This window comes from Labrus bergylta, chromosome 14 (genome assembly GCF_963930695.1).
Source record: "Labrus bergylta chromosome 14, fLabBer1.1, whole genome shotgun sequence".
NCBI classification, from domain to species: Eukaryota; Metazoa; Chordata; class Actinopteri; order Labriformes; family Labridae; genus Labrus; species Labrus bergylta.
The window spans coordinates 24,982,129-25,052,704 of NC_089208.1; the positions used below are offsets into that span (position 1 = coordinate 24,982,129).

General features: G+C 40.2%; 6 protein-coding genes across 6 annotated transcripts; 1 reads left to right on the forward strand and 5 right to left on the reverse strand.

Moving 5' to 3' along the window:
- Window positions 1–14,024: 14,024 nt before the first annotated feature.
- On the reverse strand, window positions 14,025–22,844 carry tmprss2 (transmembrane serine protease 2). The gene is made up of 14 exons (XM_020631167.2): window positions 22,687–22,844; window positions 21,611–21,667; window positions 21,269–21,461; window positions 20,386–20,478; window positions 20,179–20,295; window positions 19,966–20,095; window positions 18,932–19,048; window positions 17,817–17,857; window positions 17,474–17,642; window positions 17,156–17,331; window positions 16,911–17,006; window positions 15,042–15,184; window positions 14,797–14,949; window positions 14,025–14,314 (listed from the first exon to the last, which is right to left on the reverse strand). The coding sequence occupies exons 2-14, from the start codon at window positions 21,623–21,625 to the stop codon at window positions 14,306–14,308; spliced, it is 1,452 nt and encodes a 483-aa protein (XP_020486823.2). The 5' UTR covers window positions 21,626–21,667; window positions 22,687–22,844; the 3' UTR covers window positions 14,025–14,305.
- Window positions 22,845–26,290: 3,446 nt separating this feature from the next.
- On the reverse strand, window positions 26,291–35,112 carry acat1 (acetyl-CoA acetyltransferase 1). The gene is made up of 12 exons (XM_020631205.3): window positions 34,973–35,112; window positions 34,060–34,107; window positions 33,850–33,967; window positions 33,559–33,654; window positions 32,492–32,592; window positions 31,106–31,249; window positions 30,660–30,810; window positions 30,487–30,582; window positions 30,135–30,248; window positions 29,395–29,459; window positions 28,199–28,356; window positions 26,291–26,695 (listed from the first exon to the last, which is right to left on the reverse strand). Exons 1-12 carry the CDS (start codon window positions 35,018–35,020, stop codon window positions 26,575–26,577), a joined length of 1,260 nt encoding a protein of 419 aa, XP_020486861.1. The 5' UTR covers window positions 35,021–35,112; the 3' UTR covers window positions 26,291–26,574.
- A 764-nt stretch (window positions 35,113–35,876) lies between these two features.
- On the reverse strand, window positions 35,877–41,758 carry mmp30 (matrix metallopeptidase 30). Its single transcript, XM_020631202.2, has 10 exons — window positions 41,441–41,758; window positions 39,931–40,178; window positions 39,669–39,817; window positions 39,464–39,589; window positions 38,950–39,111; window positions 38,665–38,866; window positions 38,154–38,284; window positions 36,685–36,844; window positions 36,492–36,595; window positions 35,877–36,405 (listed from the first exon to the last, which is right to left on the reverse strand). Exons 1-10 carry the CDS (start codon window positions 41,537–41,539, stop codon window positions 36,302–36,304), a joined length of 1,485 nt encoding a protein of 494 aa, XP_020486858.2. The 5' UTR covers window positions 41,540–41,758; the 3' UTR covers window positions 35,877–36,301.
- Window positions 41,759–42,928: 1,170 nt separating this feature from the next.
- LOC136176962 (collagenase 3-like) lies at window positions 42,929–46,767 on the reverse strand. The gene is made up of 10 exons (XM_020631204.3): window positions 46,611–46,767; window positions 46,239–46,486; window positions 46,000–46,148; window positions 44,906–45,034; window positions 44,326–44,487; window positions 44,072–44,201; window positions 43,844–43,977; window positions 43,579–43,738; window positions 43,370–43,473; window positions 42,929–43,231 (listed from the first exon to the last, which is right to left on the reverse strand). Exons 1-10 carry the CDS (start codon window positions 46,707–46,709, stop codon window positions 43,122–43,124), a joined length of 1,425 nt encoding a protein of 474 aa, XP_020486860.2. The 5' UTR covers window positions 46,710–46,767; the 3' UTR covers window positions 42,929–43,121.
- Window positions 46,768–52,709: 5,942 nt separating this feature from the next.
- Window positions 52,710–56,201, reverse strand: LOC109982123 (matrix metalloproteinase-18). The gene is made up of 10 exons (XM_029276878.2): window positions 56,055–56,201; window positions 55,585–55,826; window positions 55,336–55,484; window positions 54,616–54,744; window positions 54,365–54,526; window positions 54,101–54,230; window positions 53,875–54,008; window positions 53,600–53,759; window positions 53,407–53,510; window positions 52,710–53,307 (listed from the first exon to the last, which is right to left on the reverse strand). Exons 1-10 carry the CDS (start codon window positions 56,190–56,192, stop codon window positions 53,198–53,200), a joined length of 1,458 nt encoding a protein of 485 aa, XP_029132711.2. The 5' UTR covers window positions 56,193–56,201; the 3' UTR covers window positions 52,710–53,197.
- A 2,894-nt stretch (window positions 56,202–59,095) lies between these two features.
- LOC109976780 (matrix metalloproteinase-18-like) lies at window positions 59,096–62,587 on the forward strand. The gene is made up of 10 exons (XM_020626760.3): window positions 59,096–59,242; window positions 59,471–59,712; window positions 59,813–59,961; window positions 60,553–60,681; window positions 60,771–60,932; window positions 61,067–61,196; window positions 61,289–61,422; window positions 61,538–61,697; window positions 61,787–61,890; window positions 61,990–62,587. Exons 1-10 carry the CDS (start codon window positions 59,105–59,107, stop codon window positions 62,097–62,099), a joined length of 1,458 nt encoding a protein of 485 aa, XP_020482416.2. The 5' UTR covers window positions 59,096–59,104; the 3' UTR covers window positions 62,100–62,587.
- The last annotated feature ends 7,989 nt before the right edge of the window (window positions 62,588–70,576 follow it).

The following is a 70,576-nucleotide window of genomic DNA, read 5'->3' on the forward strand; positions in this document are numbered from 1 at the left end:
ATTGATGTTTTTCATTTCGTGCACTGGGTTCCTTGGGATACAGAGAAATACATTTCCATGTCCCATGTTCAACAAACAGAAAGAAAACAAACAGTTTTGTAAGAGAGTTATTACATCTTATTTGGGATTTGCTGAAAAAGCAAAGGTTATTGACTGACAAAGAAATGTAAGGCATGATAACAATGGATGTACAGTAACACCACCAATCTATGGGAATTTAGAAAATATCTGCAGATATCCCAGGCTGATACGTTTTTGTTTTTTTCCTTGTTTTAAAGACACAGAACCCCTAATTGCTCCCGCTCCAGAGACAGCTGGGTTTGAGGGAGTGTGAGTGGAACAGTACTGATGGGCAGTTGTTCACTTTACGTACAAGCCTTTGCTATCAGTAGGCGTTTTCTGACCAAACAGTTCTGGGGACTTTTGGAAGAGAAACTCTCCACGAGGGAGTTTACTGAGAACTACACACCATGGGAACTTTTTTTCTGTTTGCATTCACACTACCATGGTACCTACTCTGAAGCAGGAGCTAAAAAGGTTCCTCTCAACGGGGTTCTAGAAACTAAAATAGTTCATAGTTCCTGTGGTGCTGAATATATAAAAAAAGGAGAGTTTCAACGATTGCTAGAAATGAGGAAGTACCTGTGGTCTGAAAATGACTATGATGTCAGAAATGTAAAAGGCAAACATAAACTTTGTGTATCAAAAAGATTTCTAAAATCAATATCTATTACATTAAAAAGTATTGTGGTGGGTGCAGTCCCATTAAAACGGGCTTCTTCTAAGCCAGCCTATCAAACATAGTGAACAGTCGGCTCGTGGAGGTAGTAACAGTAGTATTGAGTAGTATGTAATTAAGTCGTTTATTTTGACTCTGGGTTAATCTTCTGCCCTCATGTTTTCCAATTTAAGACAATGTTTAAGTGCTGAGAAAAGAACTAAGCTGCAGACCTCCCAGCCCATCCCCAAACTGCATCACAAGACTGAAGCGACTGTCTGCACGTCACAATGGCTTCTCGCCGGAGCGCATGACATCGCCCAGTGGGGGGGTCTGGGTTTGACCTGGACTGGCTGTCCAGGGCGCAGGGCCAGCACAGAAGAAAAGCTCTTTACGGATGGAGCATGTGGTCAGGTCATCTTTCCTCCTTCTCTTTACCCCCTCCATAGCTCACCCCCCCTCTTAATCCCTGCCCGAAGCTGCCGCCTTCACCTCACCCCCCCTCCCCATGTATCCGTGAGGAAATGCCAACAGATGCCCAGTGTCTAAGACGGGCATTATGTTCTTAGAGGATGTCCTGGTAATTCTGGTTTTTGCCAGGCTGCTGATTATAACCACACTGTCTAGAAATGTTGCAGATGAGAGGCAGCACAGAAGACAACAGGTAGCCATCTCTGTTGGCCGGGTCACGTGGTGCAGCAGAGCAAAAACAACATCTCCAGGACCCAGAGGGGACATATGTCTGTTTGTAGTAAATGATGGAGTGATGGGATTAACATTCAGGGAATAAACAGAATACACAGATAGACAGATAGCAGGATACTTCTTATACTGGGGCCATTGTAGGTTATAATATCAAGGGGATAACTAAATGGTATTCAGGGATACTAAATGAGAATGTACCAACAGCAGCGTTTAGTGTTGTATTTTATAACATGTTACTCATCAAGAATTTAAAACCGGAGGAGCAGGACTTCATTTGCGATAAGAAAATGTGTCAGTCATGGGGACTCGGGGAGAAAGTGGTTTGTCAGACCCTGAGGGGGCCACACTGACCTAAATACAAAATTGTCAACAACAATCCTACAATGACCGTCCAAAAGAGAGCACTGGGGACACAAACATTTAACTCCACAAAAGACAGTTAAAATATCTACTGGGAATCCGAATCTCCAAAGGCTATTTTAATGTTGCATAGGTCAAATTCATCTCCATGGCAGCGGGGCAAAACAGCACACAACATATGGCTTGTGTCAACAAAATACATGTTTTCATGCTCAGTCAATAAGATGGCTGTGTTAAAATCAGATTATGAGTAACTGGGAGTCTTATGTGTAAAGCCCTTTGTTGTTCCTCTTATTTACATCAGGACAGATGTTTTTGTCTTATTGTTCCTGACGTATGTTTTCAAACGAAGGGGGGAAAAGAGATTGTTAAGATTAAAGTTGAAGCCTTCCAGTAAAGAGGATTTCTCATCAGCTCATCAGTGGTGCAGAATTCATGGCCTTGACTGAGTCAGGGAGGACTGATGCCCCCTTGTGGTCAGGGGTGGTAATGCTGGTGGAACACAATATGAATCCTGCTGTATCAGGCCTGTGGTGATCAAACTGTTTATCTGTTGTTGGTTCCTTATCATGTAGTTATTCCTTAAGTTTCCTTCATTCCTTTTTAGGAATAAATAAAACTGAGAATGTCTTCTTGAAAATATGAGACATATTTTTCCTCTAAAAGCTACGATATATTTTGTATATGTACAGTATTCAAAAAGGTTGCTACCAACATTAGTGCTGCACCTCAGTGCATTTATAAAATAAACTGTAGTACTGTAGTGTCTGAAGCCTTTTATTAACTTTAGGATAAAATTGTTAAACATCTTTTCTATTGCCAATGTAGCTGATTTGACAGATGTAGCTGCACAATTAAAAGAAAACACCTTCTGATTATTTTAACAGCTAAAGTTATTATATTTTTCTCCTTAAGAATATTTAAAATCATGATGATTTGACATTTGTGAGTGCATTAAATAAACATGTGTTACATCTGGAGATCAAGTTTTCTTTTCACAGGAGTCTGCGGCACTTCTCACATTTTACAATTACCCGAAAAATGCAGCTTCTACAATTTGGATAAATACAAAGTTTGATCCAAAGTCGACTGGAGTGGATGAAGATCTTGAACACTTTTCACCTCTCCTCTAAAAGGCTTCTTCAGTTCTATACTTAAGTGGACAGAGCTAGAAATTTCAGCCTCTAGCTGTGCCACCAGAAAGTTCCCAGTTGACTTTGAATCAAGCTTCAAATTTACCATTACCTGGATGACTGAGAACATACACAGACATCATACAATTTAGATATTTCATGTTACCATCTGTGAAATATTCAAGCTGTAAGCAAAAAAATGTCTCTCTGGGTCACACTATGACTCAGAGGTTTTGTCCTCAGTGATATTTCCTGAGGTGTACGTGTTTCATAGTGACATGAAGAGGTTAAATCCTACAATAACAGATGACATCTTAATAAAAGGATACATCCCTTTATTTTAAACTAAGACTTTTCCGCTGCTTATGTCTATCATATAGGAAAAAGTTTTAGTAATTTTATATTTTATACTACTGTAAAAGACGTATATGTCATTAATCTTGTAAACTGTATTGGACAGTATCAGTTTTTCTAATTAAATATTAGGAAAAATATCAATTCATCAATGCATCGCAATTATTGTTTTTAAATCAATGTTGAATCGAATCAAATTGAATTGTGAGGCTGTGGACAATACCCAGCTCTATTAAATATATACAGCTCCAAACTAAAATAAAGAAGATAGTTTTACAATGAGGTGCCGTCTGATAGTAAAGTTTAACTTTGTCGCCTGAGGTGAAATATCTAATTGGATTTTAAATGGTGAAACAACATTTCTATTTTAGTAGACATTCAGATTGTATCGGACCGTTTAACTTTTCATACCATTACCTTTACAAACATATCATAACATTGAATCATGCAAAGGTAAAGAAACTGTACTAAAGAAAGAAAAGTTGCAGATGTTAGTTGCTTTGGAGAAATTGCAGATTACTGTTAAAAAAAAAAAATTAAAAAAAAAAGCAGATTTCCCTTCACTGACCCCGGCCAATCTCCTGGACTTTAACGATAGAGTTTCCTTTCTGACCTTTGCTCTGTGTTTAAAAGCTGTGCACACACGTACATGTGTTTGGAGCAGGGCTGCACCCGTAGCTCAATACTGGTTGACCTACAAAACCAGTGAGAGTGCTGATGTTCATCACAACCGCAGGACCCTGGTGTGTCGTAAAGACTCACGCTGATCTGAGAGTCTATGAGGCTTGACGCGTGACATCGACCTCACGGAAGAACAGGGGTGGGGGGGAATAAACACATAACTGCCCAGTAACAAGAGCTCTCTCCTCATTGGCTGCTCAAGAATGTTGCATTGATCATACTCTTTGTGCAAAAAATGACACATGTGGTTTGATCCACGCACACACAAGCAGGATTACAGTATGATGCTCGACACACACAGCAGCGTGTTAGTGCACATGCATGGTCTGAGGCTTAGGCATTCACTGACACACACTCAAATACACACACACGCACACACACCATTATACACACACACACACACACACACACACACACACACACACACACACACACACACACACACAGAACTGGTGAGAACTAGGGCAGAACCACACCAGTAAGCCTCTTTTTTACTTAAACATCCTCTGAGAATTCAGTTTTCTTCCCCACTCCAGATTAGCACTTAGCCCCTAGTAACAGTGCTGTCATTGTGTTGTTCCACGTCACCGTCCACGCTTCATACTTTATATAAACACGGCTTCCTCCAAATTTAGCGGCTGATTTTTGCAGAAGCTTTAGTTTGTGCTTTTAGAGTTCTCTGACAACATGGACATTTGCTGTGTAATCTCAGCTTTTCAGTTTATATCAGTGAAGATATTTTTAGTGATATGGATGTAGGTCTTCAGCTCACCTGGCTTTGAGCGGTAGGATAGTTTGGGATAAAAATGTACCAGGTGACGGAGCCTTTCCAATGGCTGCTCCTGTAAGCGTCAGAACCGCCACATCTATTGAAACTTTGAAATCGCTGCTTAAAACATACCTCTTTGCGTTGGCCTGTAACACAAGTTGAGCCTGACATTTTGATATTTTATTGTCTCTTTTATTATCTTCCTATCTATTGTGGGGGGCGGGGATTACATGGTGTTATTTGTGGGAATGTAAAGATTAATCGTGAGGCATTTAAAAATTGATTCAAATGGGTCAAGATTCACATCGATATTCTGAAAAAAGAATCTCTATAATATGGTGAGCGTCGGCAGCTGCAGAGCAAGATTTAGAAATTGTGGAAGCATTTTGCCTTCCCCAGGACAGAACATGAAAGAGGTGAGACAATAACAGACGAGACAAAACTGTGTGCAAATAATGAAAGAAGACAGAGAACGACACAAATAGCACGACCAACATGATGCAGCATTTAATACACACCATACAAACCACACTGACAAGCAGGTTTGCAGCACGAGTGCAAGAGCCAAAGAGTTCACGAGGTGCATTGTGTCTTCATGAAAAAATCTAATTTTGTAAAATAAATCGTATTGTGAATCGTATTGTTAGTAGAGTGAATCGTTATATCCGTAGTTATTTGTTATGCTTTTATTTCTTCATTTTTGTCTGTTTATATTGTTTGTCTGTTTTGAAGCTGTACACCACTTTGGTGAACTGAGGTTTTTTTTTAATGTGCTATATAAATAAACTTTGACTTGACCAGTTCAACGTAAAAACATTTTGGCTTTTTATTTTATTTTAGCAAAGATTTCTTTAAAAAATAATTTAAGAATAACGTCCAGACTCTAATCAGAAGATGAATGATTTTCAGATTGTAAGTAGCATTTTTTTTGTCCACATCGTCTTCAACCAAAGAATAAAAGGTTGAACCTAAAGTAATATTTTCATTGTTGTTTGGTCTACTTTATTTTACAGACCATAACATTTAAATAAGTGAATAAATACATATTAAACCATATTAAAAAAAACAAAGATACTTGGTGTCCAAAGATGTATGACAATAAAAGGCAGGAAACCGTCTCATCTGTGAGGCCAGAAGTTAAATGTTTGTATTTTTTATTAAACAGGGACACATGCAATGCCCATTGCGTCGTATTTAAAATATAAAGTTGATGCCATACAAAGAGGTTTCTAACCGGCTAATTTGCAATATTATTTTTGTATTAATATTTTTCTGAAACTGTTGATTGTTCATCAAAGGACTGGATTATTTTTCTGTCATTCGTCATATCTATTCTTCTACTCACTTAATAGTTTCTCTACTGATTGTATTTCTTTCAGGGCTGTAACATCCAATAATCCGCTCTGCTGCTTTCATAATACTGTGTAGGATACTGCAGATATAGACTCAGACACTCAGTGATGATTGGCTGCATGGACAGACGGACACAAGCTGGATTTTTGAGGTTTAAAATAAACACAAGTAAAATACATTATTTTGTAAATTATTTCTATATTTTTAACTGTTTAAACATCTGGAGAATGCCACAACATCAGCAAAAAGCAGAGCTTTTTTCAGCATGTTTTTAATACTGATAGGTCAAAACTTACATTTCCTCATTTACATTTACAGAACTAGAAAGAGGTCAGAATGAAATATTTTAACTGACCACAGCACAGGACTGTAAGAACAATGACACAGCTAAAAAATGAAAGGGCAGAAATTTGACTTACGGGGAAAAAAGAGCCAACCAGGGGTCTCCTCAAGTGATGATGACGTTAACTTTGATGCTGATCTACATGTTACAGAAGAAAACAGAAACATGTCATAATTCAGATAAAGAGACTCCTGTGGCACAGCAAAGACAACATCAGTAAACAGTCCTTTAGTACAGTGGTTCTCAAGTGGTGGGTCAGGACTCAAAAGTGGGTCGTGGAGCCGTTTTCAGTGGGTCGCAAATGTGTTCCTGTGGAAAAAAAATGCTGTCAAAAAGAATATGAAGCGCTTTTTAACAAGTCGGTTTCATTCAGTTTCTTTGTTCTATCATGCTTTGTATCGTCTGAGGTCCAAACTGCACTATTTTTCTTCAGATAAATTTGATTGATTTAAAAATATAAGAAATTTGAGTCTGGATTTTTTCATGGAGTAGTTGGTGGGTCCTGAGATTAGACCAGTTGAGAACCTCCTAGACCAAACACATGCATACAACGAGACTAAGCAGGCACTGTCACACGCTTAACAGCTGTGAGTTAGCCCCTAGAACCCAGATGTAGCATCACCCTCTCAGCTGAACTGAAACAGGGTACTAAAAGAACTAGATTAGAGACTAGATCATTTAGGCACAGCAGGACAGAAATGGGAAAAACATTATCACATGCAAAAGCACTAAGCACCTCCACGTTCATGTGCGGTGCATTTTGCTCTGTGACTCTATAGCTCCTCCTCAGCTGAAACATTGAGTCTAGAGAGCTCATTTAGGGATCTGCTGAAAAGACTGTTTGCTCAACACACCGGGGTTCCCGCGCCTGCCCACGCCTCATTTGAGAGGCTACAAGAAAAAAGGCAAATAGATGAAAGGCGGTCCCTCACAGTTGGAGATGATGCACCGAGGGCCCTCTCGCTAAGCAGGCAGCTATTCAAATGAATGGCTAATTGTGGCATCTGTTAACCCACTGAAGAGGTGTCAGAGCGGTATCACGGGCCTGTTAATTGGTACAAACAGGTAGCAGATGTAGACTCTGCGATTGAGCAGCTGCCATTTAGTGAGCCAACCTCCATGAACAGTGATTAGACAGCCAAGCTGATGGAGAGAGATCAAGGAGGAGGAGGAGGAGGAGGAGGAGGAGGAGACATTCACAAACCATTATATCATCAGTATTTGCTACATTTTGCTTGATTTACAGGTTTTGTCTCTTTCTTTGTGACTTTTTGTAAAAGTCATGTATACTATTTTAAACAGATTTTGAGTTCTAATTTTACGTCCCTTATAAGTTTGTTAAGCCGTTTGTCATCATTTTTTAAATTATGAATAGACTGAGTATGTTTTATTATTTGACGAAACAGTTCTTGATTCAGTTTAATTTTGTGGACATAATATGCAGTTAAAAAAGTTACATTTTATCGTATCGCAGTGATATCGTGTCATGACTCAGGTATCGTCATAATATCGTATCGTGGGGCCTCTGGTGATTCCCACCTCTACTATGTTTACATTTCACCTTGCACATCGATGGCTGCGTTAGCTGATAAACAAAAACGTAAAATGAAAAATAAAAACTTTACTCTAATGTGTCTGTTTGATTTATGAAACACGTAATGACACTTTTCTGAGAACAGTCCATGGAGGTCACAGTGGACAACACTGTGAAACAACAACATGAGCTAAAGACGTCAAATCCATGCGAGTGATTCAAGGCTCCGTCTCTTTCTGTACACATGTTGCTTGAAGGTTATGAAGACAAAACTTCAAGGGGTAATGTTGATAACTTTTACTTTATCAGCGACTTGATGCTCCAAGACAACTGAACTTGTGTGATGTACAAGCTAAACTAAAATACAGTTTCAAAAGTATTTCTCTGTTACTACAATTACTGCTGCTTACCGGACCACTAGATACATTACTTCATCACATGCATCATGCAAACAGAAGTGTTTCAAAAGCAACTTAGTATTAACTCACTCCTTACACAGGAGCAATACAATGCTCTCAGGACTCAATAATTTGACTGACATTAAATTGAAAAGTTAACAAAATTCTAATCCACAGTGGTAAGCTTATATTTTTGTCTTACTGACTGAATGAATGATGTGGTAAAGAGTCAGCCTGAGGGCCTCACTATTATAGCCTAATAAAGTTTGAGTCATGCTTACTTCCTGCCAGCAGATTGTAATAAAAGCTTGTGACGACCCTCCACATCTGTAAGTGTTCTCGAGCTGCGTGTTCTTCTTTTTGTTGTAGGTTCCTGTCAAGGCGGGGGATGAGCTACACCTGAGGGCTACAGTCCTCATCCATATAATCCTCCTTTCCAGGCAGACTGTGTGAACATCAGGGCGTGGATGTTTCTGTTTTTTTGTTTAACAATGATTTTATTATTTTGTAAATAAGTGTTGGTGTTATTTTGTCATACAACTCGTCTTCAAGTCCTATTTTTGTGGCAGCCTAAAAGCCGGGTTGTATCTCCTGTATTAAAACGAAATGTTTTCATAAATACAACATCTGTCATATTTCTTCTCAAATGATGCCCTGTGCAGGATGTCACATAGTTAACCTTTTTTTCCATATTGTTGTGATTGATAATCACAGCAGCACATTCTTTGATATCTTAACATTTACCTAGTCCAGTACATGTTATCATATATACAAAGCCGGTGTCTGGACTGGTCCTTACCTTATTTGGTACCTGTTCCTAGACTCCTCTCCTACTCTCTCTCTTAGTGATTCTGAGCTGGGTTGGCCTCTTCTTGCTGGAGAAGCTGTTGGGATCTCCCTCTCTGCTGCCACTTCAGAATGTGCAGAATGTACAGAATAAAGTCAGACAGGATTGATTGTGTTGCCATGTTTTTTTGGTGCAAAATTTTAAAATTAGGCTGGAGGTTGTTATTGTGAGTTTAACTGTTACAAATGTTCCCATGTAATGATTTTAAAAGTCACACACACACACACACACACACACACACACACACACACACACACACACACACACACATTTCCTTAAAATAAAAATAATAATTTCTGTACATGCACAATATGTTCCTGACTGACATCTCCCTCACCCTAGTCAATACTAAGGTGGGATAATTTAACACATGTATGTTTTCTTTAGACCATAAATGACAGAAAGCTGCATAACATTTGTCTTGTCTTATCAATGAAAGCATGTGTAGTAACAAAAATAACATAAACTATGGTTGTGACCCATCTTGAGGCCTGTACAGTCAATCTCGCAGCAGCAGAGAGCATCAGATAATGCTCTCAATGACTTAATATTATACAACAATGAACTCATTCACTCAATGTAACACCACTATAGTTGAATTGTACTCACTCCATTTGCAGTGTAAGAATTTTAAGGAAACAGTCTTTTTTGATGCTCTATTTCAAAACCTTAAAACAGGATTTTAAGCATTGCATTGTTAATCTATGGGCGTTTAATAATTCAATTGGCGTGTAACAAGCACCCAGCTTTGTGGCTCTGCGCATGCTCAGTAGCTCATTCGCGACATAACACTTGACTGAATCTATCAAGGTTTTAGACAAAACAAAAATTATGTAAAACAGGCACAAGGCTCAGAAAATTCTGGCATTTTCTCTGCAAGTGACCTAGTAAACAAAGCAAGCAGCCAATACTAGCAACACAAGATCCTTAGTCTTCAATAAATACACAATAAAACTGCTGCTTGAATTAACGTTACCATAGCAACACTGTAGGAAATGTTTTGCTAGCTTACCAGATATGTTTGCCAACACGCACACACACAGTAACAACAAAAGTAAAGCTACATGTTTATGTGTCACAGCTGATGCATATGGCAGACTTTATATCACCAGCTTACCTGTGAGATGTCACGTTTTTATTTGGAAGTTAGTTTTTTGGGGGTGCTCATACGAACGTCCATTATGTTTCCCGCGCAACTAACCTGCTTCAATTCATGAGATCAAACAGCGACAGCGACACCTGCAGGTGAATGATGAGTACTACAGAGACTCAAAAGAAGAACACCAGTCACACACAAATGGTGACATATTTGTAGAAAACAAACTGAGCAATCATTCATTCATTCATTCATTCGACCTTTGTTTATCGAAGGGTAATGGCAGTGTCAATGATGTCTAGAGTGAAATTCAAACTAATATGATTAAAAAGAAAGAAAAAAATAATAAATTATTAGCAATGGGAAATTATGACATTCATGTGACACATTTCATGTTCTCCGGGAGTTGTTTGCTTTCTTTTGCAAATTGAAAATGTGCATATAAACATGCCTTCAAAGTCAACACATGAAACATATAATACACCCCCTCCCGTTTGCCACCAAGAACTCTGGACAAATAACTCTGAAGCTATCTATTCAAAAGTACACTCAGTTCACATTGCACATATTGCACATTTCAAGTTTACGTTTTCTTTTAATTTAATTTTATTTACCACTTTGTTTTGTACCTTTTGCACTATTTAGAATTTATTACTGTAAATAATATTTAGCTTATTTTACCATATTTTATTTTATCTATTTTACGTTATTTGATTTTATCTTATTTTACCTTATTTTGGTTATATTGCACCGTGGGACGGACACAAACGCAATTTCGATTCCACTGTATGTCTGGCATATTTTAAAATTGACAATAAAGTTGACTTTGACTTTGACTTTGACTACACTTTGCTAAACAAATTCACAGTGCAGTAACAACATAGACATGAACACAAATCAAAAGGGCTCACGTACATTATTTCCACTCATAGGACTTTCAAATCTATTTCCTCAACATTAAAACATATTTAGTTGTGCAACATGTTGTGCTGCAACTTCTGTGAGAGATGCTCTTTCCCCCTGATGTGCTCCAAACACAACGGTCTACTAGTACTTTCATATTTCTAAAGTCAAACAATGGAAACTGTTCCAACATGTTTTACTCCTTGTTTATGGTCCAGTCAGTCAGGTGAGATCAAAAATGTGTAAGAATTCAGAGACATGACCAAACAGCCAAGTTAGGCGAGGACAACATCATAACATGATCAAAAATATGTTTAATGTTGATTATATCACATCATTTAAAATAACACAAATACACTACAGGACATAAACACATCTAAAAGTAAAACTATCCCAGTTTAAACTAACCTGGATAATCTCAGACACAGCAAGAAACACATTTTATTTTGCATTCATTTACATGAGGTTTGTCTCTCAGACAACTTTGTAAAATGCGTCACAAGACTTAATATAACCCACTATCCTTGTTCAAACACAACTTTTAGGTACATCAATAAGAGGTGAAGAAGCCTTTTCTTCTGAGTCTGTGGTTACAAGTCATGTGTTGTTCTTTCTCTGTCTTTATCACTTCCTTTTCACATCCACATCATCTTTAATTGTATGCTTTAAAACCCGCATTCCCAGATCTGATCAGATATCAGATGACATCCCATGAGTCATTTTAGTTGTTAAAGTCTAACCAGACTCTTGTGGCACTTCTTTGGAGCCCACCTGACACAGGGGGCGGCGGTAGCTGGGAGATGTGCCAGTCCACTTCCTGAACACTGCCAAGGTGCCCTTGAGCAAGGCACCTAACCCCCCCACCAGCTCAGGAGCTCCCTCACTCTGAAACCTCTCCATTAGTGCATGTCCATAGGATCCTGTTTGTGCATGTGTGTGTATTTCAGCCTATGTTTGTGTAGCATGTTAACTAGACAGAGTGTAAAAACAAATTTCCCCTCACGGGATCAATAAAGTATACATTATTATAAAAGGGGTTTCATGATAATAAGGAAATAAAGCGCGGTGTGTGGAGGCTTTAGTCCTCCGGGCGGGCCCGGGTTTGAATCTGGCCTGTGGCTGCATGCCATTCCCCACTCTCTCTCTCCCTGATTTCTGACTTCATCCACTGTCCTATCTCTACAATAAAGACACAAAAAGCCTCAGAATACATCTTTTAAAAAAAGTTTTGTTCTCATCACATATCCAAAGTTTTATGGAGACACACAAAGAGGCTGAGCTCTAGCTCTGGACATCACTAAAAACAAGTGCTGAGACTTCTGAAGTGACTTCATAAAGGGTTACTCTGGGTTAGATCTTGACCACAGGAGCTCTGTAAGTAAACACAAGGTGTTTGAATTCAGATATCAAATATTACCACCTATTCAAATGTACTCAATTTAACCTTGTAAAGTAGGCTACACATTTCCAAGTAAGACAGAAGAAAATATATAGTTTACTATACTAAGTCAATAACAAGAGGAAAAAAATATAATTGACAGGAATTGTCATTTGAAAACAGATTAAGGAAAGAGTTCAAACACTGACCTTTCTCAGAAGTGAACTGCTTCCTGCTTGAGTCACACATCACGTGCAGACGTACAGTAGATAGTGCAGACACGTGCACGCTTTACTGTTTATTATCAGACACACAGTGACCTACAAACCAACATTGTGGCAGTAAACGTCAAGTGAGGCACGTCAGCGTCATTAAGCTGTAAATATGACACACACAGGAGAGGTCATAAATGTTTAAAGACTAAGCATCGAAGTTTATTCTTCAGCTCGGAGGCAAATAATCTCACTAATCATCTTCTGCCCTTTTAATCACATCTCTCAGTCTTCCTCAGCAGATGGAGTTTTGCAGCCAGACAACCCAGCCGAACATAGTTTGTGTTTGACGTCTATATGGCTCCGACCTAATCACTTCTCACAGTTTCAATTTACCTGCAGACATTTAAGGAGTGATGGGATGATATTTAAACCCCTCAGTCGGAGCCTACAGGTGGATGCTGGGGTGGAGGAGGTGGGGCGGAGCACGAGTGCTGTACTGCTGCAGGTCAGAGCAATGAAAGAGCAAACAGGGAGGGACGGGAAATCTTGCATCTTAAATAGACTAATTAGAAAGAGGTGTTGTCAGGTGATTGTTAAGAATGAAGCATGTCAAGTCTGAAATCAGTGCAGCTCGAGCTGACAGCCTGAACTAGCTCGCAGGCGTCGCCTCGTTTATTGTAAAGAGGTTGAAGCAGGAAGTAATGTGGGTTGAACCTTCTGGCAAAAAAAGAGTTCAGTCAGTATCACTTTTTCAAGTAAATTACTTTTTCACAATTATTTGTATTTGGCGGTATGGCTCTGTCTGGGAGATAAGCAGGCACACCCAAACAGAGCAGGCATCAATGACAAGCATGTCATTGATTAAGTCAGAACAGCAGAAAAGGAGGAGCTGGGGTGGAGGAGAGTTGCAAATGTGGCTTGCAAAGGGAGCAGCAGTTTAAATAAGGCGGCATATGTACTATTTGGCCAATAGGACGCTTTGACGCAAATCAGCTGGCCATCAGCTGATGCAGCTTGCGTGAGATCAGCTGTTACCAAAACTCAGGCCTGATAGTAGAGCGTGATGCCGTGACCTGCCTAAACTAACGCTACGCTCCATATTTAGATACATGTTTTGCAGGTGCATTGTAGAGTGTGCATTATGTTCTGCAGTAGGAGTCAAACTTGGCTTGAAATGTTTGCTTCATCAGTCGGGATCAAAGCAGATAAGTGAAGAAAAATAACTCAGAAACGAAACCTCTTTGAGCAAATGTTGTTTTATTACTGCAAATAAATAGTTTGATTCTGTTCAAGACAAACATTTAAGCTGAGCTAGACTATAAAAAACAATTAAAGATCGCATCCATTTCATTTATACATTCCTTCGGCTTTGTGTTTTTATTTTATTAAAAAAAATGTTTCTTGATCAGTAAGTTTCCTCAGAGCCTTAGATTTAAAGTGCATAGTCTGTTCGAAGGTAAGAACGGCCGATTCATACAAAATGTGGGTTTATCTTCATGTTGACCAGGAACTCATCAGTCACTCATTCTGTGGAGATAAAAAACAAACATATTTAATAAAAATTAATTAAACCTGTAGACAATAAGAGTCCACGTCTTATGCAAAGTTTAATAATAATAATAATTTTATACTTTATTGATCCTGTGAGGGGAAATTCGCTTTTACACTCTGTCTAGTTAACATGTTACACAAACATAGGCCGAAAGGTACACACATGCACAAACAGGATCCTATGGACATGCACTAATGGAGAGGTTTCAGAGTGAGGGGGCTGCCCACAGTGGGTGCTCCTGGGTTGGTGGGGGGGGGTTAGGTGCCTTGCTCAAGGGCACCTCGGCAATGCTCAGGAAGTGGACTGGCACCTCTCCAGCTACCAGACCAATTTCCGGAAGTCCCTACAGACTGAGCTACTGCCGCCCCAGAAAGTTTGTACAGATTACCGGGCACAGATGTAGAGTCTATATCGATGCCACAGAGTCTTCCATCTATATAGCATTGTCATACTTTACCTGCATTTGTGTATACACCCAGTCGATAAAATAGGTAACGTTGCCGTAGACACCTGGCTTGTTCCTCCAAGCACATCCAATCCCCCAGCTGGTGTCCCCTGCCAGCCACCATACATTCCCCTCCTTGACCACCAGGGGTCCTCCACTGTCACCCTGCAGCCCACAGGACATAATAACATCCTTTAGTGTGAATGTGTGGGTGTATGTGTGTGCGTGAGGGCCAGAAAGATTCATCTCAGACTAACCTGACACGAATCGACTCCTCCCTCCAGTTTACCGGCACAGATCATCGTCTCGCTGACTTGTCCGTCCAACACCCGAGGTATGTTACAGGTCTCTCTTTTGTAAATGGTCACCTGAGCCTGATTCATTTTGTCCGGGGATGGTCCTGTGATAAAAAAACAATATACCCTCAGTTAGCTCAGTGATGTATTAAAAAAAGCTCATTTCTTTTTTGTCCTTTAAGCTTTAAAGACAGGTGAACCTTGACACGTTAACAAATAATCTACAGGAAGGAATAGCAGGAAGTACTCAGAAATGATTGTGTTCAGTATGCTCTCAATTTCACTAGCCATAGAAAGTTGGATATCCTGTTGTAGCCTTCAACTGATAAGGGGTACGGCTGGCAAACCATTAAAGACGTGTACCAAATATAAAGAGAGAGAAAAGCAATGATGAATAAACTACAGGTGTTCTTTACAGTTAATGCTAACGAAGCACAATGTTCATTTCCAAGGCTTCAAGGCCAGTGTCCACAGTGCTCGCGTCCTCCGTTTCCGAGTGCTTCTCACCAGCGTTCATTGTTGCTGGGTTATGACAGTAAACTTCTGGCTGCTTCTCTCAGTAATGTCCGTAAGGTGTTTTTTTTTTTTTTTAGTTTAAATACATTTTAAATATCTCTGTGTCAATAATATTTGCTTTAACTTCAGGAAATATCACAAAGAAAACTTGAAGGAGTCGTGTCCTGGCATCAGCAGATCTACACCTGGAAATGATACCCTCAAAAGGACGAGTCAGACTAGCATCTCCTTCGACATTGTTGTTGACAAAGCTGATGTTGGAAGTCCGGCCCCGCCTTGATTCTGATTGGTCAGTAAGGGAGAAGTGACATTGACGAGCACGGCTGCTCCGGGCGCTGAGCGCTGAACTACATTGGTTTTGTTTTGAAACTGAGCGCTGCCAGTGCAGACAGCTTTGTCTGTGTGTACACAGACCGTAAATCAAATAATTATGTAGTCATGTTATTTTCCATTCTTTCATTATATGTAAACAAACTGTATTTTGTAGTAACATGTAAAGGCCAAAGTATTCTTTTGCGTTCTCAGGACCTCTTTATGCTCTTTGTCCCAAACGCTCGGACAGAAATTGGGAAAAGGGCTTTTGGGTATTCTGAACCCTCAGCCTGGAATCTGTTGCAGAATGACTTAAAGCTCAAGGAGCTGGTGTCCTTAAATGTTTTTTAAATCTAAAATGAAAAACATGCAAGCAGATTCTACAGGATGTCGATGTTTTAGCTCGGCTGTTTGAACAACTGATTCCCAGATATGACTCATAGATGGTTCTATTTTAATCCAAAATTTAATGTTTTGTAAATTGTACTGTGTCTCTCTTTGTATTTCCGTCTGTAACTTTGTGTTTTTGATGCTGCCTGTCTTGGCCAGGTCTCCCTTGAAAAAGAGGTTTTTAATCTCAATGGGACCAACCTGGTTAAATAAAGGTTAAATATATATATATTTTTTTAATTTTCTCTAAAACATGTGACTGCAAATGTTTCAAAATTGTCTTGTTAAGAAAAACAGGAATTCTGTCGAGGGTTTTTCATTTGAAACAAGCACATGTAATAAAACCATCTTAAGGCAGGAACTTCAATAGGTCAAAGAAGAGTGGATCAGGAAGCAGCCATGTTGTTAAACACTGCAGCTTCATAAGTCGCCCAATTCATAAGATGATGAGAATGTAAGAGGCTCCCCTTATGTGCTTATTGTCTTCACGCTGTCCTGACATATTATAAAGAGTGTGACAGTCGGTTTCAAGTGGAGGTTTAATGTGATGGATCACTAAAACTAATACAGGACCAACACATTCAAAACTACACCATCAATCATCCGGCTCACCAGATGAGCGTAAAGCTCCCCATCCTGTAATCCAGGCCTGACGTTCAGCAGAGAGGACAACGTTGATGTTGGGCAGACACACAGGCCTCACCATGTCTAAAACACACACACACACACACGCACGCACGCACGCACGCACGCACGCACACACACACAGGTAGTTTATAGTCTCGCTGCAGTAATGAACTCACAGCTCGTACCATTATTTACTACATGAATTGAGAGTTTTATGAGGTGGAACTTACTTGAAAAAGTCAGAGGTGAACTGAGCTTTAAGAGAGCAATGTCATTGTCATTCGTTAGCGTGTCAAACTTTTCATGAGTGATGATTTTGCGGACAGTTTTGCTGTCACCAAGGCTCATTCTGATCAAGCTCACGTCACCAGAGTATACTCGCCACCTTCCAGTATAGGAGAAAGCACTGAGTGGGAAAATAACAAACAGGGAGAACACAAATATCAGATTCCTTACTGAATGACCGTCAAAATGAAATAATAATTAATAATAATAACGAGAACAAATGAACTAATGGTATGAAGCTGTGCTCAGGTGTAGAGACTCACTCTTGGAAGCAGTGTGCAGCAGAGAGGATCCATTCAGGGCTGATAATGGAGCCCCCACAAGCGTGTTGACCATCAATTTGGAGACTGACCTGCCACGGCCAGGCCCCGTTCACTGCCTCCGTACCACCGACGATACGAGAGCTGGGTGCTGCTGAACTCTCACCACATTCTGGGGACGAGGGGTGAACAAAATGAAAAAAAATAAAAAATGATGTTAGGTTAACGATCGCATGTATTTGGCCCCCTTACAGAGAAAGGGTACAACTAATAAAAACATAACAAATTACAAAAATGAATGAGGATGTCAGTTGTGTAATAGTGTCCCGGTGTAGAAGTAACTTACCAATACATTTAAGGCTGACAGCTCTGACTGAGCAACCCTTGCTGCAACGGAAAAGAGGACAATAGGTTAAAAAAAAAAGCAAAAAAAAGAGAGCAGTAAATCCAACGTTAGGGAATATTATTGTATAATTCACACTATGTAGATAGTTGGACTGCTACGAAGCCCCTGAAGTCCCAAAAGGTAAAAAAATATATATATCTTAAACACATAAAATATGTTTTTGTACTTTTTGGGAATTTAGGGGCTCCGTAGATTGCAACTAGTGCCGATACTTTGCATTTGAATCATCATAGCAAGAGGATCATGCAGAACATACAAACTGTAAAGAAAGACTCCCTCTAACACAAAGAAACATTTCATTTAAACATGTCATGAAACTATTCTGATACACACCTAAGAACATTTATATATCGAGCATATCAGATGGAGTCTTGCGAACTGAAACATGATTCACAGTATTTGTCCAAACAGATGAAGCACAAGCAGTCTGTGTGTGGATATTATCAAGAATGTTAGGACTTTTTTTTTAACACATTTGCAGATTCATGCACGCATTTTTGGATCCATTAACACATTTACTTGTTTTGCTTTTTTTGCAGTAATGTCTCCACAGCTGTCAGCTGCCCTGAGGTTTGTTAGTTTGCACCTAATCCTGCCCTTCTGCGTTGTGATTGGCTGGCACTCATTGACGTGAAAAGATCATCATTTGAGTTCAAATATGAAGTGTATGTTGACATTTGGTTTCACAGAGAACACAAACTGTGCTGTCCTGTGTGAAAGTTTTCTACCCAGTCACAGCGCAGTGTAATTAGGCTGAGCTCTGAAGACGCTATGTTTCCGAGCATGATGGTTTCAAAACGACAAAAAAGTGAGGAGAGTGTGGTTGTGCAGAAGACCATGTGGTAAAAAAGAACAACTCTTCTGCTATTGTGATATAGACTGACAGACGATATGTGCAAACACAGGTGTGAAACATGCCGCACAGTCGACAGAATAAGGAACCATCGTGCATCAATATGCAAACTTAAATATTTATTTATTTATTGCACATCACATCTTCAGGGAAATATAGAACAATGTAATCACACATCACCCTGCAGTCACGGTGGTGTTACCTGTGCATGAGCTGTGACTGTATGCGTGAGCCGTGGTTACTTTCAGACTTCAGCTTCATGTACCCGTCAGAGGCCACAGATCCTGCGTTGGTTTGTGTGGAGGACACATAATCAGTCCTGTGAGATGGAAAACATGAAAAGAAAATCAGCCAACTGTGATAGACATCTAATAGATCTATTGATATTCAGCCTTAAAGGTCATATATTCTCCTCCTTTTCATCCAGTTTAAATAAGTCTCAGAGCTCCTTAAAACATGTCTGTGAAGTTTCTTGTAGTAAATCCACTCTGATCCTGTATTTGATCATGTCTATAAACCCCTCTATTTCAGCCCTGCTAAGAACAGGCTGTTTCTGTGTCTGTACCTTTAAATGTAAATGAGCTGTGTTTGACCACGCCCCCTCTCTGGAAGAGGATCTGACTCGGGCTTTCCATGATCTATTGTTTACGGTGAGAAGGCAGACTCAGAAGGCAAAAACTCAGTGGGGGGCAACCAGTGTTGATTATTATTTCCTTTTTTTTCCCACCCCAAGCGGATCTCCTTTTAATTTTCCTTCATTGAGAAATTTTGGTTTTCACAGGAATAATGCTGCAACGCTTAGCAGGACATTGAGAGTGAGTGCTGTCAGATGGGGCCCAATTAGGCAGGTTTCCTACTGTCGTTGCAAAATTTGTACATTATGAGGCAATGCTTTGGTTTAAAGTTTGTCAGCCTGGGGCCCCAAGCAGTTGCCTGCCTTGCCTGTTGACAAGCAGCGCCTGAGCTGTGGGAGTGTTAACCAACTGCGAGATAGGTTACCGCCCTTTGTGATGTCATGAAGGGAAAATCTCCAAACAGCCTGTTTGAGCACAAAGACGGAGAGGATGGACTTTTCTCATAATTGGGGGGTTTGTAGACAGACTAGGGGAACATATTAGTTTTGGAAAACCATGGTGAAGTGTATTGTGCATAATATGTGACCTTTAACCTTTTCAGTCACTGTGGTACTTCTACAGAGGGGGTAGCAAAAACATCCATCCAGAAGACTAGCTTCACCTCTTGTATCCGATGTGTTCACACACAGCTCGCCCATAGTTGTTGTCCCAGTTTTCAGCGCACACCGGCATCCACTTCTGGTTGTCAGAGGAGAAACTTTCCAGCAGGAAGTTTGTCCCACGAAGCCGAACTGTGACGCAGACAGAACGGTGCTTTAGTAACTCGGCTTTATAACTATGTGTAATGTTTAGGGTTTTTGATTGAATGTCTTACAGCACCGAGCTTCATCTTCTCCATGAGTACAGTCCTTCACTCCGTCACACCACTGAGACATACTCAGACACTTCCCTCCAGTCTGACACGACCTCCCCAGTAAACACTGGTAATATACTGAACAAACACATGTACACATAAATACAGGAACACACAGGTTTCTGATGATCTTTCACGCGATGACTAAAAATATTTTCATAAACTTACAGAAGTACCAGAGCAGGAGTGCGATAACTGCCAGGACAAGGAGCACACACAGGGATGCACACAGAATGATTTTCCCGTGGCATTTCTTTCTACCTGTAAGGCAAGATACAAAAAGATTCACTGACAGAACTGATACGAGTTATTTTAAGTGTTACATAATAGAATGCAAATTACAGGCCTTATAGGATTTACATCTACTTCAACATGCAAATATCCGGCTTAGAAGACACTGAACTACAGACATGACATGCCAGAAATTCACTGAGGTTCAAAAGTCGGACACAGTCTTAAATTCTTTCAGCATTTTATGTTTTTTATTGCACCAATGTCTGTCCATGTTTTGAAATGAACACTAGGGTCACCTGTGCAATTGTGGAAAAATAGAACAGGAAATGATGTGCAATAAAAGATAAAACAATAGCATCACAACAGAGTCATAAAGCAAGATCACTTCTGTATAATAGCGCTATATATGACTTGGCACTATACAAATAAAGATTGCTCGGCCGATTGATTGATCAAATTGTTTCTAGTATAAAAGGTTTTTATTTGGAAAGGAATAAGATGTACTTTCTGCCTATGTCACTCACAATCAACAGTCTGAGTCATGTTCAGTGTTTAAATCATAAATATGGGGCAGAGGTAGCCTAGTTGTTAGTGCGTGCGCCCTCTGTACAGAGCGGAGCAGGTTTGAATCCGAGCTGAAGCTCCCTTCCTGCATGTCGTTCCCCCCTCTATCTCTCTCTCTCTCTCTCTCTCTCTCTCTCTCTCTCTCTCTCTCTCTCTCTCCCTCCCTGGTTTCTGACTATAGCCAAGGATTAAGAGAAGGTCAATATTTACCCATGGTTCACAAAGGATACAGGTGGATCAAACATTACTGTACCTTTCGTTTGTCCTGTGTTCTGAGGTATTCCAGGTGTTACAGTCTGGTGTGTGTTGATGGGACTCGGAGCGGTGGCGACATAGCTGGGGGTCTGATGAGGGACGGTGGGGTATATACTCTGTTGTGGGTTGTATGGTGGGTGTCTGACTTCATCGTGCTGATACGCGATGTTGTCATAGGTGGGAACATGAGCCTGCAGGTAGAGCGAAGACATTAAAGCAACACAACTTTCAAAAGAATTAGGGATGCGACACAAATACCTTCACACTAAGAAATCATACATGAGAAGTAATTTATATCAATATATCAATTCAAAAAGAGACGATATGATACTGAACTTACCTGATTATCATTCATGATGAAACTGGTGTCAGTGCGCAGTGAGGTAGAACGTCAAACCTGAACAAGGTTAAAATGTTACTAAACAACAAACTATTAATAAAGAACCGGCCCTGTTATGATGCACACACTTTGGACTAAGTGTATGATTAATTAAAGCAATATTAATTTACCAAAATACATTTTTCTGACAGCTTTTATGAGCATGACGAGGTCAAAAAGCTCCAGCAACACTTGCAGTATGACGATCAACTTTTTTCACTTCCTCAGCTTTTATTAGCATGTAAGATCACAAGAACACACTGCAAAGAGTCAAATCAAAACAAATGTATTTGTTCATTTCTGGTGACAAATATCTCATTACAGGGGCACCAGTTGCCAAGTGGTTAGTGCGTGTTAAGTGTGTGGCCGGGGTTCAAATCCAGCCCGTGGCTCCTTCCCTGCATGTCTTTCTCCACTTTCTCTCTGCTCCTGATTTCTGACTGTATCCACTGTCCTATCTCTCAGTCAAAGGCACAAAAACTAAGTCCTTATAAACATCTTATACAAGATATCACAAGCAAAAAATAAGGTTTGGATTGCTTGTAATGAGTAAAAAATATCTCTGGAAGCAGCAAGCAAAGTGTCCTTACTGGACCTGTCTTGAAATAAGGTGTACTCCCTTATTTGGAGAGCAGGTGTTTGCTTGTTACATCTTAAAGTAAGATTTGTATCTTGACCTGTCAGGTGAGTGTGTATTATTATAAGTGTAGTGAGATATTTTTGATTAGAAACTAGAAATATTCTCTAGTTGAGATTTGGGTGTTTGCAGCACATAAAAACCCTAACTTTGTGTTTTTGCTGCTGACTGTCTCGGCCAGGTCTCCCTTGGAAAAGAGGTTCTTAATCTCAATAGAACAACCTGATTAAATAAAGGTAAATATAAAGAATTAAAATATAAAAACAACCTAAATATATCAATACTGATCTGCCCCGCCGAACAAACACTGAGTAACTTTTAACAAACAAGCAATAAGTGTATTGAAGAGCTGTTCCACATTTCTTCAGTTAATCAGAAATAGAACAAGTAAAATGCTCACCTCAGCAGGTAGACTCACACAAACTGTTTGAGTGTTGAGGTAACACAAACTTGTGTGCACACTTTGACGAGAAAATATTGATCAAATTCTTTGAAATTCCTCCAGCGCTCAGTTATCCTGTCTGTCCCTGCACCCTCTCTCTCTCTCTCTCTCTGTTTCTAGCTCTCTCCATTCCTCCATGTAATCATCAGCCATAACCACACCTTCCCTCCCGTGTGCACAGGCCAGCCTGTTGTGAGCCTCTCCGTTTACACAACACTTGACATGAGCAAACAGCCGGTATCGACTAACTACAAAACTGATTCTCGTTATTTCTGTTCAGGACTTCAGGCGAGGTTAATCAAGTGAATTTTGATATTGAATTATATAACAAGTTACCCAACGTGCTGTACAAAAACTGTGAATGTGATTCTCATGAATCATTATCCCATTTTCAAATGAGAGGTTAATGGTCACTTTGCACATCACTTCAAACATTGGTCCTGATACCTGCAGATTAAATTTGAGTGTGATGCAAACTCTGACTGTGCTGCATAAGAGCAAACAGAACTCCTTTTCAAATAGTCGACTCTCTCAATAAATCTAGTGTCAAATATGCTTCTCTTTATTAAATCTGCATGTCCTTCAAATACAGCATATAAATATTGCATAACATCGAGGAAATTAAAACTTTCCATGAGTCATTAGGCAGTTTCTTTAAAGTGATTAACGTGAGTCAAAGCTGTCCCTCCTGTTAGAAGAAGGGATGGGGAAAAGGTGACGCATGTCCCTGCTTGTTTGACATAGCAGAATCTATCATACAGCTCAAGAATCGTTCAAGGTAGAAGTCAAGTGAAAAGCATATTTAGACTTGGTTCTTACTCTGTGCATGTTATTGTTGTCTCTCCTAAAGAGCAGCGTCCCCTGTGTTTAATCAGTAACGTCCATTCAAACTATTCAAAAATGCTGATGACCAAAGGACTGCGTTAATCTTTAACTCTGTGTTTGAGTTCACTTAAAGGAGAATAATGGAAGAAAAAAGACTTCCAGTTAGACGTTGTGGAACATAATGTACCAAAAAAAGTGTTAGAAAACTGTCCTTTGGATTCTTTTTTATAAATTATATAAATATGTACAGCTGAAAAAATATATATGTACAGCTATTTATATATACAAAGCTATATCTAAACAGACAGACAGACAGACAGACAGACACACAGACAGACAGACAGACACACAGACAGACACACAGACAGACAGACAGACAGACAGACAGACAGACAGACAGACACACAGACAGACAGACACACAGACAGACAGACACACAGACACACAGACAGACAGACACACAGACACACAGACAGACAGACACACAGACAGACACACAGACAGACAGACAGACAGACAGACAGACACACAGACAGACAGATTACTTCCTGACTCAACCATCTCTTCGTGCTCATGACCTGCAGGTGTAGAACAGGTCACAGGTGACAGTTTAGGTCCAGCTTGAACCGTCCAGGAAATACTGACCAAGAGAGCAATAAAAACTGATTCTCATGAAGGGCTGCTACTTGTTTCCTACATTCTGAATACGTCTGTAATCACCAGCCACAATAAATCTGTTTTAATCCTTCATCCAAACTTTAAACTGTCAAATATCTCTGCCAGGAGGAAGAAAACTAACTGGTGATTTTTCAACATGTATGACTTCCTCTTAACAAAATATTAAGATGATATTAATATTTTTTAAATATATTTAAGCCTCCTTGATTAATTAGAAAAAAATTATTTGACAAAAGCTAAATAACGAGTCATGATGACATTGCAGCCATGTTTTTTTTTACCGTCGCAATGGAAACAGGGATAACACAGCCATTAGACATAAATGTCTTATGTTTGCTTCTCTGACACATAAATCACTGGAGGACTCTCAAATGCTCAGACAACTCTCAGGTTAGCTCCTTCGTGACGCTCTGCAAGTACAGTATGTAATTAGAGATGAACAGAACAGGGGGCTCAACTTTTTCCAAACTTTACTTTTTAATAAAACTAAATTAATAACTACATACCTGTTACTTTTTCATGCTTTCTCACAATATGTTATAACCTTGGAATAAGCACCTCAACATTCAGCTTTGATAGGTCAGGTAGAATAATTATATTTTTCCATATTTACAACCGTACATATACATACACCTTAAACATGTTAATTAAAAGCTCAGGCTTTTATTCCCTTCAGTCTAATAAATCACGCTGCCTTCATGTGTGTCAGGCATCAATACCAGATAACCTTTTTAATTTAAGACTATAAAACTGTCATTTACACCAGAAAGCATTTTTACTGTGTATGAGATTAGGATATGGTGAACAAACAACCTGCTTCAATGTGGGCAAGAGAGAGAGAGAGTTAATATAATCACTAATGAGTGCTGTGCTGTCATATGGCGCTGGAGCAACATATTCTAATATCTTTAGTTGTTTAGATAGATAAAGGTTATTGTGTCCCAACAGTGACATAACTTCTCCTTTGACAATAAGGCTCAAACAATAAACACAACTTACATTAAAAACATAAAGTGCAGTACAGACATTAGAAGAGGACTGTTAAAAACAACAGCTGCTTAAAAAGGGGTATATATGATTTTATTCAGGGTGGTTATTGCAGAGAGAATTAAAGATTTTTTTTTGTAGAGGTTTTTTCTGGGCCAGAGGGACTTTGAGCTCCTGATGGCAGAAAGTGGAAGGGGTGGTGGAGGGGGTGAGAGGGGTCCTCAGGGTGGCTCTCCTGATCACAGAGCAGTCATACAGTTCAGAGAGGGTAGTTTGTTGATTATTTTTGCCAGCCTGATTAACTACATGGGAGAGTTTGGTTTTGTGTTTGGTGGTGAGGGAGTTGTACCAGGATGCGATATTAAAAGTGAGTGAATAAGTGAGTTAAAATATGTTTGGTGACATGAGAAGTCCTAATTTTCCTCATCATAAAGCATTTGTTAAAGCGTTAAAATTGTGCATGAGATAGAAAAAAATCAATTTTCCATAATTTATTAGTATCTATTCAAAAAGCCAGCACAAGCAGCAGAGTTGTCCCCGTCCCTCCTGTCACTCACTGAAGTTTAAAATGTATTTAGTCTTTATTCATATCATCGAGCAGGAAACTCGTGTGCACACAGACGAGAATCTCGAGCTGATCTTTAACCTTCTTTCTCACACAGGTACTGTATGCATACATTATTCTGTCTTGGATAGATGTTGATGTCCATCTTTATTTTTTGGTTTCTTGCTGCCTTTTCTTCTGGTATTTAAAATGCAAACAATTTCAAACACCAAATGTTTAGAGCTGTCTGATGAAAACCTGCCTTTTATTAAAATTTAAACCTGCAGCTACACCAGGCGTGTAAAAGGGACTGGGCCTTAAACTGGGATAGGCTTTACAGTAGTTTTACATTGTTGGATGTTCATACTGAATCAGGTTTCTAATAACTAAGTAGACAAATGCAGAATCACTGCTAGTTTAACGTCAGGTTTTTTTTTTTTTCGAAGATGTACCAAAGTCACAGATTTTTTCTTTACAGAAAGTAGATATTTCCGGTCAAACCTTTAGAAAACATCAACAACAATACAGTGCTTTCATAAAAACTATTTATTTAACCACTTCAACTTAGAGTTAAATATTCATCTTTTTTTCTTTTTTTTTGCACAACGTTTCAAACAGAGGAGTGTTTTCAAGACAGGTGTGATGACGTCAGGTGAGTCGAGTCTTACTTTTTTCTGTTTGACGAAGGCCACTGGCTTTAAAGGTGTAACAGATTCTTCACAGTAAAAAGAGAGAGAGTAGCCCACAGCTAGTCGACACACACAGACTACCAAAGAGTGTTTCAGGAGGAGTAAAGTTTACAATCAGTTTTTCTACAGTTTCTGGATGAGAATAGAAGAAGCTCCGCCCCCTCCGTTACAGATGCCCGCCAGTCCGTACTGTCCCGACTTCAGGTTGTGCACCATGTGACCCACGATCCTCGCACCGGACATCCTGAAAGAAGAGAAAGAGATTCAACATTATTTGTGATTTGACATCCGTTAAAGGAGCAATCTGTAAGATATCTACTGAATGAAATGATAAAGTGACCTTACTATATGATCAGACATTAAGGAAACATGCTATGTTGAAGTGCTGGCTTCTCTGCTTCTCTCCCAGATATGAGAGCAGTTATCAGGTCAACAGGTGTTGCAGTGATGGAAGTGGGCAAGTGGTTCAGATAGAAGTGATTGTACCCGACCTAAAAAGCCTCTGCATGTTTCTAATAAGCTCCACGAGCAGAAACGTGCTCAAACTAGGATCAATATTGGAGATGCTTTTGAAAAATGGAGAGAGGTTAGAACACAGAAAGGTTTACAGACTGATGCAGAGCTGGATAAACACTGAAGCTTCAGTGTCCACCACTGTGTAAGCATCGACTCTAGAGAGGAGTGGGCGGGGGGGGAAACAGCTCTCTACAATGTTTAGAATTGTGACAGCAGTACCCATTTTAAACACTAGGTGTCAAGAGATACATATCGCTCCTTTAAAATGATAAGCTTATATGAGTTTATATAAACTTTGTTTAAATTCTACAATCAATGCTCGGCATCTTTTGCTGCAATTTATGGTCTTGAGTGTTTTCAAACGCTTCATACCATGATAAAAGGTTGTGAGAAGAAGTTAGTAAAATGTGACTTCCAGGTAGATTAAAAAACTGAAACACATGAAATGAATTAATCCAAATTCCACACACACACACGCACACGCACACGCAATAGTGGCAGCATGACAGGTGTCAGGCCACTTCAACGAAATTCAACGTCCCATAATGTGAATATTGTGCATTTGCACATCGCAATTGCAACGGTCGAACCATTTATCATTCAGCCCTATTCTGCAGGTTATTAAGAAAGGTTTTAGCTAACAACTTTTTTTTTTAAACTTTGGGTCAACCTTTAACAGGATTTTCTGAACAACAACCTATAACGACAAGATCAAAGCTGCCCTCTGACACTTGAATTAACACCACACTACACGTAACATAATGAGGTCACCTAAGAACAAACAACCTGATGACAAGAAATGTGAAAAAGTTTTTTGTATCTTTATCAATAAAATATTTGATTTAAGAAACATGGATCTTCCACAACTTTTTAGGCTTCTGGCCTTTATTTGATAGGACAGTGGATGGATTAGGAAACCAGGAAGAGAGAAAGGAGTCACAGGCCGGACTTGAACCAGGGCCGCCCACATGTCGGACCACAGTCTGCGTACATAGGATGTGACCTAACCACTAGGCCATCTTTAACCCCAAAATATAAATGTTTTATTGTTTGTCTGTGAACTTTGTCAGTGTCAACCATTTATTTTTCTTCTAATCTGGATCTAAGACGCAGCACACAGGAAAGGAAGGTGTTGGAGATACTGTTCTTTTCCCGATATTTGAAGTCACAACCCAGACCTCTTCTAAAACTAAGACCAGGGGGTCTGTACGAGTCCCTCTCATCTGCTTACCCGATGGGGTGTCCCAGAGACACAGCTCCTCCGTTGACGTTGACCTTTGCGGGGTCAATGTCCAACATCTTGATGTTGGCAAGGACGACCACGCTGAAGGCCTCGTTGATCTCCCACATGTCGATATCTTCCTTCTTCAGCCCTGCTGCATCCAGGACCTGACACACACACAAGGTGGAGGGGTTACTAACTAGCAGAACTGCATTCACAAACAATCTGAGTATGGTTCAGGAAAGAACTCACCTCTTTGAGTTTTGTTTTTCACATATTTGGACTCTAACATTAAAATGTATTACTGCAGATACAGTAATATTTTCCCTGGGTTATGATTCAATGTCATGAAACACTCTGGTAGGTTCACTGTCCTTACAAATATGATTTATTTAATGGGTTATTTAAATAAATGAACAATAGCACAGATGCCTTAAAGTCAAAGAAAGTTCCAGAGTACTCAGAAAACAGCTAAATGATCTATTCCAAGGATCATTTCAGTGAAAATTCAAGGAATAATTTATTGGACAGAAACAGTGAAAAAGCCTAATAAATACCTGATGCCTCTTTGAATGATTTTATCCAGCTCAGCATGCTCATGTTGAAACCAATGATGACAAAATACACGACTTATTGACAGACATGATTCGTCTGAGTGACAGGTAGGCTTACAGTTTGTCAGGTGGTTTAAGGCCCGCCTCAGCTCCAGCTCTTTACTAAGTTAACTGAAAGCTAGTTTGAGACAAGTACATCATGGCGCCCACCATCGACGAGCTTTAAATTACCTCTTCAGAAACCAAAGGGTGACGTTACTCAGACTACCACCATGTTTATATACTGTCGATGGTTTTTAGACTTTTATGTGACTTGAAAAAAATACCTGAAGTAAAATGAGTCTACTGGCTATAAAGTGCATTTCATTTGGAAAAGCTTGCATGTACTGTAACAGGAAGGCAGGATTTTTAAATGCTGTAGGTACAGACTTCAAAGGCTGCTATATGTTGAGTGAGCCACCAGATGTCGCTGTGTTTGCAGAGTTTGAAGACACCAGTCTGAAATCTTTACGAAGAGAAAGCCTAACATTTTCACAAGTTATTATAGTTTTGGCGTTTGATAATATAAATATGGAATATGACTCTGTTAACAATAAGTTAAAGGACTTTGATTAAGAAGAAGACCATGACTGACTGATTCCAGAGACTCACCTTAGGTACAGCAAATGCAGGAGCGATGGGGAAGTCAATAGGTGCAACTGCAGCATCAGCAAAAGCTAAAAAAGATGATAAGATGATAAATGAATAAAACAGCTTGCAGTTTATAAAAACAACAATGAAGATCTTGTTTTCCAAAAAGTGTCTAATGCCATGGTAACAGGAAGGGAAAAAGTCACATTAAATTAGCCAGACAAACAGATCTTTGAACTTTTGGAGTTTATTCTAAAAAAATGAAGTCACCTGAGATCTTACAGCAAGTTGAGAAATTAGTATCCCATTAACCTGTTTCATAAATTACATTCATGCTGTCTTTTTTCTGAAAACACGTTTGATTTTCCTCATTTTCAGCATTCATCTGTGTGTGTGTTTGTCTGCTGTTGTGTCACTACCTCAAATATATACCATCAGCCGCTGTAAGGATCAATAGCTTGGCGGACATTGGTGGTCTTCTTTTTAATATGAGGTCCCAGTGTAGCTAGCAATGAATCAAACTGGTCCACTAACATCCTGAAATAATCGTGGAAGTGATCGGGATCATTCTGCAGCGTCTTATCAACAGGTAAAACTCTCCTCACTCTCGTCTTGTTTAAAGGAGAAAACAGACCGAGTGTTTACGAGACATTTAGTCTCATATTGCCAATTTGAGCAATCAATAGAAAAACAGCCGCATTGCACTCAGTGTGCAAGGTTTCTGTGTGTGTGTGTGTGTGTGTGTGTGTGTGAGAACGTACACACAATCCTGGCCAGTGGAGTGACGTTGAGTCTCTTTGCAGCGTCTGCCGTCATTAAAACGAGAGCTGCTGCTCCGTCATTCAGGGTGCTGGCGTTTGCTGCCGTCACCGTTCCTGAAAAACAAAAAACAAGAGACCAATCAAAAAAAACGTTCAGGGTTGAAAAGTGTGATTATAAATTTAGTTAATCAGAAGCAGAAGAGAAAAGTAAAATAACAAAGATCATGAGTAATTACAGGACAGAAGGGAAGGAGAGAGCAGAAATGTGTACTAAAGTCCTCACATGTATTCAAAGGAGGGAAGAATGAAAAAGTAAATAAATGAATGACAGTAACGTGTCCTCTTTGTTTACCGTTCTCTTTCTGGAACACCGCCCTCAGTTTGGGAACTTTGCTGAAATCGACTCTCCTCCACTCCTCATCCTCAGACACCACCACGTCAGGTTTGCCTTGAAAAAAAAACAACAAGCAAACGTTAAATACGCTGTGTTGATTATAAACCAAAGGACAGAACGCCGCTCTGTACCTCTCTGAGGAATGCTCACAGGTACGATCTCCTTGGCGAGCACGCCGGCCTCGTACGCTGCTTTGCTGCGGCTGTATGAGCTGATGGCGTACGCGTCCTGCTCCTCTCTGGTGATGCTGCAGTTCTTCGCTGTGTTCTCTGCACAGTTTCCCTTTTAGAGACAGAAGGACACAAGCAGCAGAGATGAAGTTACACTTTTATCACAAGTGTTACAAACTGACACGAGGAGGTTTGATGAGTCCTCTTAGAAATGATTTCTAGTCCACAAAACTTTTTCAAATATGAAAAAAAAAAAAAGATCCCCTTGGATATTTATACTACTTTGTATTTTATTTCTCCAGAATCAAGCCCTGCACCAAGTCTTAACACAACCCCTTATTGTCAACACATATACAGAGAGAATTTGACATATTGGTGGTGAAAAGAGAGAGGAGGTCCATGGTTACCATGTGGAATTTGTTGTAGACATCAGTGAGCCCGTCTTTGACGATGAGGTCCTCCATCCTCACTCCTCCGTAGGCTGGAGTTTCTCTGGGCATCACATAAGGTACGTTTGACATGCTCTCCATGCCTCCTGCCACCATGACATCCTGAAAACACACAAATCCTTTTCACACAAGCACCCCTGAAAAATCATTAAGATTCATGACGGGCTGCCGTGAAATCTTCTCTGGAAGTCTGTAATAACATAAGAAGGACGCAGTGGAAGACAAGGTGTGATATTTACAACATACCAAGGTGGTAAATGAAGCAACAGAGTCCAACACTAAAGTGACAGTATTTGCATTTTTATTAAATCTACTTTAAATTTAGCATAGAATATGAGCATAGAGCAGCATTCACAACATGCAAAAAGAGAACATTGATCCAAGGATATAAACAACATCACCATCTCCTGTATGCTCACTATGGATTTGACTGAATATTACCAGCTGTGTCAGCATATCTATCTCATTACTTACCTCACCCTGACTTCATATAGACATGTTATTAGGGTGCTGGCAGGAAAGATTTGGGGTAAAGTCATATGTAAAAAAATTGTCATTTGTTTAAACCTGCAGCTCAACCTGAATATTTTGGGACATTTTCTGGAGTTTAGTGCGTATTAATAGACAGACATACTACTTATCTACCTACAGCAAAAACTTTGTTTTTCAAAGTTTGTCTGGAAATAAACCCACATCCCTGCAATTGTGTGTGATGGTAATATATTTCATTTTCTTCCATAAAATAAATATTCCATTTGTCAAAGAACTTGTAGATGTCTGGTTTTAGTCTTAAAGATACAATATGTAACTCTGACACCTAGTGTTTGAAATGGGTACTGCAGTCTAAATTCAAAACGGAGAGAGCTGTCTGCCCTCCCTGCTACCTAGAGTTGATGAGCACGTAGGTTGCCATGTCACGGACACTAAACCTTTCCGTGTTCTAACCTCTCTCCATTTTTCAAAAGCATCTTCAATATTGATCCTAGTTTGAGCAAGAGCCTAAAAACTGCCTACAAAAAACAAAACATTCAGGACCAGAATCTAAAGTTAGAAGGAGGACATACTGGCTGCTGCATTGTGTCAGCACTTCAACATACCATGTGTCCTTAATGTCTGATCAGATAGTAAGGTCATTTTTTATAATTTCATTCACTACATATCTTACAGATTGCTCCTTTAAAGTGAAGTCTTTAGTGACTATAATCTCTTAACAGTGTCATAAATCTAAATGTAAACAAAGCTTGTTTTGGGTCATAACAAAGTTGTGTGTGTGTGTGTGTGTGTGTGTGTGTGTGTGTGTGTGTGTGTGTGTGTGTGTGTGTGTGTGAGTAACACTTAATCTACCTGGTGTCCACACATCAGACTCTGAGCTGCCAACATGATGGACTTCATGCCAGAGGCACAGACTTTGTTGATGGTTGTTGCTGGAGTGCCGAGGGTCAAGCCTGAAGATAGAATCACAGACATGAGAGAATTTAAGAACAAAATCATGAATAAAATGTTCTGCCTGCCTCTCTGTCACACTTTCAAAAGTCAGCAGTATGCTCAACAATGTCAAAAATTCATTCAAATAATAAATACAAGGACTCGTCACTGGGAAGCTGCTAGCTCCTGTTTTGCTTATTTCATAGCCTTTGACCTGCATGTACTGTAGGATGTGTGGATCCCCCCCTCACACCTCCAGCAATCTGTAATATTGACCCCCTCCATTCTTCATTTTAAAGTCTCATCTCAAAACTCAAACTGGCATATTCTGTATTATCATTATCCATCCTGTCTGATATTCATTTTATCAATGTATTGTTACTCTGTTGCTCATTTTTATCTCTGCTTTGTAAAGCGAACTTGAGTGTTTTGAAAGGCACCTTTAATTAAAATATATTATTATTATTATTATTATTATTATCCAGATTACAGATGTAAACATTGAAGCTGTCTGCTGTAGAAGGGGAAAGAAATGATAATCCATCTCTCTGTGTCAAAAGTATTAATACTTCAATAATTACTTGTTATCACAGATTCAAAACATTACAATCTCTTTCTTAACACTCACAGATGCCAAAGTACCAAAGCTTCTAAGCAGGTTGGTTAGAACATTTTTACTAGCTCTGTGCAGAAATTTCTGATCTTATGGATTTGAACCATTTTTGCTTATAATATTTTAATTGCAAGTACTTCCTGTTTTATTCTTGCTGTGCTCTTGTTTTATTTGTTTCTTGCCTCTTTTCTATGTACCTCGGTACCATTACAAATGAGGGTTCTCAATGTGTTTTCTGAGGATTAAAACAAAATAAATGATGATGATAAGAAGTTCAAAAGTCTGATTGAGTGATAACTTTGCAGCTATTTTTCTGCACATCAATATTTGTCATTATTAAGGATGAGAATAAAAAAAAAAGGTTGTGTCTTACCTGCTGCCAGCAAGGCTTGTCTGGTGGGGGCTTGTCCTTCTCCTGCCTGAAGAACATTTCCCATGTAGACTTCCTTCACCTCTTCAGGAGCAATTCCTGCACACAGGGAACATTAAATCCAGTCACTTAATATTCGTAGCCTTTTTCTTCTCTTAGCAGCATACTCGGAAAATGAGAAAACTGAGGTCATTTGTTTAATTTCTTATATAAGCTGAGCCATGCTTCACCAGGTGATGATAATGAACAGGTAAAGATACTTCTACCTGAACAAAATGAACCATCTGAACTGACCTGCTTTCTGTATGGCTCCCTTGATGGCAATGGAGCCCAGTGTGGTGGCTGGAACTGCTGCCAGGCTGCCTCTGAAGGAGCCCATTGGAGTGCGGACTGCGCTGACAATGACCACTTCCTGAAACCAAAGCAATTCAAAACGTGCATCGAAGTGTGCTGCTCCAACATTTAACTGTGGTCAGAATTTAAAATATGTGCTGCTGTACTTACATTGAGTGAAGGGCGAGATGAGTACGTTCTTGAGACATACTTGTGAGCCTAAAGAAGCAGAAGAATCAAAATTAGAAACACTGTATGGTCACTGGTAGACTTTCCCCCCCAACATGATACTGTATGAAATGCCTCAAATATACAGAGCACACCTGAAGAGACTGCCAGCTGAGACGGAAATGATATACTGATTTATCCCCCCTGTATCGTGGTGCATAATGTGTGTGCTAATACACACAGACCATACATGTATTAGAAAAACAAGGATAAATGTTGAGAGATTTGTGCATATGAATTATGCAGATTTAGGATTCCCTTTTTATAAATTGATCATTCCAGTATTTTCTGCTCTTCAACTAAAACTTAAAACAATTCTGATTAAAGTTATTCAAGGTTTGCATCAGAAATGTATGAGCTAACTTTATGCAAACAATAACAGCAGGCTTGGCAGCTAACATTAGCAACATTACGACGAAAACGGAGCTAATATAGATCCATAACTTTGGTGTTGTGTCAGTGAAGCTGACATGTACCTGTCACAGGTTAACATCATGACCTCTTGTAGGCTTTTTACAAGTTCAGTTAAGCTAGCTGCTGCTGCTGCTGCTGCTGCTGCTGCTGCTGTTGTTGTTGTTGTTGTTGTCTTGACTTTCTTTATTGAGAAGCAGACATTGAGTCATGTGTGATATTCAAGCGTCTAATAAACACCTGCAGCGGTTCTCAGGTGTTCTCATGTTGTAACATTAGTTCATTCAAGGACGCTCGACAGACACATAACACAGTTAGCTCAGCTGCTTTAATATGAGGGCCTTGTGTTTAAAGCTAGCAGAAATGTTGCTGAATTTCGCTTTCGTGTGCAAAATAACAAAAAAGCAGAGAATAAAAGCCAGATATGTTGAAGTCCCTCACTTACCAGACGTTTACAGACACCGTGCATGTTTAAAAGTCCACTGGATGACATTTTGGGCAGCAGAGAGGACTCACACACTTTCAGACCGCTTCACCTTCAGCCATGCAGCGGAGGGATAAATACATCAGCCAATCACAGTGAGAGGTGTGCTCCGTGATGTCATCGCTCGCTGGGCATTGTGGATATTGAAGTTTAACCAATGAAACGACTGGAAATTAAAAGTTTAGTCAAAATGAGTTTAAAGCCTTTCAGATATGTTTTTTTTTTTTTTTACAATAACAACGTGAATTAAATTATTGACTTTGATATACCTAACCATATTCTTACCATAACCTCTGCTTTTTCAAATGCACATTATTAAAAGTTGAATAACATGTCAAATATATATATATATATATATATACACATATATATCATGTCCCTTCTTTTTAGTTTGTTGTTGTTGTTGTTGTTGTTGTTGTTGTTGTTGTTGTTGTTAGTCCTACTTTATAGCTTTTTGCACTTTCAAGTGACTTGCAGTTGGATTAGACTTTTGATACCATGCAGTGTTATTGATTTGAATGTGTAATCTCTTGGGATGAATCACACAGTTTTTGTGTGTTTTGATGATTTACTTATTAATTTATGTGCAACACCCACTACTTGTGTTCGTCACATGGATGAACATGCATTACAGTAGCTCCAATTCCAACATTTAAAAACAATGTGCTGATGCATCAGTGTTTTTAATCTTATGACCTAATCATTTATATTGATACTTAAAAACATGGAGCTGATAATACCTCTGTACATGAGGATTTTTAATCAATTATCTTCACTTCAGAGAATTTAGTCAAACTTAAAATGATCAGAAAAATCCACATCAGCATAAATCTGCATGATAAGAAATGACTGGACAGAAACCATGTTTGACAAAACATATTTAATGTGTTTCTTACATTTTGTAGTCACTTTAAACTTGAGGCTAGAGTGATACTACGATGACCACGTCCACCTTTTATTTACTGTCTATCACCTCACATAAAAAACTAACACAACATTCAGGCATTATAAAGAAGCAGTTCATCTACTCTTGATGTTTTGCACTTTAAAATCTGGTTCATTGATGCATAAAAAGAGATAGCAAGTAGATGTCTTATTACAGAATGCTTTTATTTATTATGTACTAAACTCTACAGGGAAAAAAGCATGAAAAGCTACTCAGGAGTAATTGAAGAAGACATGAACTGTCATCTGTTATTGTGTGGTAACATGTTTTTGCGAGTGTGTGCATGTGTCTGTATGTGTGTGTATGCGTGTGTGTCTTTTTCTGTGTCTCTGGTCTTTGTTTCTTTAATTGCAATCCATCCACCCATTGTTTAACATAGTGCGAATCACTCGTCTGCGCTCGTAGTGGTACTCGGTCTGTCTGAATCCAGATGAAAAGTACAGGTAACCTGAAATGACAGATTCATCATCGGTATCTGCCAAAAAGGAACTTAATATCCTCCTTTTCAGGGATCGATGAATGACTTTTACTCACCTCTGTTCTGAAAAGCAGCATCCACATTGTAGCCGATTCCACTCAGCTCAATGCTGATGGTTTTTGGATAACCGCTGTCCATTCTGCCTAGCATTTCATTGTAGCTAAAAGGGAAATACATGGAAGTGTTTCTCAATATGCATTATCTTTCTATACCATATGTTCAGATTCATGGGTCCTCGAGACGACTCACCTCCAGTATTTTCCCCTCACAAAGATCAGGGTTCTACTTGTGAACGGCACATAGACAGCAGCATCCACCTTGGTGACGGATGAGGGGAGGTCAAAGTCGCTGATAGGTTTGGGATAACCAGGAAGGACAGTGTTCCCATTGATCCCCCAGTAGTGATCCCCTGTGAAGAGAAAAGGTCAAATTTGTTCTTAAAAAATAACCTGAGCATAACTTGTATATTAAGATGGATGGAGCTACAGCTGCATGCGAGTGAAGCCAAAAGATTAGAGCTCCCCCTGCTGACTGGCTGCGGCCTCCTCCATGTTAACAGATGGGACATGGGTCAAACTATAAAACTAAAATACATGTCAAACAGATTTTTGTTAGAGAGAGAGATCAGAACATGTCATAATAGTTTTTATAATGCTGATTTATGTCCAGGTGTTCATTCTTCTATTGTAGTTTAGCTTCAATTAGTTATTTAATGCAAAAAGAAATGTGGGTGTAACGTCATGATTGACAGCTCTGTTGACAAACAGGACTTTTAAAATAGATTAGCAGAGTAGAGAAGGAAACATAACTAACAATACAGTCATTAAACTTTCCATCGCCATAGAGTGTCTGCTCCCAACTGACCTGGATCTTTTTTAAGTTATTTTTTGGGACTTTATTGGATAGGACAGCTGAAGAGAGACAGGAAATGTTGAGACGAGAGAGTGGGGGGTGACATGCAGCAGAGGGCCGAGGTCGGACTCAAACCCACAGCCAGAGGGACAAGGACCGCTAGGCTAGGCACTCCCGACCTGAGGGATCTTTTACCTTTTCATAGTAAGTGTAACTTTGGTCACCAGAAGGAGAGGGATGTGCATTTTGCAGAACGAGCCAGAATCCAGTCTGTGCATGTCTAAGCTTCAAATTACATTACAACACAATCGGTCAGTGTCTGTCACAGGCGTATTTGATTCTAAAAATGTACTTAAAAGGGCTGCTTTCTTAAACACGTCTTTAATAAAATGTATTGTATAGAAATCAAACTAAACCTTGTCTCAGGTTTTTTCTAAATGGCCGACAGGGAAACCCCGTGCACAGCCTAAATCAAAAGTCTGTGGCACACAAAATAACTTTACTTTTTTGTGAGCGAACAAGTGCTGGGCGAACCTGAGGAAGCTGCAGGCGACACGTGCCACAGACTTTTGATTTACTTGTCACAGGTCTGTTTAGGTATCATGCTCAGAATCATTACTGTAAACTCATGATGAAACCATTTCTTCCCCTCCTCGAGCAGTCCTGTCTGGACAATATGTTATGTAAAAATAACTTCTTATGAGAAAACATAAATGCAGATTCAGATGTATCAGTCGCGGGTCCATACAACTAGGTGTTATCAGGTGACTCATTCCCTTCTTCAGAACCTTTCAACATTTAAATTCACAAAAAGACCACTCCTCAAAAAGCCACTTGTTGGCTTATTAACTGAACTAATTTTGTACCTTCAAAGAAAATGACTGTGTTTGTTTTCTTGTACTCATAAGCGGCATCCACTTTTTTGATTCCAGGCCACACAGACTCGATTTTCTCCACACTGATGCCGTCCCAGGAGCTGCCTCTCTTCCAGAAATGTCTGACAAAGACACAAGAAAGCACTTTATTCTATGATACAATGAAAGCAGCCAAGTATTAAAAACAGCTATTAACTTTCATTTAACTGCCTTATTTGTGCAGCTTTTTTTGTTGAACTAAAATGGCAAAAAAAAGACAACCAACAAACAACAATCTGAGAGTCGCATTAATATATCGATTCTGTCAGGTGAAAGGTGAGGCCAGCTGCATTTATTTTATTGTTAATATAAGTTTGGACACCATTTTCAAACTCCTCTGATTAGTTATAGGCCTTTCGGTTTTTATCTGTTTTTTTGTTTTTTAACCTTTATTGGATAGGGCAGAGAGAGACAGGACATTGAGAGTAGAGAGGCGAGATGAACCTGTGAATAAAAGTCTCACCCGTCTTTGAAGAAGTGAAGGCTTCCGTTGATGGAGGTTGCAGCGTCAAAGATCAGGTACCTGCTGCACCGGTCTGGAGGAGGCTCTGATGTGGGTTCAGGATCTGGTTCAGGGTTGGGTTGTCTTTTTGGTGCTGGCCTTTTGGTGGGCTTTGGGTTTGGGTCAGGTTTAGTTGTCGGTTGAGCAGATGTTTCCCTGGCTCCTTTAGAAAGAACGAAGACGAGTCCATGTAGGTAAATGAGGATTTCTGTAAATATGAGTCTGTGAATTAGCATAATCTCTCACCATAGAGAGCCTGGACTCCCTGTCTGTCATCCTCAGACAGCTCGTAGTCCTCAGTGGTCACATACTGGTAGGTGGGAAACATCAGGGCGGTCTTGACCTTAGAGTGGCCTAATCCCAGTGCATGTCCTAACTCATGTGCTGCCACCAAGAAGAGATTTGTTCCTGCAGAGACACAATGATACAGTTCCTGCGGGTCATCTCAATTACAAAGATTCCCTAAGGAGGAATGCTGGTACTGGTAGAAGGAATGATGAAAAACAGTTTTGAAAATGCTTCAAAAAAAAAAAAAGCTTATATTTCATCCTCCGACAGCCTTGAAGGTCCGTCCCTGCAGTGATCCTTTCTGAAATTGTCAGGCACTGTTTTTCAGGTGAAAATGTATTTAGCAGCTTATCAAGGAAGCAATCTACTTAAGCAAGTCCAAGCATGCTTGAGTAGATTAGTCATGTAGACCTCAAAATGTGTAGAATAGTGCCTAGGTTAAAAAAAACAACAACAACTAAATCCCAAGTACCTGATGAGGTTAGAGTCCAGGTTTCATCTTCATCAAAATGGGCGTCCCCTCCAAGGCCCTCACCGGGAGAGAAAGCGTGAGCTAAGACCCCACCCTGTCCATCGAAAGGAGCAAAGTCCTCGTGGTCTGGTTTTTTAGAAAAGCAGAGTTGTAGTTTAAATTAGATAAGGCATTTTCTTAAAAAGTACAGAGGACAGATAAATACCTCGACCCTTGAATTTCATCATCATGTCAGCCGTTCCACTGTAGACCTGTTTAAAATCCAGAGGAATGACGTCGCTGTAGACTTTCACAGCCTTGGCTATGGCGGCGTCCACATCACGTTGATTCAGGTCTGGAGTGTATTGAGTTATCCTACCATGATGTTAAAGTGCAAATGGTTTAGAAAAACACACACCAGAATCTTCATTGTATTATGAAGAATTCTGAAGAAACGTGTTGATTTATGTTTTAGTGTCATGCATTACCTGTAAGTTATCAAAGGCTTGCGCCACTTGGGATTACCCGCAAAATGGCTGTATCTGGTCACATCCGTGTAACCACAGCGCGGTTGAGCCATCACTTCTATGGTATTTGAGTCCAGCTGACCCGTCACCTCCAGCCCAAAGAACTCCTGCATTTTTCTCAGAGTGTCATCAAAAGAGTCCAGAGAGCTGCGCCAGATGCTGTTGGGCGCACTGACACCGACGTCTGAGAAATACTGAGACAGATACTCCTGGACAGAGGACAGGGAGAAGCAACACATGATCAGTCTCTCTGGTGATACATGGACGTATTCAAATGGAAATGAAGAATGTTGAGAAAAGTGAAAAGATAATGTATAATTCAAATTTAATTCAAGGTTGTAACCCTTTTGATTTCAAATCTGTATCACCTCATCACAGAGCTGATGCTAAAACAACATTTTGGAACTCCGTCCCACAAACCATTCGTGACATTAACCCTCTCCCCACCTTCAAATCAAAGCTCAAAAACATCTTTTTAGATTTGCCTATTGTGTCTGACCGTGCCCTTTTTTTACTATTGCTGTTTTTGTGTAGTTGATTGTGTTCTTGTCTTAACTCACTGTGTTACTGCTGTTTCTGTAAGGTGACCTTGAGTGACATGAAAGGCGCCCATAAATAAAATGCATTATTATTATTATGTATTATGTATTTACATGCTGATGTGGGGCATCAGTAGCTCAGTCTATAGGGACTGGGGTTGGGAACTGGAGTTTTGCACCGGCTCAAGTCCCGGCTCACTAAATCTGGAAATTAGTGTGGTAGCTGGAGAGGTGCCAGTTCACTTCCTGAGCACTGTGGAGTTGCCATTGAGTAAACACGAAACGCAACCCACCAGCTCAGGAGCCCCCCCCCCCCCCCCACACACACACACACTCTGATATCTACCCATTAGTGCATGTCCACAGGATCCTGTTTGTGCATGTGTGTGTATTTCAGCCTATGTGTGTGTAGCATGTTCGACAACAGAGTAAAAAATTCAATTTCCCCTCAAGGGATTAAAAAAGTACAAGAGTTTAACCACTAAAATAACTAAAATTGCACCAACAAAAGAGAATTACATGTTTTTAAGAGTGGATCATTTTTGAGTGATTGATGGAACAGTCAGGGTAAACTGTAAACGTGCAACACTGACACCTCCAGATGAGGTCAAGATACAGATTAGAAAGGATGCATGTGGAGATATTTCTATGTTCTGCAGAAAACCTTGACACATGTAGCCCCAAATTCAGATGTTCATTTTGTCCATAAAGGCATAGGTAGGAAATCAATATGTCTGAAAGTTGGTTGTGTATGTTTTCCTTCCTGTCAAACAATCAAAAAGGGGATCTTTTCTGTTTGACTTTGTTGAAAGAGAATGGATCTTGCAGAATCACAAAGAAACACTGATTGACCTTCCTTTTCTTACACATCAGGGTGATGTGACATCAACAAACAGCACAACAATTCAATCACTGGAGCGTCACATGTTTACCTGCGCTTTAGAGATCTCTTCTTGGCTGGGTGTAGGGAGCGGCACAGCTCCACAGAGAGCCACAATCACAACTATCATCAGAGGCAGTGAACCCTCCATGATGACTCCTTTTCACTCCTGCAGAGAAGATCAAATCCAGCAACTCGTCCTCTCAGGTTCTGCTCGGATGAAAAGTCCTGACGCACTATTCGGTTATTCCCTGAAACTGTCGATGTCACTGTTTTGGTTGGGTGGTAATGAGCAGGAAAAGATGCATGATGGGGCAATAAAACATTCCTGCAAGAGTCTGAACATGAACAGTCCAAATAAATAAAAAAAGATCAGGTAAGAAGTTTTGTGATGACAACAGGATTGAGTGTGTATGTATGTGTGGGGGTGGGGATGTGGGGGTGTTAGGTGTTGGAGAAGGTTAGGCCTGCATGAACATGATGGACATGAACCATCCAAACATTGTTATGTATCAGATAAGTGTTTCAAAAAAAACATCAGACTATGTGTCTTGTCTTGTCAAAGTAAGTTGTTGTGGAATGAACATTGTACTCAGTTCTTCATTTAATCACATTTAAGTATTAACTTCATGGCCTATTACAACTGAAAACACGCACAATCCCTGTCTGTTGCTTTGACCTTGTTCTAAATTACCTGATGTGAGTATTTCAAGGATTTAGGATGCAAGACATATCAGAAATTCAAGGCAACATCAAGAAATGTGGCTGCTCCACTGTTGTCATGTTGCCAGTGCCTGCAGCCTTCTCCGAGCTAATTTCCTGTTTTTTTTAACATTTGAGAAGAAGAAGAAGAAGAATACTTTATTAATCCTGCGAGGGGAAATTCTGTTTTTCACTCTGTTGACATGCTACACAAACATGAACAAACAGGATCCTATGGCCATGCACTAATGGAGTGATGTCAGAGTGACAGCGAGCGCTCCTGAGCTGGTGGGGGTATACCTCAGTGTTTGCTCAAGGGCACCTCGGCAGTGCTCAGGAAGTGAACTGGCACCTTTCCAGCAACTAGACCAATTTCCCAACTTGGTCCACACCGGGACTTCCCAACCCAAAAGTTCCTACAAACTTAGCTACTGCCGCCCTCAAAACCTAAATACATCAAAGCAGCTGATGCACAATTTAACATATGTGTAAATGTGTGTGTTAAACTACACCTGTAGGCTATCTGTCGGAGATAAGATTATTTCTCAGCCTTGGTGTAGGAGCCTAATACATGAGGGACCTTGCTGCAGTTATTAGAGGTAGTTGTCTTCAATGCTTGGTTTAGGGTTGACTGCCCTACAGAGAAAAGTTTCATCAATATATTTTGTATTTCTAAATCTGACTGACTGTAAAAAGCCCAGTCAAACAAAAGCTTAAGAGGTGGAAGAGCCATGAATTTGATCTAAGATCTTTTATTTTACTAACCATGCAGGACGGCTAAAATGGTTTGTTGCCAACATTAATACAAAGTAAAAAATAAGAGCGTACAGAAAACGTGTATAAATAATATAAAACTTTATTGACACATTCTTTGAATTCTGCATTGTTTACAACTCTTGCTACATTTTATCATTTGAATATAAAAAACAATGATTTCACAAATAGAAATATTTAAAGTGTACTATTCAACACTGTATACATTCATTCTTATTCAAAGCGGCTACATTAACAACATGCAGCTATAAACTGGTCTAGAAGTTTGAGCAACGCAGGAAGTAGCTGTTCCTCAGCACACGGAACAACCTCCCGCTCCGCAGGTGGTACTCAAACATGTACGGTCCACTGTAGATGTAAGAAAAACCTGCGGGACAGACACTCAGGGTTACTCTCAGTACTTGTTGATTTAAAGAGTTACGCTCATTCGCTTTCTGGCTTTAGAGAAACAATAAATGTTTTTCTCAGTTTTGTATTTTTGACGTTAGCTTTGAATGCTACCCACCTCTGTACTGGAAAGCTGCAGTCACCTTCCCCGTCAGACCACTGAAGGTCTGATCCACCCTCTTCGGAAATCCCTGATCCATTCTCCTTCTGGCCTCGTCGTAGCTGAAGACACACAGGCAGGAATTAGATTCATGCATACGCCATTCTGTAAACCTTCATCATACGTAAACGACCTAAATATCAAATGTTCATACTGCTTAAACAAACCTGAAGTAATTGTTGCCCACAAAGAACAGAGTCTTTCCTGATTCTGCGTCATAGAGGGCTGCATCAATTTTCGTCACACCTCTTGGAAAACCAAAAATGGTTAGCTTTTTAGGATAGCCACGCACGGGTTTATAGCCACTGAAGGCCCACACCTTACGACCTGCAGACAGACAAATAATTTAACAACATAGAGCAAAGAAAACTAAGACTAACTTTAAAGTGGCATCAGATTGATGCTTCAGGTAGGTAAGGGGAGAAGACGCACCTTTAAAGAGATAGATTCTGTCCGACTGTCGGCTTTCATAAGCGGCGTCGAGATTGGAGGGAGCATTGGGCCAGAAGCTTGTGATGAGTTTCTGCTCAGCTGTCACACTCTGAGGGTTGCTACGCCAGAAGAAGCTTTTGAAAAAACAAGAACATAACCATTATGCACACGATCCAGACCAAATGGTTTCAGTTGTTTAAACAACCTGCTGCTCAGTGTGTCTCCTACCTGTCCTTGAAGAAGATCATCTCTCCCCGCAGGGTGGTGACAGCGTCTAACACCATGGTGGAATCACAGGAATCAGGGGTGGTGGGGGGCTCAGGTTCAGGACGAGCAGGATCCTTTTCAGAGTTTGGACCTGCAGGTTAAGTACAATTTAGTGATTAACAACAGAGCATTAGTTTGAGTTTTTCAGGGATCATTTTCAAGTACTTTTTTTTGGAAACCTGCACCAATAGATGCACCAATATAAGAGTACTCACCATAGAGAGACTGGATTCCGTTGACGTCGTCCCGCGGCAGCACAAAGGTGTCAGGGTTTCTGTATGAGTACGTGGGGTACATGAGAGCACCAGGATCATCAGAGTGAGACAATCCCAGAGAGTGACCGAACTCATGGGCGGCCACCATGAAGAGGACGAATCCTACAGGGAATACAGATACACTTGTTCAAGTATCCAACTTTTTGTTTTTAGCTTAGATGTATCCATCAAACTTCTTATTATGGCACTGGACTGGTGGTGGAAGGACTGTCCCAACATGTGGTCATATGGATTTTATTCTCTATAAAAATGAATCAGTAAGATGTAAGGATTTATCCTTAACTGCATAGGACTGCTCAAAGAGATGCTGTAAATATCAATGCTGTTCTCAGCATATCAATTATATTAAATATATTTTCTAAACTGCGTATGGGTTAGCAATGTATTGCCTTGCTTGTCTTAAAAAAATTGCAATGCATTCAATCATAATCATAACATGTAGGATCACACAAACCAAAAATATCCTACTTGAGAACAAGCATGTCATTCAGCACTTGAGCAAATGCATTAATGTACTCACCTCTGTCTGAGCGGAAAGTGAAGGTCTCATCATCATCAAAGTGAGCATCTCCGCCAATGCCAGGAGACGGGGCGAAGGCGTGGGCCAGAGTGTTACCAGGGCCATCGAAGGGGTAATAATCACCATGTGCTGTTAGAAGGAACATTTACTCATGGTCAAGTTTTCAACAGGACATTTTTTTTTTACCAAGAATGTGTGTGCCGCTAAAGCATCGAAACACCATTTATAATAATGTACAAAAACAACAGCTAGAAAAAATGTGGCTCAGAGATGGCTGCAAGCTGTGACATGCCATAAGTGGAAAGATTGTTGTCTCCTTTTTTTTTTCAGGATACACTTATGTAACCTAAGTTGTGGTTGATTGCCTGTCATTAAAGGATAAATGGCACTCAAATATGAACAACAGGAAGTGCTGTATGTGTTTTTACGTTTAAGGCGCTTTTTGGGGGTCTTTTGGATTTTTTCTCCTTAAATAGAAAATTTAATCAAATGCAAACTAGAGTTCTACTTAGATGCCTCAGAAACTTGACATGATTTGACTTCATCCATTTCAAAAGTTTGGTAAATGGTAAACGGACTTAAGCTTGTAAAGCGCTTTTCTAGTCTTCTGACCACTTAAGGTCTTTTACACCGCAGAGTCACACCTTGATGTCTGCTGTGTAAAGTGTCCATTAGTATATTAACTAATCCCATTCATACACATTCATATGCCGCCACAGGAGTAACTTCGGGTTAAATGTCTTGTCCAAGGATGCATCGGACATGTTGCTGTAGGAGCTGGGGATCGAACTCCCCTAACCCTAACCCTAACCCTAACCCTAACCCCCATCGGGATTCAATAAAGTTATCTTATAATTTACTTTATGTGAAATATCAACTTTAAAATGCTGCTCATGTCTACGGAGATAATAACATATGGACTAATGATGTAAACCAACATGGAACCATCTCTTTAAAATTAGTATTTTAGTTTTTTAAATTGCAGCACTTCTACTTGTAATTGAGTATCTTTCTTTAAAATATGGAAGGACTGCTCTGATCTGAGTGCAACATTGTAGTACATATTTTACAACTGAAAGATATTTCAGACTCACATCTGCTGCCAAAGGAGATCATGATGTCAGCCGTGCCGCTGTAGATTCTTGTGAATCTCAGAGGAGTGACATTGGCCCAAACCTGAAGCGCTTTCTCTATGGAGTCATCAATTTGTGATACAGACATGTCAGGTGTGTAGTTCTCGATCCTGTGGAAGGAAACGAGGAATACGTTATTTTTTAAACAAACCTGATGAAAAATAGCTCTTTCACACATTTTATTTATTTAGATCAATCACCTGTAGGTGAGCCTGTTTGTCTGCCACTTGAGGTTGCCTCCAAAGGTGGAGAATCGAGCAATGTTTCCGTCTGGAACGCCGCAGCGGGGCTTCTTCATCATTGCTAAGGTGTCTGCATCCAGGTTGCCGGTGATCTGGAGACCAAAGAATCTCTGCATCTCACTCAGCTTCTTGGTCACAGGGCTGATTCCTCGTCTGATAGTCGGACCCGTCTCCTCCGTAAGGTTGAAGAAATTCTTCAGGTAGCTCTGTTATAAAAGAAGCAAGGAATTTCATACCCAGTGTTTGGTTATGATGTGTATTACTTAAGCACATCTTAAATGCAAGCATAGTGAAAACGCATGCACGACAAGTCACAGTAAAGACTCTTACCTCTGCAAAACCTTCATCCTGCACGGTGACTGGTGATGCTGGAGCACAGTGAGCTGTGAGAGCAAGGCTTAGTATGATGCACAGGCTGTATGACTTCATGCTTCCTCGTTGGATGCCTCTTGTGTTTCTGTGCAGGAGTCAGCTGTTATATAGGCTGAGTCTGAAGTGGAAGTGCTGGGGGGGTGGGAGTGTTGAGCAACCATTTACCCCGGGTCTGTGACTCAAGTTTTCCTTATATGGATGACAGACAGTTTGGTTATAATTGCTCAGACGGACAGCAAAAATCCCCCAAACAATATATCATCATAAGGAAATGACGCATGGCATGCTTATACCAGATAACAGATTTGAAAATTAAATGTGTGATAGGGAAATTAACTTGATGTGCTGATATCCAATTTTTTTCAATTTCAACCACCAAGCTCACCCAGATGCCCACTTATAAGTTGAGAAGAACTGTTTATTTCCTCATACTTATACTGTGTAATACTCTTTAGTATATTACATGAGTAGTCAGTTAAGGCACCAAAAATGTATTTGATGTAGGCCCCTTTTTAATTGTAGAAATGTGTTGTTTACATTAAGTATTCCACAAGCATATATTTGTAAAGGTATTCAGATATTTGTATTTTGATTTATTTTTAGGTAGCCTGTCCTGACGTCAGTGTTTCTTCCTCACAATCTGTCCTCACTCACCCTCAGGCTGCTGATTACGCTGACAAGATATAGTGAAGTTCTTTGTGAGCCAACAACACAGACATGCTTTGTCATGTCCTGAACAGGGCTTCCTGAGATATTATGGACTATTTGGAGATGCCACAGGTTGCACAACATGCTATAAAACTTTAGTCACTATCCACTTAACAACATTGATACTGCTGCAGAAATGGGTTTATGGCCGTGCGTCGCTTTTAGAACTTTATTACATCATCAACAATTCACAAAGTTTCAATAACATTATCATAGTTATAAGTTATTTTTACTTTCTGACATATTTATGGGTGCTGGACTACATGAGAACTACTTCTGTTGTTTTTCAGTTTAAAAATAACTTTTTAAAGGCATTTTGTGCCTTTATTAGAGAGACAGGACAGTGGATAGAGTCGGAAATCAGGGAGAAAGAGAGCGGGGAATGACTTGCGGGAAAGGAGCAGGCACCAGCACCCCTGAAAAAACTTTTAAAATCCTTGTATATATATCTTAAGTTATCTATTTCTTAATGTATAGAGGTTTAACTTAAACTTGTATTTAAGAGATTTTGGGAAACTACATTGAGGTCTCTGTTTCTAAATCCTGGACCCTAAGAGGAGCACAACTGTCCTTTTTGTGAAACTTGTATGTATGCACTTATGACTTGTCTTTGATGATTATTTTAATATTATTTATTCTTTTGAATTAAACACAACCTTCATCTTGAAACATTATATATAAAATACACAATGATATAATATATGATATACCGTATAGTATGTGTTATTATTACATTTTTAGTAACACATGATGTCACCATCTTTAACCACACACGTGTCATTGGTCAGTGACCTCCTTATTAGGAACAGTGTGGTTAAGAGCGCATGTACATCACACACATCTACAAAAGAAAAGAAACACAAACACACAAACACACACATGCACACACGCACACACGCACACACACACACACAGACACACACACACACACACACACACACACACAAAGACACACACACACACACACACACACACACACAGACACACACACACACACACAGACACACACACACACAGACACACACACACACACACACACAGACACACACACACACAGACACACACGCACACACGCACACACACACACAGACACACACACACACACACACACACACACACACACACACACACACACACACAAAGACAAATAAGTTTAAGCTGCAATCCTTTTTACAAAAAAAACATGAAGACAAAATTTTAAAAATGAAAGAGAAGAAAACAAATAGCTAAAACAGAAGTTAAAATATGATAAGATTATTAGAGCAAGAGTTACAGTGCAGAGGTTTATAATTAAAGTACATCCACTCATTGATTTGTTCTATGCATTTACCCAGTGCTTGTAAGGGGCATTGGTCGCCTTGGGGACATTGTAAAATAGATCTGTGTCATCTGCTTAGTTAGGGTAACTTATTTGCTTGTTTTTTATGACTTGAACTAGTGGGAGCACGGAGATGTTAAACAAAAGAGGCCCAAGATTGAACCATGGGGAACTCCACATTAAATGTTTGAACATAACAGTAAGATTGAGTAGAACAAACACTGATGTTCTGCCACTGTCTGTGTTAAACACATTGACCAGAGCGGTCCTAGTGATGTAATGGGGTTAGAAACCTGACTGGAAGACATCAAAGCTGTTGTTCAATGTCAAGAAGTTATTTAACTGAAGAAAAGCTCTTCAATAATTTTACTTGAAAATGGAGATTTGATATAGGCCTGTAATTTCTGAAACATTCACTTAAGATATGACACTTCAAAAAAGATATATTCGGTTTCCTGGTATATTTGAATAGCACTTGGTCAAAACCAGCGTTGCAATGTGCTTCACAAACCATGGATGCCCAACAATAAAATACACAAAAATGAAGGAATAAAACAAGAAGACATACCATATAAAAGAGGAACAATCTAAAGCAGTGGCTAAATTAAAGAATAAAACATAAACTACCCGAAACAATTCAATGAAAGATGAAAACTTTTACAAAATGTTTTAGTTAAAGAAACAATAAATAAGGAATTATAGCTTCATGGATACATCACAGAATATACTAGGATACCTCATAATAAAAATATGTCCTCAAAAGTAATTTAAAATCAGACTCTGATGTAGCAGGTCGATCTATAGCCAAGAGTCCTGTCTCTGTTTTAGATGACACTCTTAAATGTATTACTTCAACTATTTTTACATGCTGATGTCACCATGTTTTACCACCACGTCTCGTTCATCAGTGACCATCCTATTTTTAACAATTTGTGGTTAAGTGTGGATGTTGATCATCTACATATAAATTGATCTAACCACACTTACATTAAGTCTAACTCCTTTGTGCTGCAGTCCTTATTAGTCTACAATTCTACAATAGGTAAGGTTGGCGGATTATAAGTCTACCTCATACAACCATTTTGGATGCCCCTCATTTTGCCAGGCAAACCTACAGGTTTTGCAGCAATGGAAGCAGGCAAGCGAACTGGTTCAGATATAACTGACTCCACCTGACCTAAAAAGCCTCTGCATTTTTCTAATGAGATCAAGACCAGAATCATGGTAAAACTACACAGGAAAATCAGCATACTCAAATTAACACTATCAGAGTTAATATTAACACTTTTTAAGTGTCTATATGGGTCCACACCACAAAGTGTTAATTTAACGATTTTTTGAGAGTTGGTATCTTAACACTAAGTGTTACTATTGACTCTTTTTGGAGTTAAAATTTAACACCAGGTAACACCAACCAGTGTCACTTTTGCTCAACACTGCAATGTAGTGTTAGAAATTCACTCTTTCAGAGTATCTTTTTAAACTATGAAAAGTGTTACCCTCATTTTAACACTGTGAGGTGTAAACATTGCTTTAATGAATAACTGAAAATTACACACACAAAAAAAAATCATGTTTGGTTGAAACACATTTATTTTAAAACATGTGCACCACATAATCGTTTAAAACACTTTGTAAAACATACAGCAATATGAAACAATGTATGCTCTCTCATTTTCATTACAATATTACTTATCAGTCTGGAAATGAGGCCTGGAAGCTCACGTAAGCCATCATAGGTGTTGTGTTGGACTGTCTTCAGTCTCCTGCGCATGCATGCACACACACAAAAAGACACACCAAAGACACAGTAAAATACACACACACAAAAAACATTTAGTTAATAATCTCATAGCACAACTGCATAAAGATAGCGGAGCAACATGCTGTCGGACAAGTCGTGAACGAGCAAGGCAGCTTAGCAAGCATAAACCGTTCACTTACATCTTTCTGCTGTTTAACAAAAATAATGCTAGTTTTAGTCTTCCTAACAGGAGATATCATACCAACACACAAACAGCAAATTTAGCATACTTAACTTAATAAACAGTTCATTGAGACACCATCTCTGAAACATTTATCATAGCTATGGTCCTTGTCATCAAATTTAAGATGAAGCAAGATGAAATCATTGAGTAAGTAAGCTATTTAGGAGGAGAATAAGATGGCTAGCTAGATATTGTAGCATAAAATAAGCTAACAGTGTTACAGTGGCTAATATTTGAAAAAGACCATACAGAAGAAGAGTAGTATCAATATCTGTATGAAAACATAACGTTTACTGAAAATACTTTATTTTCTTACCGGCCAACATCAGGCTAAATCCACAAGTCAACACAGTCTGCAGTCTTCATGACTTCTGTCGGTGTGTGTTCCATTATGGGGGCGGGGAGGGATAAATAACACTTTACGAGTCACATCCAGGTTCAGAGTTCAGAGTGAAAAGTAAAAGAGTTAAAGATGTTGCAGTGACACAGATTTGATTACTTGACACTTCGTTTTTACACTCGATTTTGACTCTAACTCTTTTTCAACTGAGAGTAAAGTTTCAGGGATTTGACTCCATCCAGAGTAGAATTAACTCTGCACTTGCTGAAATTTCACCAACACCAAAAATGTAACTCTTTTCGTTTTGCTGTGTAGGATCAACATTGGAGATGCTTTTGAAAAATGGAGAGAGGTTAGAATGCAGAAAGGTTTACAGACTGATGCAGAGCTGGCTAAACACTGAAGCGTCAGTGTCTGTGACTTGGCAACCTGCATGCGCAAACACTCTAGGGAGGAGGGGGCGGGGGGACACAGCTCTTTCCAATGATTTTAATATGGACTGAAGTACCCATTTTAAACACTAGGTGTCAGAGTTACATATTGCTGTTTTAAAGTGGGAAAGGGACCATGCAGAGGATGATTGAATGGAGGTGGATAATTAAATCATTATTAGGACATATCACTGACCTTAAAACCCGACAGCCTAAGTAAAAACCTTTTTTCTAACCTTAACTAGCCTCCTCTTATCCTTCTACTTAATCCAAATACACAGCTTACCCCTGATGCTAACTAGGACCTCACAATTAGGTTTTTCTCCCATAAGAACCAAATTTAACCACTCAAGGTCCACTTGTCGCACCATTCCTGAAAAATACTTAATAATAAAAATATAAAAAAACCAATAGCCTTCACATCAACCTCAAGTGTTCTCTCTGAGCAATCTAACATGCAAAACTGTGAGGCTGACCATGGTGGACAATTATGCTCAAATCTCTGCAAACTCAGGAATATGGGTTTACAGCATGTGAGTTTTTGATTTGATTTGATACTACTTTATTGTCAGACATGGTCTAAAATGTGTCTTGTATCACAGCGGCTCCATTTGCAACATAGAAATTAAAGACAAGATACAAAGATCTGACACAACATTCAAACACCAAACAAATATTCAGAGGCCTTAAACATGCTTTGATCTGAGATTCAGCTCCTCATATCCATTGTAGTATTGACTAGTGAACAAAGAGTGTTTCAGTCTGACCTTATTTAAAGTGGGACCCTGTATCTTCGGTTTGATGGTAATAGTTCTGTGTTCGGAGCGTGGTCAGGATCAGAGGCCATGTCGTCACATGTTTTTATCCTAGGCTGAAACATAAAGTCTCTACATTGGTTGGCCTACAGATGTTTAACTGTTGGAGCAGTTACGCATGTTAAGAAGTGGACAGACACGTACCACAAGGTGTTACAGTACTGAAGAACTTTTAGAATCACAGAAGTAAAGAACAAAACCAGAGTTTGTCGACCCAAAAGATCTCATTTTTGTCTTTTTACGGATATATTTAATGCAAAAAAAAAAAACATTTGTATTTGCACGTTGAGTCTCTTTTCATGTTTAATTTAGTTTTTTGTTTTTTTTTACAATTCATTATAGAAACTGTATCTTATTACATATTTTTAAGCTCTTGGTGAATGGTAAAATCACTCTGTTCTACAAATCTGCAGATCCTCTAAACATCAAATAAAAAAAATAACAAGATACATCAAACTACTTCTCAATCAACTTTTATTGAACATTCTTGGTGTCATCACATATTTTAAACAAATTTGCAGGTATACATTCATCTGTCTTGTCACAATGGTTTTCAAATTCAGTGCAATGTCGGTGTGTGTGTATCTGTAACAGTCATTAATCTTTTTATGCAACATGCTCCGTAGTCATCAGTTAACCTTCATTAAACACACAGTTAAAACAGTTTGGTGAATATTAAAAGAGATGCTCAAACAATGAGTATGAAGATAAATAAGATACATAAAATAGAGATAAATTAATCTTAAATAGCAAAAGTGAAAAGCTCAGAAGTTACAAACATATACCAAAACAATACTAGGTGCTTTTCTCAGGAAGGACTTCAATAAAGTTTATACCTGAAAATGTTTAACAATATAATTCTGTAAAATATGTTGTCACATTTACAGCGATAGTGCCTTCACTCACTCAGAGTGGCTATGTAAGCACCTTAGTGGTTGAACTGGTCTAGTTCTTATTGCAACGCAGGAAATAGTCGTTCCTCAGCACTCGGAACAGTCTGCCACTCCTCAGGCTGTACTCAAACATGTACGGTCCACTGTAAATGTAAGTAAAACCTGCAGAACAGAACAGCATGTCAATTCCTGTGCAAATTTGCTCTGATTCAGTAGATTTTTATTTCCCAAAAACACAGATTAGATTTGAATGCTGCTCACCTCTGTACTGGAAAGCTGCCGTCACCTCCCCGGTCAGACCGTTGAAGGTTTGATCCACATTCTTGGGGAATCCCTTATCCATTCTCTTCTTGGCCTCGTCGTAACTAAAGAAACAGAAGCAGGAATTAGACTGATTCATACAAACCACAATCAGTGCATGTTATTAATCTTACTTCTTGTTATTTCAACATACCTGTAGTACTTGCTGCCTACGAAGAACAGAGTCTTGCCAGTTGCTGCATCATAAAGAGCTGCATTGACTTTCTGCACACTTTCATCAAGACCATAACTGGAGATAGATTTGGGAAAGCCGGGCACGATATCATAGCCACTGAAAGCCCACACTTGACGACCTGTAAGGAAATAAAAAAGATTTTAGTATAAACATGACGTGATTTTAAATCTTAAAAATTCTTAGTCTGGCTCTGATTAGGAGCTCTGGTTTGATTTGCAGAACTAATATTGTACCTTTGAAGAGTAAGACGCTGTCCAACACTTGGCTTTCATAAGCGGCGTCAATGTTGACGGGAGCATCTGGCCAGAAGTTTGCGATGAGGACTTGCTGAGATTTCGAGCTCTGAATGTGGCTACGCCAGAAGAAGCTAAGAACAAAGAAGAATAGAAAGTAGTTTTAAAGTCAGATTTTGTGTGACTTACAGTGATGTTTAAGAAATGAGCTGTGTGTCTACAATACCTGTCCTTGAAGAAGAGCATCTCTCCTCGCAGGGTGGCAACAGCGTCTAACACCATGGTTGAATCACAGGAATCAGGGGTGGTGGGGGGCTCAGGTCCTGGCTGAAAAGGATCCTTGTCAGGGTTTGGACCTGGAGGTTCGATAGAATCGGCTTATCATTGAGTTGTATGACATCATCAACAATTGTGCAGAACTTTCTTAAAGGATTTTTGGTCAAATGTTTTTAGCACTTGCACCAATAGATGCACCAATATGAGAACTCACCATAGAGAGACTGGATTCCATTGATGTCATCCCGGGGCAAAACAAAGGTTTCAGGGTTTCTGTATGAGTACCAGGGGTACATGAGAGCACCAGCATCATCAGAGTGAGACAATCCCAGAGAGTGACCGAACTCATGGGCAGCCACCATGAAGAGGACGTAACCTACAGCAGAGATCATCAAATTACAAGTTTAGTTGCAACTCATGTTCAGCTGAAAAAAAAAGGAACAAAAGTATAAGTATATAACTGACCTGAATTTGAGCGGAAAGTGAAGGTCTCATCATCATCAAAGTGAGCATCTCCTCCAATGCCAGGACCAGGGCCGAAGGCGTGGGCCAGAGTGTTACCAGGGCCATCGAATGGGTAATAATCACCATGTGCTGTTAGAAGGAACATTTACTCGTAGTACAAATTTCATCATGGCTTGTTATTCTACTTGGTTTGCAAAACTTGACCAAGAAATATTGTATTCTTGGTCTTGGTTTTCAGAATGCAGCTTAGTGTTACAGTTCAGTAGCTTTCCAATGTGTTGCAAGAAACTGAAATTAAAATTAATAAAAGCCCAAATGTGTTATTGGATTTCATAATTTTCACTGTTGCCATCTTGGTTTAAGAAGCCAAAATGGAAAATATTTGGAGAAGAGGGTGGAAACGCAGTGCTCAGCCTCTTTCCTGAACATCATGCTGCATTGAAGAAGACTTGATTCTAGAAATAAAGTCTATAAAAATGTTTACTGAGGTAATAAATGAACTGAGAACAACAACTGAGAAGACTTTTTCTACAACCAAACCTTTTTTTGCACCCAGTGGAATCTCCCCCTACAGGCCGTTACAAAGAATGCAGGTATAAGACAATCTCACATTTTCTTTACTTGTGAAACCAAGAGGCTACAGTCCAAAAAAAACCAATAAAGTAAGTACTGAGAATAAGAGACTGGGAAATGGGAAAGAAGAAGTTAACTCAGACTCACTTCCTCTTCTGAAGGAGATCATGATGTCAGCGATGCCGCTGTAGATCCTTGTGAATCTCAGAGGAGTGACATTGGCCCAAACCTGAAACGCTTTCTCTATGGAGTCATCAATTTCTGATGTGGACATGTCAGGTGTGTAGTTCTCGATCCTGAAGGGAAGAAAATCATATGGTTACTTACATGCAATGCACAGAGTAGCTACATGAAACCAACAGGTTCTCTTACACACTCATTGTTCAGATCATTCACCTGTAGGTGAGACTGTTCGTCTGCCACTTGGAGTTGAAGATGGAGTATTCACCAATCTTTCCGTCTGGAACGCCGCAGCGGGGCTTCTTCATCATTGCTAAGGTGTCTGCATCCAGGTTGCCGGTGATCTGGAGACCAAAGAATCTCTGCATCTCACTCAGCTTCTTGGTCACAGGGCTGATTCCTCGTCTGATAGTCGGACCTGTCTCCTCCGTAAGGTTGAAGAAATTCTTCAGGTAGCTCTGCAGCAGAGATTGAGAGTTAAATACCCAACAATGCATCAGCTATGAAATGTAAAAAGAAGTAAGATGTGATCTGTTTGCTGATTTAGAGAGGGCAGAGAGTAAGCAGCTAATCATTTTCTTCCTGTGTCTAATATTAACATTTTCTAGAATAATAAGGTTTCCACATTTACTATGATTCAGAATAGTATGAAAACATGCATATAAAAGCAAAAAAAGCATACATACCTCTGCAAAAGTCTCATCCTGCACAGTCACCTGTGGTAGTGGCACACAGTAAACTGTGACTGCCAGGCTTAGTAGAACGCATAGATTGAAAGTCTCCATGTGTGTTGCTGAATGTCTCCTTGTCCTGCAGGCAGCCATTATAAAGGCTGCGATCAGGGCGTGTTGAGCAACTACCTCGACACTACCTCGACGACTCCGCGACTCAATTTCCCATTTATGGGTAATAAAGGAAGTGGCTAATTGTTGCTCATCATGTAAAAAAAGTTGCCCACATTAAGTCACAGTAATTATCATGAAAAATAAAATGTGGAAGATTTTCAGGACATGACAATGCCATATATGTACTACTGTATTTATTTTTACAACTTCAACAAACTTTTCAGAAATTACTTCAGGTCAGATTACCTTGAAATATGACACATAGACACTTTGAGTCAGGTTACTGCAATTGGTTCACACTAATAATACCGTATATGGCAGTGCTGACTGTTTTAAAATCTGCAAATTTCATCTCATGGTGTAGTTGTTAAAATTTCCAGAGAAAAAAAACGACTAAATAAAAAACCAATAGCCTTCACATCAACCTCAAGTGTTCTCGCTGAACATGCTAACATGCAAAACTGTGAGGCTGACCATGGTGGACAATTATGCTCAAATCTCTGCAAACTCAGGAATATGGGTTTACAGCATGTGAGTTTTTGATTTGATTTGATACTACTTTATTGTCAGACATGGTCTAAAATGTGTCTTGTATCACAGCGGCTCCATTTGCAACATAGAAATTAAAGACAAGATACAAAGATCTGACACAACATTCAAACACCAAACAAATATTCAGAGGCCTTAAACATGCTTTGATCTGAGATTCAGCTCCTCATATCCATTGTAGTATTAACTGGTGAACAAAGAGTGTTTCAGTTATTTAAAGTGGGACCCTGTATCTCCGGTTTGATGGTAATAGTTCTGTGTTCGGAGCGTGGTCAGGATCAGAGGCCATGTCGTCACATGTTTTTATCCTGACTTTTAGAATCACAGAAGTAAAGAACAAAACCAGAGTTTGTCGACCCAAAAGATCTCATTTTTGTCTTTTTACGGATATATTTAATGCAAAAAAAAAAACATGTGTATTTGCACGTTGAGTCTCTTTTCATGTTTAAGTTAGTCTGACCTTATTTAAGGTGGGACCCTGTATCTCCGGTTTGATGGAAATAGTTCATATTCTGTGTTCAGAGCGTGGTCAGGATCAGAGGCCATGCTGTTATCCAGTCGTCACATGTTTTTATCCTAGGCTGAAACATAAATTCTGAATTTCCTGAGAGAACCTTCACAAGGGATTAATAAAGTTCCTATATATCTATCTATCTAAAGTTAAAATACAAAAGAGATAAAAAATAGTAGAGATGTATTTGGTCAGAGATCGGACTAACAGATGTAAACAGATGTAAACAGAACTGTATGCAGTTAACGGGAGATAAATATACAGAGCTATGTGCAAGTAGTACTAAATGATAAAGTGATAGTGGTGCATGGCAAATATTAGAACAACAGAACTCAATATAAAAAGCTGTAAGATATATAATCAATGAATAAAGTGATCATAGTGCAATGGTGGATAAAGAGACAAGAGGAATAGACTGTAACCAGAGCTGATGAAAGCTGATATAAATAGAATAAAGTGATGTAGTGCATGAAGATCAAATAAAGCAGAATGGGGTTAAGGTGCATGGCATATTTAAAAAGGAGGTAGGTACATTGAGAAACGTTCACAGCTTAGAAAGACTACATATAGGATGAGAGGTGTTTGTGTCTGTTTGGGGGGGGGGGGGGGGATTAGGAGTTGAGAGGCTGGACAGCCCTAGGAACAAATGAAGGCTGTCCATGCTGTGTACTCGTGTGCTCGTCCATGAACTGTACCAGGCCGAAACACACCTCTCCGAAGCATGCCAGGTCCAAGGAAGTGAGCACTCATGTGACACTGGTCAGACAAACTGGACTTTTGGGGTGAAGCGTGCAGATTGCCAGTTTGAGTGCGCCCTAAGTGTCCTACAGTACTCTAACACCTCATGGTATATGTGTCTGTCCACTACTTAAAAATCGAAACAGCTCCAACAGTTAAAAATCTGCTCAAAGATTGTAGCCCAACCAATGTAGAGACTTTATGTTTCAGCCTAGGATAAAAACATGTGACGACATGGCCTCTGATCCTGACCACGCTCCGAACACAGAACTATTACCATCAAAACGGAGATACAGGGTCCCACTTTAAATAACTGAAACACTCTTTGTTCACCAGTTAATACTACAATGGATATGAGGAGCTGAATCTCAGATCAAAGCATGTTTAAGGCCTCTGAATATTTGTTTGGTGTTTGAATGTTGTGTCAGATCTTTGTATCTTGTCTTTAATTTCTATGTTGCAAATGGAGCCGCTGTGATACAAGACACATTTTAGACCATGTCTGACAATAAAGTAGTATCAAATCAAATCAAAAACTCACATGCTGTAAACCCATATTCCTGAGTTTGCAGAGATTTGAGCATAATTGTCCACCATGGTCAGCCTCACAGTTTTGCATGTTAGCATGTTCAGCGAGAACACTTGAGGTTGATGTGAAGGCTATTGGTTTTTTATTTAGTCGTTTTTTTTCTCTGGAAATTTTAACAACTACACCATGAGATGAAATTTGCAGATTTTAAAACAGTCAGCACTGCCATATACGGTATTATTAGTGTGAACCAATTGCAGTAACCTGACTCAAAGTGTCTATGTGTCATATTTCAAGGTAATCTGACCTGAAGTAATTTCTGAAAAGTTTGTTGAAGTTGTAAAAATAAATACAGTAGTACATATATGGCATTGTCATGTCCTGAAAATCTTCCACATTTTATTTTTCATGATAATTACTGTGACTTAATGTGGGCAACTTTTTTTACATGATGAGCAACAATTAGCCACTTCCTTTATTACCCATAAATGGGAAATTGAGTCGCGGAGTCGTCGAGGTAGTGTCGAGGTAGTTGCTCAACACGCCCTGATCGCAGCCTTTATAATGGCTGCCTGCAGGACAAGGAGACATTCAGCAACACACATGGAGACTTTCAATCTATGCGTTCTACTAAGCCTGGCAGTCACAGTTTACTGTGTGCCACTACCACAGGTGACTGTGCAGGATGAGACTTTTGCAGAGGTATGTATGCTTTTTTTGCTTTTATATGCATGTTTTCATACTATTCTGAATCATAGTAAATGTGGAAACCTTATTATTCTAGAAAATGTTAATATTAGACACAGGAAGAAAATGATTAGCTGCTTACTCTCTGCCCTCTCTAAATCAGCAAACAGATCACATCTTACTTCTTTTTACATTTCATAGCTGATGCATTGTTGGGTATTTAACTCTCAATCTCTGCTGCAGAGCTACCTGAAGAATTTCTTCAACCTTACGGAGGAGACAGGTCCGACTATCAGACGAGGAATCAGCCCTGTGACCAAGAAGCTGAGTGAGATGCAGAGATTCTTTGGTCTCCAGATCACCGGCAACCTGGATGCAGACACCTTAGCAATGATGAAGAAGCCCCGCTGCGGCGTTCCAGACGGAAAGATTGGTGAATACTCCATCTTCAACTCCAAGTGGCAGACGAACAGTCTCACCTACAGGTGAATGATCTGAACAATGAGTGTGTAAGAGAACCTGTTGGTTTCATGTAGCTACTCTGTGCATTGCATGTAAGTAACCATATGATTTTCTTCCCTTCAGGATCGAGAACTACACACCTGACATGTCCACATCAGAAATTGATGACTCCATAGAGAAAGCGTTTCAGGTTTGGGCCAATGTCACTCCTCTGAGATTCACAAGGATCTACAGCGGCATCGCTGACATCATGATCTCCTTCAGAAGAGGAAGTGAGTCTGAGTTAACTTCTTCTTTCCCATTTCCCAGTCTCTTATTCTCAGTACTTACTTTATTGTTTTTTTTTGGACTGTAGCCTCTTGGTTTCACAAGTAAAGAAAATGTGAGATTGTCTTATACCTGCATTCTTTGTAACGGCCTGTAGGGGGAGATTCCACTGGGTGCAAAAAAAGGTTTGGTTGTAGAAAAAGTCTTCTCAGTTGTTGTTCTCAGTTCATTTATTACCTCAGTAAACATTTTTATAGACTTTATTTCTAGAATCAAGTCTTCTTCAATGCAGCATGATGTTCAGGAAAGAGGCTGAGCACTGCGTTTCCACCCTCTTCTCCAAATATTTTCCATTTTGGCTTCTTAAACCAAGATGGCAACAGTGAAAATTATGAAATCCAATAACACATTTGGGCTTTTATTAATTTTAATTTCAGTTTCTTGCAACACATTGGAAAGCTACTGAACTGTAACACTAAGCTGCATTCTGAAAACCAAGACCAAGAATACAATATTTCTTGGTCAAGTTTTGCAAACCAAGTAGAATAACAAGCCATGATGAAATTTGTACTACGAGTAAATGTTCCTTCTAACAGCACATGGTGATTATTACCCATTCGATGGCCCTGGTAACACTCTGGCCCACGCCTTCGGCCCTGGTCCTGGCATTGGAGGAGATGCTCACTTTGATGATGATGAGACCTTCACTTTCCGCTCAAATTCAGGTCAGTTATATACTTATACTTTTGTTCCTTTTTTTTTCAGCTGAACATGAGTTGCAACTAAACTTGTAATTTGATGATCTCTGCTGTAGGTTACGTCCTCTTCATGGTGGCTGCCCATGAGTTCGGTCACTCTCTGGGATTGTCTCACTCTGATGATGCTGGTGCTCTCATGTACCCCTGGTACTCATACAGAAACCCTGAAACCTTTGTTTTGCCCCGGGATGACATCAATGGAATCCAGTCTCTCTATGGTGAGTTCTCATATTGGTGCATCTATTGGTGCAAGTGCTAAAAACATTTGACCAAAAATCCTTTAAGAAAGTTCTGCACAATTGTTGATGATGTCATACAACTCAATGATAAGCCGATTCTATCGAACCTCCAGGTCCAAACCCTGACAAGGATCCTTTTCAGCCAGGACCTGAGCCCCCCACCACCCCTGATTCCTGTGATTCAACCATGGTGTTAGACGCTGTTGCCACCCTGCGAGGAGAGATGCTCTTCTTCAAGGACAGGTATTGTAGACACACAGCTCATTTCTTAAACATCACTGTAAGTCACACAAAATCTGACTTTAAAACTACTTTCTATTCTTCTTTGTTCTTAGCTTCTTCTGGCGTAGCCACATTCAGAGCTCGAAATCTCAGCAAGTCCTCATCGCAAACTTCTGGCCAGATGCTCCCGTCAACATTGACGCCGCTTATGAAAGCCAAGTGTTGGACAGCGTCTTACTCTTCAAAGGTACAATATTAGTTCTGCAAATCAAACCAGAGCTCCTAATCAGAGCCAGACGAAGAATTTTTAAGATTTAAAATCACGTCATGTTTATACTAAAATCTTTTTTATTTCCTTACAGGTCGTCGAGTGTGGGCTTTCAGTGGCTATGATATCGTGCCCGGCTTTCCCAAATCTATCTCCAGTTATGGTCTTGATGAAAATGTGCAGAAAGTCAATGCAGCTCTTTATGATGCAGCAACTGGCAAGACTCTGTTCTTCGTAGGCAGCAAGTACTACAGGTATGTTGAAATAACAAGAAGTAAGATTAATAACATGCACTGATTGTGGTTTGTATGAATCAGTCTAATTCCTGCTTCTGTTTCTTTAGTTACGACGAGGCCAAGAAGAGAATGGATAAGGGATTCCCCAAGAATGTGGATCAAACCTTCAACGGTCTGACCGGGGAGGTGACGGCAGCTTTCCAGTACAGAGGTGAGCAGCATTCAAATCTAATCTGTGTTTTTGGGAAATAAAAATCTACTGAATCAGAGCAAATTTGCACAGGAATTGACATGCTGTTCTGTTCTGCAGGTTTTACTTACATTTACAGTGGACCGTACATGTTTGAGTACAGCCTGAGGAGTGGCAGACTGTTCCGAGTGCTGAGGAACGACTATTTCCTGCGTTGCAATAAGAACTAGACCAGTTCAGCCACTAAGGTGCTTACATAGCCACTCTGAGTGAGTGAAGGCACTATCGCTGTAAATGTGACAACATATTTTACAGAATTATATTGTTAAACATTTTCAGGTATAAACTTTATTGAAGTCCTTCCTGAGAAAAGCACCTAGTATTGTTTTGGTATATGTTTGTAACTTCTGAGCTTTTCACTTTTGCTATTTAAGATTAATTTATCTCTATTTTATGTATCTTATTTATCTTCATACTCATTGTTTGAGCATCTCTTTTAATATTCACCAAACTGTTTTAACTGTGTGTTTAATGAAGGTTAACTGATGACTACGGAGCATGTTGCATAAAAAGATTAATGACTGTTACAGATACACACACACCGACATTGCACTGAATTTGAAAACCATTGTGACAAGACAGATGAATGTATACCTGCAAAATTGTTAAAAATATGTGATGACACCAAGAATGTTCAATAAAAGTTGATTGAGAAGTAGTTTGATGTATCTTGTTATTTTTTTATTTGATGTTTAGAGCAGGGGTGCCCCCACTTTTTTGGCTTGTGAGCTACTTTTAAAATTACCAGTTCAAAATGATCTACCTGAATTAAAATATGCTAAATATATTCATTTATATATGTACTGAGTATACTTTATATGTACAATATATGTTGGCATGTTGTCAACATCTCATCCTCCACTGCAGACGAGTTCAGGTGAAAAAGTGTCGCAATTTTGATGCCAGTGAATCAACCTCAATATCTTCCCTGAATGGGTAGCGCATAAATGTGGCGATTGGCTTCGAGTAAAGCAAAGTCTTGAAACCGTCTGTCAAAGTCTGACAGACACTTTTCAATCTGCTCTGTGTAGCGCACACTGTCGAGTTGCGTGTGTAAAAGCCCTGTAAAAGGGGATATTTGAGTCAAGACACAAAACATTCCTCAGATCGTCTGTGTATTGACTGGTCGCAACATATTCACACAGACAGATGACAATAATCAACTAAACAAGCATAAACAAATACAAACTGACAACAGAGTCGCAAGTAGTTCTCCCACAGTAAGCATACTGAATAAAAACTTATAACATAGATGTACACTGTAACACGGTATCATGGATGACTGTGTGATGCTAATCGAAACTGCAGGCTAGACTGTTAGCTTAACTTGTGGTCATATATTTAACTTCAAAACTTCACAGAAAAATTACAAAAAAAAATTGTGCAATACAAACAACTTCTAGAAGGACTATACATTTTAGTATAACACCAAGGACAAGACACACAGCACTTTTGTACAAGTTCATACCTGAGTCAAGAAACACGGACACAAAACATTCCTCAGATCGTCTGTGTATTGACTGGTGAGGAAGCGCAGTGTCAGTTTACATTACTCAGTTGCCCCCCCTGCTGGTGTCTCCTGATAACTACATCAACATTACTTCCACAGGTGTTAGAATAACATAGGTTCAAAAGTGTAACCATGGTTCTCTGAGTGAAGAGACTATCTCTCCACTACATATTCCATGTGTATGGGGCTGACCACGGGGTCAGGTGACGTTGTGGACAATTAGCTTTAAGACAATCCACCTGTGAGGTGGCTAATGACAGTAGAAGAGCACCTGTGCACTACAATGTCAGTGATTCAAATTTTGATGGAACAGATCCCTGAAAATGTGCACACAGGAGCCAGTCATCCATATAATTTAAACTACTGATCCCTTTCAGTCGCATCGGCAACAGAACCGCTTCTATGCACCTGGTAAAGGTGCGGGGAACCAGGGAGATCCCGAATGGGAGGACCTGAATTCGTATGTCTTGCTTCCGACATCAAATAGGCATCCTTCAGATCGATGGTGACGAACCAATCTCCTCTGCAGATGGACTGTTTTACCCTTGGGACACTCAACATCTTGCACGGCAAATGTCTGAGATATTTGTTGATCCCCCTCAGATCTAAAATGGGACGAAGATTCCCATCCTTTTTGGGGATGACAAAGTACCGGGAATAAAACCCAGCTTGCTTGTTGCCTGGTGGAACTACTCGAATGGCCTCTCGGCCAATTTCGGCCTGGAGCACAGTCTTGACTACGGATCCACCACTGTGACAGTCGGGGTCCTTGAGGTCGGAGGACGACGGGAAAATGTAATACGATATCCCTGGGTCATGGTATAAATTACCCAGGGGCTCTCACCCAGTAACCTCCAAACTGTGAGACGTGCACCAGTCAGGCAGCGGCAGGCCGAATCCAGACTGGTGTCAGGAGCGCGGCAGGGGCTTAGGCTGACCTGGGTCCCCTCACTCTGCTTGCCTTTACCTCGTCCCCTGCCACGGCGAGCGTCTAAGGTAGCTCTGAGGTCTCCAGAGTCCCAGCTTGGCCCCTGCATTGGGGCTTAACCCTAACCCTAACCCAGGCCTTAGCACCGGGTCCAAACATGGCTGAGGCATTCAGAAGGCAGCTTTGGTCCTTGGGCTGCAACGCAGACTGTGACAACCTGGCATCTCGTCACCCAAAGACACGCTACGCCTTTCCCAGCAGGTGCAACCTGCTCCTTCATCAACTGTGCCATGACAGATGAAACAAGCTGCAGTTCCGATACGATGTGCATATCATATCCTGCACCTAGCTCACTCGCCAGCCGCCGATGATACAGCGTCAATATGGACCCTGTATTAGCCAGCTGCGCCTGGACCTTAATCAGAGAGGCATCAAACATTCTGCACCCCTTTGTCGGGCAGCTAGGTTTCCCCAACACAGAGCCTGAAGGGAACATGAGGGCTGCAATGGTCTGGTCCAAAGGTGGCAGTGACGCACAGCCAACCTTTTCCCGACCCTGCATAGCAGACAACCGTCTACTTAAGGTAGAGAATTTCAATGGTTCTGCGGGTTTGGCAAACCCAGCCTGCATCAACTCCTCCACATCTGGGAGAAGAGGCACCAGAAATGGCACCGGCCGTGTCTCCATACCCTCATCAAAGCGTGATGGCGCAGGTGCCTGATCTATTGTGGTATCGACCCCCAATGCCTGGGCTGCCCGCCCCATCAGTTCTCTGAATAGGCGGAGCTCACTGCCCCTTTCCTCCTCTTGCCAGGGAGGAAGGTCGTCGACAAAGTGCCCCAGCACATTCAAATCGACCTCTTCATCTTCCTCATCCCCCTCAGTCTCGAAAGTTAAATCAGGCAACATCATCCTAAGAGGGAGGACAGGAAGGGGGTTCCTGGAGCCACAACCAGGCTCCGCCCCCCTGAGCAATTAGCCTGCCGGGGCCCCGTGGGTGGAGCAACCTGCTCCTTCCTTCCAAACACACTGTAGCAGGCCTCCAAGGACCGTAATGGCAAAATAAAGCAATTCATGCACAAGGAGGGGTTCTCTCTTGCCAAAGTAGCATGGTTAACTCCCAGACACAATACACATTTATCATGTCGATCCTCAATGGGCATCTGCACACCACAACCCTCACAGTTATGGCTGCGACTCGTCATCTTGCCAAATCTCGCGAGAGGACGACACCGCGATTGAGAATGAGGAAGTACCAGCTGGCTAGAGCTAGAGCTGTTGTGCCAATGTGCACAACACCACTGCCTCCCCGCGGTTTGGATGGACAGTTTATTCCTATGGCACGTGAACCCCTCGCCAGAGCAATACGCCAGGAACGTCCGTTTTGGATTAGTCACAACCGACAGCACTACCGCCTCTCCCGTGGCCGGGATTAGTCGTATAGGCTTCTTACCTATGGCGCGTCAGTCCCTCGTCAGAACAATACGCCAGGCACGGACTGTGAGAAACGCTGATAGCCGACAGCCCGACAAACAGCGGACACAAGATATGTGGAGTAAACTGCAACCCCGAGAGGAAAACTCCCACTCTCTCTTACACTTCGGTACGTGGCAAATACTGGCTCCTCCTAAGTAACACACAGTTTTAACCGCCAACCTGCTCTCGTGGAATCAAAATGATCAGTGACAGTGTGGTGCACAGGTGCTCTTCTACTGTCATTAGCCATACACATGGAATATGTAGTGGAGAGATAGTCTCGATACGATATAGAACATTCAGCTAAAACACATGAAAAACACAACTTAAAACTTCTGTAACTGACTGTAATCTAGTAACAGACTACCATAACTTGAATCAATAATAATGTATCATAGAGGATACAGTAATTGACACTCGAACAAACTATAATTATCTTGTGTCATTTCTAACCATTACATACTTCCCTTCTGAATTAGATGTTGTCCTCAACATCATGACCTTTAACCTTAAGTGCTCAAATGCAATTCAACATTCATAAAACACTTTTTCTTCGATACAGGCTGGAACTCTTTTGATACATTCAGTTGGGTCTCAGTCCCATACTACTGCTTAAATGTCATTAACATATACAAAATACTTTTCAAAGACTGGAATTCTTTTGATACATTCAATTCTGTCTCAGTCCTGTTCAACTATGTAGGTCCCGACCGTAAGCCCTTACTCACCCCATGGTCCTGACTGATCACAGTTCATCAAACCAAACCACTGCGGTTTAGGTCCAACCTATGTGGTGTTGCTGACATCAAACACAAACACACACAATAGTTCTCAAATCCACACGTCAAACGTTTAAAACTGTCCAAGGCAGAAACAAGTCTTTTAGTTCACATTCCATACACATAAAGGTGCTGGTCATAATATGGCTGCATAGGTTGTGTTCATGTTTGAGGGCTGACATAAAAGGGCAGTCCAGCAAGACTGTAGCAGGATGGAGTTCCAATTTTGTCATATCTGAAAGTCTTAGGCGGCCTGCGCTGTCTCTGAGGCCATTCAGACCATGTCTCTATTCTGTTTTCCTGTATGCCATCCTCTGTATCAGATGGCACAATGTCTGGAACATCCTCACTTTCTTCATCATCACTCCCTTCCATCTGAGGAAGTTCTGGTGCAGGTCTGTTTGGCTCTGGTTCTGTCACATTGTCTGCTATTACAGGAGCCTCTGATTCTGGCGGCTTGGCAAGGAGCTGAGGAGGCGGGGGATAATAATCGTCCTCATCTTCATCTTCCTCTTCATCAGAATCTGTGCACAGGGATATTCTCACCTATTTGCCGAACTACATTATGAATGGTGTCTTCCTCAATTTTCCAGCTCCACCACGAGGGGTCATGTTTCGGATCAACACACGGTCACCTGGGTACAACACAGAACTCCTCACTTTGCTATCACAAATCCTCTTGTTTCTCTGAGCAGATTTATGTGCACTGTCTCTTGCAATACCATAAGCCTCCTGCATTCCTTGCCTCCACTTTTCAACATATTCACGTTGACTGCAACTTCCTGCCGTACAGCAGGTAAAATGGAGGAAAAACCTGTTACTTCTGTGCGTGTGCAGTTATAAGCAAATATTAGCTTGTTTAGGGAGTCTTTCCAGTTCATTATTTTCTTTGTCTGTTAGGGTCTTAAGCATCTGTATCAGCGTGCGATTAAATTGTTCTGTTTGACCGTTCCCCTGGGGACGATAAGGGGTTGTTCTTGAGCCAGCCACACTGCGGTGTTTGCTCAGTTGTGAAAAGAGTTGATTCTCGAACTCGCCTCCTTGATAGTGGTGAATATGTATTGGAAATCCAAATTTCAGGGCAAAGTCATTGAATATTTTGTCGGCTATTGTTTTTCCTGACTTTGATGTTGTAGGGTATGCCTGCGCAAAACGTGTAAAATTATCTACAATCACCAGAATATACTCATAGCCGCCTTTGCACTTATCAAGATGAAGGAAATCCACTGACACAAGTTCGAATGGCTGGGTGGTGACAAAATTTGTGATCGGGGACCTTGTCTCACGACTAGGTTTTTTTCTGTTTCAAGACATTTTTTTCCCACAAGTTCTGTCACTGTACGATCCTTTTCTGTAAAGATGTTTCTTTTCTTATCAGTCATTATTTTGCATGAATGTTTTTGTTCTGATTTTGGTTGAGACTGTGTGCATGGTTTACAGTGTTCTTTATGGCTTGGCCAGTGACTGCACTGACATTTCACTGGAACAATAAAATGCTGTTTTACACACCAAACTTTTTATTTATTTACTGTCTTTCTCCTCTACTCCACAGCTGATGCAATTTTGGGACACTTTGACCAATCGGGTTACTCCCTGTCCCTCGGGGGCACCCGATTTCCGTTTAAAGGGGTCTCTCTTACAGATCTGGACGGTCCTCTAGTCCCTCTGCAACCTGCACGGGAGTGCTCGCTACTTCCACACCTGTAGCAATGCTCGCAGCACTCCCCTTCTCTCTGCTGACTTCCAAAGCACTTTGGTCAGGGGCGTGTCTGGGGGTATCTCTGTGGAAAACACAGATAAAACACCCTCTGTTAAAACTGTACTGTTCCCGTCATTAAACGCGGGCCACCAGCAGTGCAATATTCCTGCACTGGTCCAGCTGGCTGACAGAAAGCTGTGGCTGTCTCTTTATTCCAGGTGTAACACTGCTGAAATTGGACAACAGCAACTGTCATTCAAATCCCCTGAGCCAATTGGATGCAGTCTGCAGCCAACAGGCATCTACCCCCTTTCACCAGGTGCACTAATCACCTGATAAAACCCAATCAAGGAGACAGTCAGAAGGCAGCAGGACACAGTCATTCCTAAAACAGTCAAGGAGAACTTCTGAAAGAAAAACACTGTGCTTTTCAACCCTGGACACAAAGCTGGACTGAACTGAAACTTCAAGCTCTTGAGGAGCTGATGTGCTGCTGCTGCTGAGGAGGAGGAGGAGGAATGTGTCAGGACTGAAGACTGGTGAGACATCCACAATAGCACATTGATTAAATTGCTGCTCCCAAATTGAGCAGACGTGTAATTTTGTTACCTGTTTCTTAACAGGTCAGGCCATATTGCTGGAGCGAAGAAGATGGCGAGCTAAAGGAGCAACTTCAAACGACTCAAGATTCCCTCAAAAGGCAGGCCTCAAGCCTGGCTGTCTGGTTAAAGGGTGTGGTAGGATTTCCCCTACCTAAATAAACATTTGAATTCATTGGACATCTGCACACACATAACAAATAACTGCAGTACGTGTAATGTTTTTTGGTGCATTGATTTATACAAATAGAATTGGGAATATTTAGCATATGTTGTATGGAGGGTAAAAAGTGCCCTTAAGAATCTGTTAATTGAAGGCCTATTTTCTTAAATTTAATTTGTGGTATTTTCCTTGATTGGTTAAAGTATTTTTTTATATTTGTTAAAAATTTAACTTTGAAATACAAAACCGGTTATCAACATTCTGTGTTGTGTTTAATTAATTCACCACCAGCTCCACGAGTCTAACCTACATTAGCCCAGTACACCTTCATTTGTTATGTCTTGTTTTTTTGATAATTTATTATTTATAAATACATATTTGATTTAAAGTAAATTTTGTATCCTGAGTGTTATACAGGCTGGAAAGTTTGGCTGAGCATAAGCCGGGAGACTGACTGGAGGGTTGGCTGTGTGATTGGCTCCACCATAACCCTTCTCTTTACCGACTGTTTAAGGCTGTGGTGTAACTTCTGTCTTATGAATGGCCTCCCGGATATGCGATTCCTCTGCCTTGAGGTCTTTCAACAGCATTATATCTGCTTGAATTTCTTTAAAACCTGACAAGACATCTGGAGGTGACATGGGATGATTTGTCTAGCCGTGCATTTCTGGTCTTCACTTGCATTGCTGGACTGAACAGTGTGGACCCCAGTGTGTCTCTGTGGTGTAGTCTGTCTTTTCTTCTCTTGTCTCTCTTTCTCATTAGCGCAGGCCATATTTAACCTCTCCAAAAGCAACTCATCTGAGGTACTTGGATCTAGCAGGTAAGGCTGCAGGTCTGTTTTGATGTTGTCATTTTGTAAACAGTGTATGCATGAACATACTCTGCACAAGTGCAGGGTCATAATTTAAGCTAGACTAAGCTTCCTGTGATGCAAACAATATTTTCTGTCTTAAGTCCATATAGCTCTAATTAAGAAGTTCTGCGGAGCATCTTTAATATTTTGTACTTCTGTGGTGAGCTGTTTGTAAAGCTCAGTCGCACTTCTCTCTTGATCGTGTGAGCGGAGAACCCTTCTAAGAGTAGGCAGAGAAAGATTGCTTTTACCTTCAAGGTAGCTCCGCAGCTGCAGTCCTGGCACAATGGGTCTGAAGACAGCATCTTCAGATGATCTTTACTATCATCCGTCCATAACAAGCTAGATTAACGACAACAGATAAATCATTTATTCATGCAGCACGTTACCTCTGTGTCTTTTTCATATTTTCCTCCTCCTCTTCTTTTTCATCCCTGGGCTCCTGAAGGCTTTGTTGTTGTTTTTTACATTACGGTCATTTATAAACGTGATATTAATCCATATGGTCAGTGTCACTCACTTCTAATAAGTCACCTGCCCTCCTCCTCCACAACGATCAGGTAACGGCAGTTAACGAGCAGCTGTGTTGTGATGAGCCACATCAAGCAGGAGACTAGAAAATAGAGCCTTTTTTAA

Excerpts from the sequence above, each read along its gene's own strand:
- tmprss2 (XM_020631167.2), bottom strand. Across the intron at positions 17,858-18,931 it reads CAGTCACAGCTCATGCACAG|CAAGGGTTGCTCAGTCAGAG; the intron begins GTAACACCACCG and ends TTTCCGTTGCAG. Across the intron at positions 15,185-16,910 it reads GGGAGCTTTACGCTCATCTG|GACCATCCCCGGACAAAATG; the intron begins GTGAGCCGGATG and ends TTTTTATCACAG.
- LOC109982123 (XM_029276878.2), bottom strand. The coding sequence starts at position 56,192 with ATGGCTGCCTGCAGGACAAGGAGACATTCAGCAACACACATGGAGACT. Across the intron at positions 54,009-54,100 it reads ATGCTCTTCTTCAAGGACAG|CTTCTTCTGGCGTAGCCACA; the intron begins GTATTGTAGACA and ends CTTTGTTCTTAG. Across the intron at positions 53,308-53,406 it reads GGCAGCTTTCCAGTACAGAG|GTTTTACTTACATTTACAGT; the intron begins GTGAGCAGCATT and ends TCTGTTCTGCAG.
- LOC109976780 (XM_020626760.3), top strand. The coding sequence starts at position 59,105 with ATGGCTGCCTGCAGGACAAGGAGACATTCAGCAACACACATGGAGACT. Across the intron at positions 60,933-61,066 it reads TGGAATCCAGTCTCTCTATG|GTCCAAACCCTGACAAGGAT; the intron begins GTGAGTTCTCAT and ends TCGAACCTCCAG. Across the intron at positions 61,197-61,288 it reads ATGCTCTTCTTCAAGGACAG|CTTCTTCTGGCGTAGCCACA; the intron begins GTATTGTAGACA and ends CTTTGTTCTTAG.
- acat1 (XM_020631205.3), bottom strand. The coding sequence starts at position 35,020 with ATGTCATCCAGTGGACTTTTAAACATGCACGGTGTCTGTAAACGTCTG. Across the intron at positions 34,108-34,972 it reads ACGGTGTCTGTAAACGTCTG|GCTCACAAGTATGTCTCAAG; the intron begins GTAAGTGAGGGA and ends CTGCTTCTTTAG. Across the intron at positions 29,460-30,134 it reads TCCACTGGCCAGGATTGTGT|CTTTTGCTGATGCTGCAGTT; the intron begins GTACGTTCTCAC and ends CATCTTTTTTAG.
- mmp30 (XM_020631202.2), bottom strand. The coding sequence starts at position 41,539 with ATGGAGGGTTCACTGCCTCTGATGATAGTTGTGATTGTGGCTCTCTGT. Across the intron at positions 36,596-36,684 it reads GTGAGGGGAAAATACTGGAG|CTACAATGAAATGCTAGGCA; the intron begins GTGAGTCGTCTC and ends TTTCCCTTTTAG. Across the intron at positions 36,406-36,491 it reads TGCTGCTTTTCAGAACAGAG|GTTACCTGTACTTTTCATCT; the intron begins GTGAGTAAAAGT and ends CTGTCATTTCAG.
- LOC136176962 (XM_020631204.3), bottom strand. The coding sequence starts at position 46,709 with ATGAAGTCATACAGCCTGTGCATCATACTAAGCCTTGCTCTCACAGCT. Across the intron at positions 46,487-46,610 it reads AGGATGAAGGTTTTGCAGAG|AGCTACCTGAAGAATTTCTT; the intron begins GTAAGAGTCTTT and ends CTTTTATAACAG. Across the intron at positions 43,232-43,369 it reads TGCAGCTTTCCAGTACAGAG|GTTTTTCTTACATCTACAGT; the intron begins GTGGGTAGCATT and ends TCTGTCCCGCAG.